Source organism: Emydura macquarii, unplaced genomic scaffold (assembly GCF_026122565.2).
Source record: "Emydura macquarii macquarii isolate MOO-44397 ecotype Brisbane River unplaced genomic scaffold, CSIRO-AGI_Emac_v2 contig_499, whole genome shotgun sequence".
Lineage (NCBI taxonomy): Eukaryota > Metazoa > Chordata > Testudines > Chelidae > Emydura > Emydura macquarii.
The window spans coordinates 15,570,336-15,631,283 of NW_027130636.1; the positions used below are offsets into that span (position 1 = coordinate 15,570,336).

Sequence of the window (60,948 nt, forward strand, 5' to 3'; positions counted from 1 at the left end):
ACACTTTGTTGATCCAGTATTAACATTTTTCTATTTGCATCAAATTTTGAGAATTAAGTTGTCAACACATACATATTATTCTATTTTTATTACTTGAGAGGGGATCACCCAGAATTCTTATGGGGCCCAGTTCTGCCAACTTTTTAATCAAACTGCACCTACTCACATGAGCTTCCTTCTAGTTTCCTTCAAGAAAGTTGTGATGCTGTATGACATATGAATGATCATTTATAACAATTATTGATACCAATATTACAAAATTGAAATGAATATTACAAGATATGCCATGTAAGGTATCTTTGGAAGAGTTATAATTTGCTAAGTATGATAATATTGTTTGTATGTATATATCATCTCCATATTGTGAGTTATAAATATGTGTGATTGTAAGGCAGGTGGCCGGCCCTCCCTATCAGTTTCTGAGGGAGGGTACATCCACTCCCTACCCTGCTCCAGCAGGTATTGGTCCAGTCCAGGGCAGGGAAATAGTCATGTGCCCCTAGCAGGGCAGCGAAAAGTCCAGATCCCCCGGTGGGGCAACGAACAGTACAGGCACTTCTCGGGTGGTCAGGGAAGGGGGACACAGGCCCATCTGACTCCACTGCATCCCAGCCCAGGTCCCTAGCTGTGGCAGAGGGATATGCCAAACCGCAACACGCTGACTCACTGTCCAGTCCCCGGACCAGGTTTCCCCTCCCCTGGGCTACTTCCTGCCCCCTTTCCCTCAGGTACCTGGTGGGCCATAGCCCAATCAACCTCATCAGGGGTATTCAGGGGCAGGTTGCAGAACCCCTCAATATCATCAGGGGAGTGGGGTGGTAGGTTGGGCAGCTCATCAGGGAAGTTGGCATAAGCAGTTCCTCCAAGTCTGGCCTCATCAGGGCCCTCGCCTTGTTGTCGGCTTCTGATAATTCCTTCAAGTCTGGCCCTGCTAGGGCCCCCTCCTCATCACCCACATCTGGCAACTCCTCCAGGTCCTGGCCCAACTGGATCCCCTGGGTACCTCTGGGCCCCAGGCTGCTCACTTGCCAGTGCCTGGTTCCAAGCCCTGGTTCTGTCACCCAGGCCCCAGTATGCTCACTGGAGTACCAGGTCACAGGCAGCTAAGGAGAGACATCCCTCTCCTCCAGGAGCTTGCCAGCAACTGAGCTCCTGGGCCTTCCTTTTATATTTCCTGTACCACCCCCTTGCTTCCTGGCGGGCGGACAGGCAGCCTCTGACTCCACCCAACAGGCTCAGCCTGTTCCTCCCTGTCAATTTCAGGAGGCCACACCCACTCACTACAGTGATATATTTGTATCTCAAACTGGTGCTGTGTTTTTGGGTGACACCCCTAGCAGATTAGCAGCAGCACTATGCAGCCTGCTTGGTGGCCCATCAAGGGCAATCAGATATGCAATGCATCCAGGGAGAGAAGCCAGGGACTATGCCAATGAGTCAGCAGGACCTATAGGGACATGCCTGTGGATAGGGGACTCCAAGTGCTTTTTGATGCCTATGTGCTGTGAGCTTGGGAAAAGTCACATGGCAAAGAATGTAAAAGGCAGCTTCACCATCTCCATTTTGTCTGCATTCCTGCTTCTTAGGTCTGGTCTACACTGGTGGTGTAATTCAAATTAAAGTCCCTTAATTCAAATTAATTACTCCCGCATCTACACTTGCACAGCAGCCCCGGGAAGATTTAAATCTTCATTTCCTGCTGTGAATGGGCTTAAAATCCAAGCTGTGATCACCCTCCCCCCCACACACACAACAAGCCTTTTGTAGTTTGTCTCTTTAAGGGTTTGAAAGATTTCACCACCCCCCTCCCCGCGTGGTGAATGCGTTTTAACTGCCCAGCAAGTCCTTTGCAGTTTGTCCCTTTAAGATTTGTCCTTTTGAAAGTTTAGCCCTTTAAAGTTTGTCCCTTTGAAAGATTTCACCACCCACCGCCCGCCCCACGTGGTGAATGCGTTTTAAATGCCAGCAGAGAGAGGAAATTCTTTGCTACATTGTTTCAGTGGCCAATCATGGAAATTGATATTTTCTTAAGAGTTTGTTCACAGTGCTACATGTGGATACATTATATCATGCTTTCTTTCCGGTGAAATGGAAACATTTGTATCACTGTATTAATATACTAACTGACTCCATTGTTATTTATCTTACATTCTACAGGCATCTGTAGAATCAAAATCAAAGGCAAGCAATATACAGGAGGTGGTAGGGGGAGCATAAAAGGCAAACAGCATACAGGTGGGGGGGGGGTTCGTTTGGTGAAGGGAAAAATCAAAGGCAAGCAACATACAGAGGGTGGTGGGGGGAGCATAAAAGGCAAACAGCATACAGTTCTAAAGTAATCCAGGATAAGCTGCAATGTAGTTGTCACGGTCAAAATGAGAGCATAGTTCAGCTGGCTCCATGTGCCTGCAGCAATGGCAATCGGGGGAGTAAAAAAACAGCATGAAAATCCTTTTCCTGTTTGTTTGGGGGTGGGGGAAGAGGGTGGGGGAAGCAGTGCTGCATCCTGGGATGATGACACTCATCACAACAGCCTCTGTGGTTAGTTGCACTGTGGGATAGCTTCCCACATTGCACTGCTTTCTAATTCGAATTAAGGCTGGCCAGTGTGGACACAATAAACCAGCACAAACACTGTAGTGTGGACAGTTTGCAGCGGTTTCTATAAATCGCTTTCTGTAATTCGAATTAAGCTAATTCGAATTAGTGCTGCAGTGTAGACATAGCCTTAGTTCCACTAAGTTCAACTTCTCTATAACTGAAACTTTGAAACAAAGGACTGACAGATCCCTCTCCATTCTGGATGTATTCCAGAGGAACGGTACAAGCCTGCAAACTCACCAAGACTGCTAAGAATCTGACATATATGGATTTTGAAGTCATATGTATGTATCTGATTGTTTTGATCATTTAACATCTCTCATCTTGTTTGTTTCTTTTCTTTTATAATAAACCTTTAGTTTTAGGTACTAAAGGATTGGTTGGCAGTGTGGTATTTTGAGTAAGAACCAAACCAATATTAATCTGGTAATGTGGCTGACCCTTTGGGGATCAGAAGAACATTTTGTAAAGGGAATAGAGTTTTAAATAACTTATCTCTTTACTGAAACTAGTTGCTGATTGGAAGCCAGAGACTGAAATGCAATATAGGGGGCTGTGTATTTCTTTTTTTGGGACTTCTTGATAACCAATGTGGGGAATCAGGAGCACTGTTTGTGACTGGTTGGTGAACAGTGTTAGCCACCAGTTTGGAGAGAATCCGCTCTCCTTTTTGCAGCCTGCCCTGCCTTTGGCATTTTCAGGTGGGTTACCCTAGGCACACCGGGTCACACAAGTGGTATTAAGCCTTTGTTCAGAAGTCGTTCTATTAAAACTGCCTGCCTACTGTTACCAGATTTGCCCTTCTCCTTGGGGTATGCTCATTTATTAGGGTTACCTTCCTGGAAGGGGGGTGTGATTCTAGGGGTGTGATTCTACTAATGTACTGCTTGTGTTACTTGTGTGTTCATAGGGCTACAAGCCCCCTCCCAATGGAGGTATCCTGCAGGACCTAAGGTTTTCAGGGCTGGGTTCCTCCAGCACAACCCCCCACAGATACGCACACACACACATACACAGTTCAGCTCAACTTAGTGCGTCTGAGCAGACCGGGCTGTCAGCACTCTCAGCTGACCCCTTATATGTCCCTGAACTCAGCAGGCTGGGTGACACCACACTCTCAGTGGCTACCCTTATATGCCCCTTTGCAACACACCAGAATAGAGCAGGCTGGATCCAAACAGCACCTTTTTGGCTACTCCCCTTAATTGCCCCTTGGAATCAATCAGGCTGGGTCAAACAGCACTTGAGCTGCACCCTCATTTGCCCCTGGACTCCGTAGGCTAGGCAGAGTAGCACTTCCTGGCTGTCCCCTTCATATGCCCCTTTACACACAATTGTTCTAGCAGTAACCCCCTTGATGAGCAAACCCCATATAATTTTTGGGCACTCCCAAGATCTTTGGCTTAGGTAAGAGAAGCGTTACTACAGAGCAAGATAGGGACCAAGGACACAAAGGAAGAAAATAAAGGTTGGAGAGATAGAGAGAGAAAGTGGCAACCAGCTTGATGATAACAGTTATTTTATTGCTAGGTATATAAAACTTACAATACTAATAGTAATACCATACCAGGAGAGAAAAACAATCAAAACACTTACAGTACTACACAATTACAGTTGGGGGTATTGGAGAAAGCTATCCCAGGTTTGATTACAAAAGTAGAAAGTTATACCTGGACTAAGAGAGGGAGAGATAGAGAGGGAGAGATAAGTTGTGTTGGGGGAAAAGGAGGAGGGTGGGGGGTTTGGTCTCACCACTCCATGCAGTTCAGAGGTTCCCAGGAAGAGGCTTGTCAGTTCAGGGTCTGGAGGGCTTTGAGTCTGGCAGAGCCCCCAACACGATCAGTCAGGAAGAGAAGACAGGTTACAGTGGAACTGATGCAGAGTTTGGATCCAAGCATCAGAAGAGAGGTTTGAGCTTTGATAGGGAATTTGTAGATGCCAGGTTTGTTTATGGATAAACAATGTCTGGACAAAAGGAGCTGATCATTCCTGGAAGGGCGTCCTTTCTTGAGAGAGGGCTCACAATGCAACCAGGTTTCAGTGTTTTGCATACCAATAACTAGAATGGTCTGATAACTGCGGAGCTGGGTGTGTACAGGTGTGAGTTCAGTTACATCGAGAGCAGAGATTTCCCAAAATGCAGTGCTTCCCTGCTTCAGCAATCCCAGAGTTCAGTGCGTGTTCCATCTTTGATGTAGATGAGGCTTCTGTTCTTCATTCATGTGCTAACTGAGATGCTTATGAGGCATGGGGAGTTGTCTCACCCTTGATGGGAGGGTTCCAATTGTGTCCTGGGGAGTTGTCTCACCTTTGATGGGAGGGTTCCAATTGTGTCTCTTGTATGAGGCATGGGGAGTTGCCTCACCCTTGATGGGAGGGTTTCAGTTGTGTCCCTGCCTTTTCATATTGAAATGCCTTTGGTTTCTGGTTCAAGCAGCCTTTGGTTTCTGGTTCAAGCATGGGCTGGTGGGGGGGTAATTCAGGTGAGCCAGAGAGAGAGAGTTGGGGTTTTGCGCCCTGGTTCCCCAAGAACACAGAGCTGCTAGGTAACACTACCATCTTCTAGTCTTCTTTTTAGGAAAAGGATCTTATTACAGCTGACTGAAAAATTTTCTTGTTAGTAGAAAGGATGGTCCAGTGAATGGGGCACTAGGTTGGTATTCAAAATCCCTCTGGATATGCTGCCATACAGATTTATGCAATAATAGCTCTACCCAGCTACCTAGAAGTTTACATGCAGATTTCATTCTTCATCTGAGATAATTGTGTTGACTGAGGGTTTCTTCTATACACAATCGGGAAGAAATGTGGCTAAAAGCATATATACAGCAACCTCTTCTATGCACCAGATCAATCTCCCTCACTCAAGTTTTTCCACATCGATAAGAGACAGTGCTGCGAAAATTCCTGCTCTACAGAAGAAGAGTGTTGCACTTTTTAGGGACTAGTTGTGCCTGTCAGACCAAGCCCAGGCAAAGGGTTGGTGTGGGTCACACTGCCTCAAGGGCAGTAATCAGAGACATTTTGCCTCAGAGACAGAGAATACCTCTGTACTCCTTGGTATGCTCTTACACCTCTTTAAGGGATTCAGGGACGACAGCTTTCTCTGTTCCTTACACTGGCTGCTCAAGGTTGGGGAGACGGCCCTTTGTACCTTTCTCGTATCACTGTACACCTTGTCAGGCCTGGCAGAGTCTCATTCTGCACTCATTGAAATCAATGAGAATTTTGCCATTTACTTCAGTGGGAGCAGGTGCTTTACTGGACAGTTTCTGCATTGTTCTCCTCAAGTGCTGTATCTAATGGAGGATTTCTGTATATTGACCTAACACCTCTAGTGAGCTAACATATAATTCGAACACTCATGGCAGATATTTAAGTTGACAGGATGTTTATTTAATTTGAGAGAGAGATTAATCTATTTCCCTCTCAAAGTGATTTGCCTGGGATAATCAGATTGTAATTTAACCTTGCAGGAGTAACAATATTTTGCAAAGCACTTTGCACACTTTGATTAAGTCCCACAACATGCCCAAGAGGGAGAAAAACTTTGTAAACATCTTATGTAAGGATAAATTGAGACACAAGACCACACAATGAGTCTGTGGCAAAGCCTGAAAGAGGACTAGGGGCTCCATTCCCAGTCCTCTGCTGCCTTAGCCCAACACACTTGCTAAATGTAATACAAAAGAGTCAGTCTCCCAATAAATAAAAATCTTGCTGTATATTGTTTATACTGTGAATAGAAATTGAATGTTGTCACATTCTTAAAGATGTTTTCTGATTACCAGAGCTCTTGGACAGCGATTTCCCAGTTGAGTTAAATCACCTAGTGCATCAGTAAGATGAGTCTAAGAATGTAATTGAAGTCTATGTTGGCACTCTATCATTGACATTTCAGTATGGAACAGCAACATGACAGCAAAATGGATAGGAGAGAAGACATTGGATGCTTTTGACAGAAGGTGTCAACGGGATACTGACACAATAAGCAGCATTTGGAGTGGAATCTGAAGGAATTGTAGGGACAGACCACGTGTAAACGTTTAGCTGCCTTTTGTATAACCAGGCATGAGAGAATATAAGGTTGCTTGTCTGCTTTTTATGCTTGAGAGAAAGCTTGCATTAAAATCATCCATAATGAAATTACCCAACCGTGAGAAGTGTTTCATGATTTTTGTTTATCTTTAGTGCTCTTCACCTAAAAGGGCAGCTGTAGAAATGCAGTTCCTAGGAATAAAAGATCTACCAGGATTAATTTGTATTTGAATAAGACTAGTTTAAGTGCAATTACATACCTTAAAATGTGCAATGGCAAGTGAGTTTGCTTCCAAAATTTATGTTTTGTAAAAACAAGGGTTTTATAAATACTAAGATCAATTGAACTGTTTATAATAATGAAGTGGTTATTATTAGCACACTTTTGCTGGGATTTCAACATTTTTTTCTATTTGTCTTAATCCTCCTCTCTGATGCCTCTTGTAACATCCGAGCACCTTTGATGCCTAAATATTACAATTCTGTCTTAGTAAAAGAGAGGGAGAAAATGAAAGTGATGAGAAAACCGACTCATGTATTTTCATTTTCCTGGGTGAATGAAACGCAAAAAGTAAAGAAAAAGCCCAAAAGAGAAAAAGTAAATTATATTTTTAGTGTTGTCAGTTTTAATAATTGAAGCTAAGAGTAGGAGTGAGAAGATTGTTTTGTTTTTAAATAGGTGTTATTTAACCTGACAGTATCTATTTAACAACACTTTTTATTAAAAAGATTTACTAAACTGGATTTTTCTTGGTTTTCTTTTATGTATAGTTAACTTCCATATATGTACACTAAAATCAGCCATCAAGTCCTGGGATAGGGGAGCTCCACTTTTTAGTGCAGTATGAACAACCGAGCCTATTAACTTCTGGGGAGTGGGGCACCTGTGGCCTAACACCATCCCAATGAAAGAGAGCAAAGGGCTGACTGGTATTTGGTAGTGAATTTCTCCTGGGCTGACCAGATCAGTATACCCCATATCACTAATATTACAACCTGCATCTAAAAGGTGTTGTATAAGATATCAATAGGAAGCAAACAACACACTGATCATTAATATTATTGGGTGGAGTATGTGCAGAGGATAAGTTCAAAATTACAAACATATTGGGAACTATGTTCTTAAAGAGCATCTGCCAGGCAGCCTTGGAGTTACCCCATCCTAGACAAAGAAATGTGGTTGTGCCACCTTGATGGTACTTCTGAGACACATTAAGAGATAATGGGAATTAATGTACATAAAACCCATCAAGCTAACAAGGGGAGGGGATAACCACTCAGCATCATGGCAGAGGAAGGAGGTTGCAGGAACAGATGGTTCACTTTCATTTTAACAAAACCCAGCAAGGGAAGAAACTAGCATGGAACATTCCTCACCACCAGACTCCATGTCTACTTCCTCATAGCTTGAATGATATACTTTGGGGATAACCTTCAGAAGAATCTATTTCAAAAATTCACTGGACTATAAGAGAGAAGGACAAAGAACCCCATGTCACCTTTCACCTGAGAAGACAAAGGAATAGAGCTCTCTGGACTTTGTGGGAGATACTGACCAGAGGGGTGGGCAGCCATCTTCCTAGGTTGATTGGTAAGGAAACTAACTCGAACAAAGGCTGTATTAAGTCCTAGCCACTAGAAAGTGTTTATCACTTTTATTTGCTTGTAACCATTTCTAACACTCTCCTTTGCACCTGAAGTCACTTACGCCTTGTCTACATTGGCACTTATGCTGGCAAAACTTGGTCAAAATTTGGCCAATTCTCATGGAGATGGCAAAAAGCACATACCTGGCACAAAGGCCACCTCCCTTGCCAAATTTAAAAAAAGTCTGAGGCAGACACCCCGTGTGGAAAATTCCAGGCCAAATGGATTAAATTTGGGAAAATCATAAACAACTGAAAACAGGGTCTGTCTCTGAATGAAAAGTGTCAAGCAACCTATGTAATAGGTAGTGCCAACAGCCCTGCCACCTACAACAATTTGGGACAGTTGGTGTGTATGCACAAGTCAGTCTAAACTAGAAAAAGCAAAAATACAGCCCAAAACTCCCCAAAAAACAAAACACAATCCTACAAGGGATTGCACTATTGATGCTTAAAACCTTGTATTTCCCTTTACTAGCACCCTCATTGAAACTATAAAGGTGAAATCTGATTTATACATATAGTTAAGAAAATTATAGTTTGTTTGCATCGTGGTGTCCCCTGTACGAAGAAATCAATGTGCTGAAGTCTTCTTGACCCCCTACGAGAACTCTTCTCTTCAGCTATGAGAAAACCACTGGGCTTTCAGAGATGTGAGCTGTAGTACATTTATCAACATTTTGATTTATTGTGCATTTGTTCTGTTTAGCTATTTATAGTATAAGCCCCATGGAGTAGGTATCCAGTCTCTGTGGTTTTCTTTTGACACTGTCAGGACTTAAATTCTACTACTTTTTTTCACGTGCATTTTTCTTCTATTAGGCTTTAATTTTACAAACACTAAATACAGAGAGGTTCCCCTTCCCATATCCCATTGCTGCTTCCCTTTCAACCTCCAAATAAATGCTCCCTACATCTGTTACCATCACTCAATTTCCCCACAAATACACTAGTTTATATCTAATCAAGACTCAACCAAAAACATACCAAGATTCTGCCTGATTTCAGGGTTTAGAATTTGATCTGATCTCCTGTTCAAAAAGCAGCATCTGCCTGCTGAAACACACACTCATTAAGGCATAGTGGATAGCAAAGAGTCTATGATGGGTCTAATTCTCCTCTGCTTTGCCACTGTTAGTTGTTGACACATAGAAAATGCTACTGTTCTGACTTGGTACCATATTATACCCCCTTGCACTTTGAAAACTGATTTGGGATAGTTTATAATTAATGTTCCTACAAAGTACTGTGACCTCGGCAAAGGGGAAAGGTCAGAAAGAAGTAGCAAACTACTTGGGTACAAGGCCTCACTTACAAAAGATGCAGGCCCTGTCCTTAAACAGGTGCCATAAAATAGCTGGTTAGAGATGTTGTGACCATGGGGAGAGCCAGACATTGTTGCACAAGGCATGTATTTTAAGTTTGAAAATTGGCAAAATCATTTTGGGTTGCCACCTCTGAGGTACAACCCCTCCCCAAGACAGCCGGGGTGATCCTGAGCCCATAAAAGTCAACAGCTGGCAGTGTATATGGAGAACCCTTACAGATTCCCCATTCTACCTCAAAAAAGGGTCAATCCTGGGAGAACCTGCACTTGTGGCTCAAGGGGCAAGTGCTGCAACCGCAGAGATATTGCTTAATTGGTACATTGACTACAACGGTTGGAGCTAGTGAGTAGCAGTATGATCCTCACTTCAGAATCACCATGCAGACAATGGATAAGATTTAGAGAAAAGATGGTTACTAACCTTTCTGTAATGGTTGTTTTCTGAGATATGTTGCTCAATGTAGGTGTAATGCGTGTTGCGTGCACCATTGCAGGAAGCTTTTCCCCCCTGTGATATTGTCTAGGTTGGCTCTGATGCCCTTGGAGTGGTGCCCTCATAGCACAGGATATAGGGAACCTCCACCCCGCCATCCTCTCAATTCCTTCTTGCCAGCAACTCCGACAGAGGGGTAGGTGTGTGGGTTTTTTGAATGGATATGAGCAACGCATCTCGAAGAGCAACAATTACGGAAAGATTAGTAACCATTTTCTTTCTTCTTCGAGTGCTTGCTCATGTCCATTCCAATGTAGGTGATTCTCAAGCCAGCAGATCTAGGAGATGGGATTGGAGTTATGCTGCAAACCAGACTGGAGCACTGCTTGATCAAAGGCCGCGCATCTCTTGCTTCCTGTGTAATCACATAGTGAAAAGAGAATGTATGGATGGATGATCAGGTCGCCGCTTTGCAGATATCCAAGATCAGGACTTGAGCCACAAAGGCTGCAGATGAAGCTTGCGACCTTGTGGAGTGTGCCATTAGGTGCGGGAGTGGTACCTTTGCCAGGTTGTAACAAGCCCAGGTGCAGGATATGATCCAGCAGGCTATTCTCTGAGTAGAAACGTTCTCCTCTCATCCTATCCACGATGGCCACAAAGAGTTGGGTGGTCTTCTGAAAGGGCCTGGTTCTCTCTATGTAAAAGACCAGTATTTGTCTGACATCTAAGGAATGGGGTCTCTGTTCCCCTCTGGATAAGTGAGGTTTCGGGTGAAATATTGAGAGGAAAATGTCCCGAGTATTGTGAAAATGAGAGACCACCTTTGGTAGGTAGGAAGGACAGATGGGAATGGAGCCATATTTTGTCTTTAAAAAAAGACTGTATATAGAGACTCAGACCCTTCTAGCTGAAGTGATAGCCACCAAAAGGACCACCTTCCATGACAGGTGGAGCAGGAAGCACATTGCTAGCGGCTCAAATGGAGGCCTCATGAGTTTAGACAGTACTAAGTTAAGATTCCACGGTGGTACCTGTTTGCATACCTGGGGGTACAAGCGCTCTAGGCCCTTTAAGAACCGTGAGCAAATTGAGTTTGAAAATACTGAGTGGCCGTTCCCCGGTGGATAGAAGGCAGAGATTGCGGCCAGGTGAACCCTTATGGATGAGAGTGCAAGGCCTTCCATCTTCAGTTGAAGTAGGTAGTCCAGAATTGGAAGTAGGGGCGCTTCACCTGGCCAGACACCTTTCCAAGCTGACCATAGAGTAAACCTCTTCCACTTTGCCAGGTACATCCTTCTGGTGGATAGTTTCCCGCTACCCATAAGGATCGTCTGGACATCCATTCATAGAATCATAGAGTTGGAAGGGACCTCAGGAGGTCATCTAGTCCAACCCCCTACTCAAAGCAGGACTAACCTCAGCTAAATAATCCCAGCGAGGGTTTTGTCAAGCTGCAGCTTAAAAATCTCTAAAGAAGAGATTCCACCACCTCCCTAGGTAACCCATTCGAGTGCTTCACCACCCTCCTAGTGAAGAACTTTTTCCTAATGTCCAACCTAGACCTCCCCCACTGCAACTGGAGACCGTTGCTCCTTGTTCTATCATCTGCCACCACTGAGAACAGCCTAGCTCCATCCTCCCTGGAACCCCCTTTCAGATAGTTAAAGACTGCTATCAAATCCCCCCCCCCCATTCTTCTCTTCTGCAAACTAAACAAGCCTAGTTCCCTCAGCCTCTCCTCATAAGTCTTGTGCTCCAGCCCCCTAATTATTTTTGTTGCCCTCCAACTTTGCAACATCCTTTTTATAGTGGGGGCCCCAAAACTCCAGTGAGTATTGGTCTGGTGCATACACTGATGCCAGCCCATGTTTGGAGGGGGTCTCATCCTGAGACAAGAGTGTTGCACCATGTAGTTGCAGGAGGCTATGTGGCCCAGGAACTTTAGATAGACCCTCACTGTGGTGGTAGGGTACTTCCTTAGACTGAGCACTAGATCCACTATGGTCTTGAAACGGCGCTCCAGAAGGAAGGCTCTGGTTTGGGATGAATCAAGCACTGTTCCTAGGAACTCTATCCTCTGAGTCAGTACAAGGGTTGATTTTTGTTCATTCACCATGAGGCCCAGGTGACTGAAAGAGAACCGAACAAATCTCATGTGGTCTTCCACTAGCTTCTTGGATTGACCCTTGATGAGCCAGTTGTCCAAGTATGGGTACACCTGGACTCCCGCCCTCCTGAGGAAGGCTGCCTCTACCGATATGCACTTTGTGAAGACCTTTGGGGCTGCGGGTAGGCTGAAGGGAAGTACTGCAAACTGATAATGGCAGTGATTTATTACAAAACATAGGTACTTTCTGTGACCCTGAAATATTCCTATGTGGAACTATGCATCCTTTAAGTTGAGGGCAGCATACCAGTTTCCTGGATCCAAGGATGGGATAATAGAGGATAGGGAGACCATGCGGAACCTTAGTTTCTTCATGAACTTGTTTAGGTTTCGCAGTTCTAGAATAGGCTTGAGGTCTCTGTTGGACTTCGGGATCAGGAAGTAAAGGGAATAGAAGCCCATGTTTCTTGAAGTCACCGGGACCTTCTCCACCACTCCTATCTTCAGGAGTAATTATAACTCTTGAAACACCAGTCTCTCGTAAGAAGGGTCCTTCAAGAAGGATGGAGAAGGGATAGCACTGGGGAGGCCAGGAATTGAGTTGAGAGTATATCCCACCTCCACCGTGCAGAGCACCCACTGGTCCGATGTGATGCTGGCCCAGGCATAATAAAAATGGGACAACTAGTCCCCAAACATAGAAATAGGAATAAGATCCAGGCTGTAGACTGATGCACCGTCCTCGGGCGTACCTTCAAAAGCTCTGTCTGGGCCCTTGTGGCTGTCTCTCGGATGCAGACGTAGAGGCTCAGGAGGAACTGGTGATTCGCAATTTGTAGCTGAAGATCCCCTGCTGAGTAGATTTTCCTGCCCAGGAAGTCCACTTTTTGCATTCCTTGTCTTTGGCAATGGTCTCTGCTGTCCCTGCCATTCTCTCTCATTGGCCGCAGCGACAAAAAGAGAACCGGGTGGTGGGTGCATGTATAGATACTCATAACCTTCAGAGGGCACAAAGTATTTTCTTTCAACCCACTTAGCTATGGGTTGCAGCGAGGCAGGCATTTGCCACAGCATCTTGATGGGCCTCATTCAACGGTAAGGCAATCCTTGCCTCTCCGGGAGGTGCCAATATGTCTATCAGGGCCGGAGCAGACTCCTCTATCTCCTCAATCTTTAATTTGAGATTCTGAGCCATACTTCTCAGGACCTCTTGGTGCAACTTAAAGTCATCCTGAACTGGCTCCAATGCTGTGCCCACTACCACTACTCGTCTGGGCAGAAGGATGATGTGGCTTTGGTCGATTGGGTCTCGCCCCTCCTGCTGGTCTAGTGCCTCATGTACCAAGAAGTCCTCAGGGCCCAGATTCTCTGCTCCAATCGCTGAGCCCCTTTCAGAGGGGACAGAGGAAGTGCTCTGCCTGCAGATAACGACAATTGGGACAGTCCCATGAGCGAGCTCCGAGGGGCATGGGTGGCCCACAGGGCCCATACTGCCGGTATGGTGGCTTGGGTGCCTAGACCGTGCTCCTGTCCCACTAGTCTGCTATGACTGTGAGACATGTAGGATGATGCCTTTGACCCAGAGTCTGATGACTTTCTTTTAGGTGACCATGGGGGTGCCGTGCCCTTGGGTGCAGAGCTCTGATGTTGTTGGGCTGAATGGTGCCAAGATGTATATTGGCATGAAGTGGAAGAGTGCTGAAAAGATGAGGAACAGTGTCATAATGTGTCCTGATGCCATGATGGAGATCGGCGTTGGGAGGAAGACCAGCACCACGACGCACATCTGCAGCTCAGGTTGGAACGGTGCCATGAGCGGGAACAATGCCGGAGATAAGTCAGTTGAGTGTCTCTGGGTTAAGCTTAGAAGCAAGAACAATAAGAGTGATGTCCTGGTGGGTGTCTGTTACAGACCACCAGACCAAGAGGATGAGGTAGATGAGGCTTTCTTTACTCAACTAGGGAAAGTTTCCAGTTCACAGGGCCTGATTCTCATGGGAGACTTCAATCACCCTGACATCTGCTGGAAGAGCAATACAGCAGAGCACAAACAATCCAGGAAGTTTTTGGAGAGTGTTGCAGACAATTTCCTGGTGCAAGTGCTGGAGCAACCAACTAGGGGCCGTGCTTTTCTTGACCTGCTGCTCACAAACAGGGAAGATTTGGTAGGGGAAGTACAAGTGGGTGGCAACCTAGGCAGCAGTAACCATGAGATGGTTGAGTTCAGGATCCTGACGAAAGGAAGAAAGGAGAGCAGCAGGATACGGACCATGGACTTCAGAAAAGCGGACTTTGACTCCCTCAGGGAACTGATGGGCAGGATTCCCTGGGAGGCTAATATGAGGGGGAAAGGAACCCAAGAGAACTGGCTGTATTTTAAAGAGACCTTATTGAGGGCACAAGAGCAAACCATCCCGATGTGCAGAAAGAATAGCAAATATGGTAGGCATCCAGCTTGGCTTAACAAAGATGTCCTTGGCGAACTTAAACACAAAAAAGAAGCTTACAAGAAGTGGAAGCTTGGTCAGATGGCTAGGGAGGATTATATAAACACTGCTCGAACGTGCAGGAATGAAATAAGGAAGGCCAAAGCGCAATTGGAGTTGCAGCTAGCAAGGGACGTGAAGGGGAACAAGAAGGGTTTCTACAGGCATGTTGCCAACAAGAGGAAGATTAGAGAAAGTGTGGGCCCCTTAGAGAATGAGGGAGGCGACCTAGTGACGGAGGATGTGGAGAAAGCTGAGGTACTCAATGCCTTTTTTGCCTCTGTCTTCACAGATAAGATCAGCTCTCAGACTGCTGCACTGGGTGGCACAGAATGGGAAGGAGGCGAACATCCCGCAGTGCTGAAGGAACGGGTCCAAGACTATTTAGAAGGATTGGACATTCACAAGTCCATGGGGCCTGATGCAATGCACCCGAGGGTGCTGAGGGAGTTGGCTGAGGTGATTTCAGAGCCATTGGCTATTATCTTTGAAAGCTCGTGGCAACAGGGGGAGGTCCCTGTGGACTGGAAAAAAGCAAATATAGTGCCCATCTTCAAAAAAGGGAGGAAAGAGGATCCAGGGAACTACAGACCGGTCAGCCTCACCTCAATCCCTGGAAAAATCATGGAGCAGGTCCTTAAGGAATCCATTTTAAGGCACTTGGAGGAGAGGAAGGTGATCAGGAACAGTCAACACAGATTCACTATGGGAAAGTCATGCCTGACCAACCTGATTGCTTTCTATGATGAGGTGACTGGCTCTGTGGATGTAGGGAAGGCGGTGGATGTGATATACCTTGACTTTAGCAAAGCTTTTGATACTGTCTCTCACAGTATTATTGTCAGCAAGTTAAAGAAGTATGGGCTGGATGAATGGACTATAAAATGGACAGAGAACTGGCTAGAGCATAGGGCTCAACGAGTAGTGATCAATGGCTCCATGTCTAGCTGGCAACCGGTCACAAGCGGAGTTCCCCAGGGGTCGGTCCTGGGGCCGGTTTTGTTCAACATCTTTATTAATGATCTGGAGGATGGGGTAGATTGCACCCTCAGCAAGTTTGCGGACGACACTAAGCTGGGGGGAGTGGTAGATACCCTGGAGGGTAGGGATAGGATACAGAGTGACCTAAACAAACTGGAGGATTGGGCCAAAAGAAATCTAATGAGGTTCAACAAGGACAAGTGCAGAGTCCTCCACTTAGGAAGGAAGAATCCCATGCACAGCTATAGACTGGGGACCGACGAGCTGGGCAGCAGCTCTGCAGAAAAGGACCTGGGGGTAACAGTGGATAAGAAGCTGGATATGAGTCAGCAGTGTGCCCTGGTTGTCAAGAAGGCTAATGGCATATTGGGCTGCATTAGGAGGGGCATTGCCAGCAGGTCACGGGAAGTGATTATTCCCCTCTATTCGGCATTGGTGAGGACACATTTAGAATATTGTGTCCAGTTTTGGGCCCCCCACTACAAAAAGGATGTGGACAAGTTAGAGAGAGTGCAGCGGAGGGCAACCAAAATGATTAGGGGCTGGAGCACAGGACTTATGAGGAGAGGCTGAGGGAACTGGGCTTGTTTAGTCTGCAAAAGAGAAGAGTGAGGGGGGATTTGATAGCGGCCTTTAACTACCTGAAAGGGGGTTCCAGGGAGGATGGGGCTAGGCTGTTCTCGGTGGTGGCAGATGACAGAACAAGGAGCAACGGTCTCAAGTTGCAGGGCAGGAGGTCTAGGTTGGACATTAGGAAAAAGTTTTTTACTAGGAGGGTGGTGAAGCACTGGAATGGGTTACCTAGGGAGGTGGTGGAATCTCCATCCTTAGAGGTTTTTAAGCTGAGGCTTGACAAAGCCCTGGTTGGGATGATATAGCTGAGGTTAGTCCTGCTTTGAGCAGGGGGTTGGACTAGATGACCTCCTGAGGTCCCTTCCAACTCTAATATTCTATGATTCTATGTGGTCAACTCCGTAATTCTGATCTGTGCCAAGAATACAAACGGTACTGAGAGCTCAAACACCAAGACCAAGATCTTGATCGGTGCTGTGGCATGCTACGCGAGGTGTCCTGGGAGAAGGATTATCGCCTCAACATCACTGCCAGTTTCCCTGTGCTCAGTCCCTGTCTTGACTCAGCCAGGTGACATGGCATCTGGGATGATCTTCCTGGCATGTTTCTGGGGAAGGAAAGCTGTTGGGAGGGTCAGCAGACTCCTTGCTGCTTGAATGCCAACAGAGTAGTCAGAGGAGCTGCGTCAATGGTCAATGGAGAGAGGGCTGGAGTCAATGGTGCCAGCTGTAAAACCCTGGGGCATGGGCGGTCTGACACAGATCTCACCCACTGCTTCTTTTCTGGGAAGTGACCCTATCCAACTTCTTAGTCTTCTTGCAGGGCACCGGTGATGGTGAATGATGACAGTCTGTTGGCGCCGTTTTCCTCGATGCCAGTGTGGAGTGTCAGTCCCTAGCAGGCCCCAGTGCTTTGCTGTGGCTCCCTCACTGTGCACAGTTTTAGCCTGGAACCCTGAAACGATGTGATTTCAGACTTTTATTCCCAAAAATACTTTATTTATAACAATATATCCATTATCTATAACATAATCCAAAAATACAGCTATACATTTTTACATTTTTTTTAATAAAAAGATTTATAATATTCTCTTCCATTTACAAAGGGAACAGATCTAATTCCTTTGAAAATAATATATAACATTCAGGTTAAAGTTACATAATCTCCAATTTGGATGAATTATGATAAAGCTGAACACCATGAAATATACAGGTGCCTGAAAAAGCTTTTCTTGAAAATTTTAGTGGAACATTCCTTTTAAATCTCTCATAGGTCTGTCCATTCCTCTCCACAAAGGCAATGTATATTTAACGCTGCACATTCAAAATAAAGAAGGACTTTAGTTCTTTAGTGACCAAGATCATGTCTACTGATCTTCCTGTCTAAAGAGGAGCAAAAAACCCTAAACTCAGAAATGAATGGGCAAACAGATATTATTAAGTCTGTGTTAACTAACTACTAAAGCCTCTGTTTGTTAGGGTGTGTTCCATGTGGGACAGCTTTATTGCTCAAACTCTTTTCCAACTCAGATGATCTGATATATTTGAGAGGTTGTACCGCAAAGTATATCTGTCATCTTACCTAGTGTTTGTAGTCTCCATAGATATCTTTCATTCTTAGGACTGATAACATAGTGCTAGCTCTAGGTCTTTTGCTTCCCTGGTTAAAATAGAAAGCATCAATTCTTCCAGGCCACAGCCACCCAGACAAAAATCACTAAATAATTTGCTGCCCTATGCAACTCTCTCTTCTAAGTTTATGTTAATCAGCTTTGCATTGATAAATCTGTAACTGCTTGGTTCTACAATAGTGCATATGCAGCAACACCTCCCAAAGAGGTATGTTGGGTTTTGAGAATCAGTTTAACCAAAAACTTAGGATCTATGGTAATTATTTCACAAAACATTTTTAAAAATAACTGTTGCCTACGATATTGTATCTTTGAACGGATGGGGAAATGGAGCCTGAGTCTTCATCAGTATTACAATCTTCAAGACAGTGACGTTCTGACTTGTAATCCAGTGTAACAGGATAATGAGGTATGGGTATATTTATTGGCTACTGAACTACATACTGATTCATGAGGCATCATGAAAAGGTTTATTCTCCAGACATAGGCAGAGCAACTTCCTACACTCTATGATGAGACACAAAAAAGGGCTGACCACATTCCCAAATCCAGCTTTGTGCAATTGTACTTTCTCCCCACCTAATCTGTTGCTAAGTTCTGTGCACATATTTTTGGTGTATTTGTTTTAAAATGGCAAAAAATATAGTGTGAACATGAGTATGAAAACTTCATATATACCACATGGAGTGATGGGACATAACGGGGATAAGTACATCATCACACTTTAAACTACAGAGCCCATGAGACACTTTTTTTCACAGTTGATGCGACAATCGTAATATATTCACAGATAACTACACGATACCAAAAGGAGTTTTCTATGATATTTTTGTTTAACTGGTAGCTCCTACAAAGCCAGATGCAAATAGTGTGATGCATGAAAGGAGACACAGTGTTTTACATCCTTTCATCATAAAATGCACACAAAGGTCATCATTCAATGGTCCACCTGTAACAGAAAGACCATCTTTTTTGTTTTTTCAGTTAGAATTGTGACTATACAAGTCTGTCTTTTGTGCTTACTTTTCTGTTTTGTTGTAAGGCTAATGTGGGACTGGTTCTGTTACACTGCAGATCCCTTTCTGACACTCCAGTGGTCTACAGTGGGCCACACCGTTACAGCCCCTTGTGGCCATAGGCAGGTGAGTCCCAGAATATGGGAAGTACAGAAGCAACAAACCCATCTTTACCTCTCCTCCCAGTTCCTGCACCAAGCACAGCTAAGTCATAGGGGGGAGAGGGGAGAACAAGGGACTTGTGTGGAATATTTTATTTTTCTCCTCCTGGATTTCTCTCTTCTTTCCACTGTAGGGTATGAGACTCTAATGATAGCAAGATTCACATTTTATCTGTCGACTGACAAGCAGCTCAAAGAAATCAAAAGCAGGCAGATTTCCCACCAAACAAGCTAGAAGTCCCTTTAAAAACACTTCTACTGTGTGGACTTCTATTTTATTAGCAGTGGCTCAGGATGGATGCTGATTAAAATCAGAAAAATTGCAATAGGGTTAAAGTCAGTGATTCCATCTCAGGTTTGCAGCACCATCACAAGAATCTATATCTTACTACCTCTCCTCTCTACTTATTATTCTCCTCCTAAAGCCTGTTTTCCTGATTATTCACCGAAGTGCAACATAAGGCCTTCATTTTATTTCATGATCCCACTAGTTTCCTAACACCACACTAGGTTTTTGTCTTCACAATAAAGAATGTAAGGCATTTCCAGCAAAATGGGTTGTTGGCAGGAAGGGTTGCACTCTCTCGCTACCACTGCCACTCTGACACAATCCAGGGCAGATCTTTTGCTACTTAAAAACGATTTTCCTCCAGAATGGACAAACGTTTATGGGAGGAGGAAGGAATTCAAAAGAGGGGCCTGGATGTCGGCCTCAGATCAAGTCCAAAGGTGGCAATGCAAAATTAAACAGAAATCCCAATAAGAAGAGATGTACAATTTTAGATACACACATACACAAAGCATGCTTCACCAAAATTACAGACAATACTTGGCTTTGGGGAAATAAGATACGGGAAATAATTCACTGGCCTGCATGTTGCCTTCAGTGCTATAGGACTGTACACACACTAAAAATGGACTTCACTCCTAAATGGATGAATGTTCATGCAGGTTGCAGTTATATAGAGATCCTTCATATATATTAGGCATAGCTTCATGCCTACACTATTCCGGTAGTGGCAATTCACCATGCTGAAAATGTAGCTCTCTGAGTCCCTTGCAATGCTTTAGGCAGTTTCACAGATTCCAATGCATTAGCAAAAATTTCAGCTGTAGGCTTCTCCAAGTATTTCATAGTAACAACTGTCAGTGCTGTATAAGAATAACTTAAATAAAATACCTGTGGCAACTTTCTCAGAAATCCTACCCTCCCTCATCAAGTCGTCATCTTCTTTTGAAATAAGAATTACAACTGGCTGTTGGACAATTAAATATCAAATCAAAACAAGAAGGAAGGTAAGACAAAAATTAAAATATAATATTGAAACATGTAGGAAAGAATATATTAAACTCTTCTTCTTGACTCAGTGTACATTCCCCTTCCTTACTTCTTTTTCTTCCTTTCCTGAACACAACGGGGACAGAACCTAGGGACAGAAAAGCATTGTATTCAGCTCCAACAGATAAATATTTTGTCTGGGAGCTCCTCACTATTTTGGAGAAGAAAATAAAAGTAGCTATGTGGACATCAATTTCTTTTGTTGATTCAGTAATATTACAGAGCACAAAGATGGAGGAAGGATGTTTCATTGGAATGGGGACAGGAAATTTGAGCAACTAGGAAAGGAAGCTGTGGTGTTTTGAGGGTGACAGTGGCAGAAGGGAGGGCCTCAGCCCCATTTTAAAATAAACATGGTTTTCGTTATCAGAACAAAACAAATATGATTTTTTTTAAGTGTGAAAGATACCTTCTCACCATAACATGTATGTTCTTAAAAAATACTGAACCAAATAAATTACTTCCTCTCTTTGAGATGAGAACACACACACAAAAAAGTTATACATTCCCAATGATATAATAAATATACCATGCAGGAATGCAATATACATACAACTGTGCAAATACATGGGGCTTTTTTAATTTTTGTGAACTGCTCTGATGAGGCAGATATCTTATAAATGCTTGCAACCTGAAATATCCCGTTAGGGCCTTATTCTAAGCCTATTAAAATCTATGGGAGTTTTACCATTGACTTCAATGGAAGCAGCCTTTAGAAATGTGAATAGATGTTTCCTAATGTATCATGTACATCCACACATATATGATTCCCTAACAACATAGGTTACAAGCCTGCATGTTAGTGAGAGCAAAACTCATGCACCAAGACAGGTCAAGATGACAGAATTTAATTTTCTTCACAATTGGAGAGAGGTAGTCAGAAGAGAATAAACAAACAGAATCTGTGGCTCCTACTTACCATTTCCCTTTTGGTTTTGTGGTGAGGTCCACACAAGCAAAGTGAAACCACTCAATTGGACACTGCAGTTCAGAAAGAAAGAAAAACAAAAGGGACACTTAGCATTTAGCATATTTAAAACTAGGAACGGATGGCTTACTAATGCAGATTTCCCCATCAGATGTATTTGTGCTGTGAAGTTGTGCAGGGTACAGATTCTTGCTACTGTAAGAACAGATATCAAGAGTGTACCTTCAAAAAATATAAGGCATCTTCATAGAATCAGAGAAATGTAGGGCTGGAAGGGACCTGGAGAAGTCAAGTCCAGCCTCCTGGGCTGTGGCAGTACCCAATAAACCAAGAACATCCCTGACCAATTTATTTTTAAAAGCTTCCAAAGATGGGGACTCCATAACCTCCTTTGGAAGCCTATTCCAGAGCTTAGCTACCCTTATAGTTAGAAAGTTTTTCCTAATATCTAACCTAAATCTTCCTTGATGCAGATTAAGCCCATTACTTCTTGTTCTACATTCAGTGGACATGGAAAACAATGTATCACTGTCCTCGTTATAACAGCATTTCACATACTGGAAGACTGTTATCAGTCCCCCCTTCAGTTGTCCTTACTGAAAACTAAACATGGCCAGATTTTTTAACCTTTCCTCATAGTTCAGTTTTTCTAAACCTTTTATTATTTTTGTTGTTCTCCTCTGGACCTTCTTCACTTTGTCCTCATCTTTCCTAAAGTGCGGGGCCCACAACTGGACACAATACTACAACAGAGGTCTCACCAGTGCCAAGGATAACAAGACAATTACCTCCTGTGTCTTACATACAACACTCCTGTTAATACAGCCCACAACGATATTAGCGTTTTTTCAGAACTGCATCACACTGTTGACTCACATTCAATTTGTGATCCACTTAAACCCGATTCTTTTCAGTCCTATCACCACCTACCCAGTTATTCCCCATTTTGTAGCTGTGCATTTGATTTTTCCTTTGTAAGTGAAGTATTATGCACTTGTCTTTATTGAATTTCTTCTTGTTGAATTCACACTAATTCTCCAATTTGTCAAGGTTATTTTGAATTTTAAACTTGTCCTCCAAAATGCTTACAACCTCTCCCAACTTGGTGTTATCTGCAAATTTTATAAGCATACTGTCTACTACATTATCCAAGTCATAAATGAAAATATTGAATACCAGACAAGGACTGACACCTGCTGGACCCCACTAGATACACCCTCCCAATGTAACAGCAAACTTTTGGTAACTACTCTTTGAGTATGGTCTTTCAACTAGTTGTGCACTCATCTTACAGTAATTTAATCTAGACCACATTTCCCTAGTTTACTTATGAGAATGTCATGTGGAACTGTGTCAAAAGCCTTACTAATATCAAGGTGTATCACGTCTACTGCTTCTCCCCATCCACTAGGTCAGCAGTCCTATCAAAGAAGGAAATTAAATTGGTTTGGCATGATTTGTTCTTGACAAATCCATGCTGACTATTCCTTATTACCCTATTATCCATCAGTGCTTACAAACTGATTGTTTAATAATTTGCTGCAGTATATTTCCAAGTATTGAAGTTACTCTGACTGGTCTATAATTCCCTGGGTCCTCGTTCCCCTTTCTAAAGATAGGTACTATGTTTGCCCTTCTCCAGTGTTTCTGTACTTCTATCCTCCAGGAATTCTCAAAGATAATTGCTAATGGCTCTGAGAATGCTTCAGCTAGTTCCTTAAGTACCTTAGGATGAATTTCATCAGGCCCTGGTGACCTGAATATATCTAATTTATCTAAATATTCTTTAACTTGTTTCTTCCCTATTTTGGCCTGTATTTCTTCCCCTTCATTTGTCAATATTAATTTGTGTTGAGTATCTGGTCATCATTAATCTTTTTAGTACAGAATGAAGCAATATAGGGAGTAAACACCTCAGCTTTCTTGATGTCATCGGTTATTAACTCTCCTTCCCTACTAAGTGGAGGACCTACACTTTCCTTCATCTTTCTCTTGCTCCTAATGTATTTAAAGAACTCTTTTTATTGCCATTTATGTCCCCTGCCAGATGTAACTCATCTTGGGCACTTACATCAGGGTTGTCACAGCCAATCATTTCTCCATAGGACACCTGGTGGCACAAGCAATACGTGGGCTCATTGGGATCCACTGGCATGTCTAGGACATCCGAGGGGTGCACAGACAGGATGGTATCAGCAAAGTCAGATCTGTGGAGGGAGGAATACTACTGAATAGTAAGTGAGAGCAAATTACTTTTGCTCATTTAAAACTGTGTATTTCATAGAGAACTAGTTCCACTTGAAAGTTTAACTTTAAATACATCTTGAGTGTAAAAAGCAATTATGAAGGCTTAGAAAATACATTAATTACAAATACAAATGAATTTGGATAATTTAGAGCATTGGTCAAAACAAATTTATATGAATTTTAATGTAAAGAAGTGGAAAAATTTGCAGCATACAATACATACAAATAAAGGGACTATTATTTAGAAAGCAATGATAAACATAGCAAAATTTAGTTGATGACCAACTAGAAACAACAGGAATGTAAAGAGAGTCTACCCTTTTCAGTTATATGGCAAAATCATATTTCTATCTGAAAATTTTGAACTCTGGTTTCAAATAACAGCCAAGATTCCTACAACTGAAAGAATGTAATATTCTTCTATTTTTCCAGTTTGTTTATTCATACATTTGACAGCACTATTGCTGAAAAGACCATTATAGACATCAACAGGAGCAATAAAAACCTTATAATGTTTTTAAGATATCAGGCCATGCTATTTAAGGTGCTTTATGAGAAACTGGAATTTTTTTTGTAATCACTTTCAAAATATTTAAATTGACAGTGCTCTTTTAATTACAGCATATAAAAAATAGAATTAAGATTCCTTCCTGCTTGTTTCAAGTCACTGGATTACTCACGATTATTTAGGATACCTACCCTATGATCTAGAATACCAGAAAATTATTCTAAGAATGCCTCAGAATTTCTGGGAGAGTGATGCAACATCAGAATGGGCATGCCACGCTAATCTTCAAGCCAAGTCAGTGTCAACTAATACAAATGGCCACATACAAACAAAGCTAAGCTACTTTCTTTACATTTGTAGAAAGCAACAGAAACTGCATTCTTGCCACCTTAGAGACAGACACTGTTCCAGCCATATTAACTCCTTGTCCAGTGTATGAGAATTTAATGCAAAGATCTCTTGATATTGGTGTCAGGGGAAAGTGTGAAGAGAGGGCATATTTAAAACAGAGTCCGAGTAGAAGAATGCTCTGGGAATACAAATTGTCCAGCTGGAAGTGTCATCAAAAGGGCCAGGAATGCTTGGCTTAGTATTTCATGAATTTACAAAGCTTTCCCAGAAAACCATTACATGTGACTGTTTGTCTCTTACCCTCCTTTTAATTTTTTCTTCTTTGGAGTCTCTTCTTCAGATGTTCGCCTGCCTCGACCCCGGGAGCCTCTCTTGTCCTTCTGACTTCGTCCCTCTGAAAATCAGAATTGTTTCAAATTAAGTCCACCCCAGAAAAAGCATTGTATACTTTTATTTGTGCTTCTATTATTTTAAACTTCTATTTTGCAGGCTCTTTATAATATGTACGAGGCTCATTTGATGTTAAAAATATGTTTGCCTTACACAATGCCAAATTCTGTTCTGGTTTGCAACTTATTCAGCCCCATAACATAAGTCGAGAGAGTTGCACAGGATTCACCTGGAATTAGACCTGATACTGTATATTCAAGAGCCATCTAGTAAAAGAGTGCTTTAAAAATACACTCAACATTTTCCCATTTAAGGACTATGCATTATTAGTCAGGGTGCAACATATACATGCCATCACCAGCCTCCCAAACAAACCTCAAAGCCATGTCCTCAGCAATTTAAAGGAAAGAACAATTGTATACTGTTCATTGTTTACTGTATTTAATTTGGCTTTTTGCCATGTAAAATTTCTTATCTATATTAAAAAAACAGGTATTTTTCTGTAACTTTTAAAATTTTCAACTGTTATCAGGTTATACTGGATCTTTAAGTTAAAATAAAGTTAGGATTTTATTTCTAATTAATATACTTTCTTAATGAGAAAATCATCCTTTCCCACCAAGAGGTCTTTTACTTCTCAAGGCAAGGCACAGTTGAGGCCAAGTTTGCTCAACTCAAATAGATTCTTTAGCTTCAAAGTTTTAAGAGCTATGGACTACGGATGCCAACTCTTGTCACCACAACTCAGCTTCATTTGTAGCAGTGCTTACAACCAGTGACTTAGAGAAAGGGCTATTTCAGGATGTGTTGACTCAGTGAGGCAAGGGACCAGCTTCCAGCAAAAATGATTAAGAGGGTTCTAGACTGGATTCTTTCTTCATCTGCCCACCCAAATAGTGGCACCAATGACCCAAACCCTTGAAAAGCATTAAATAAAATAAAAATAAATAAATACATAAAAAAAAACCACACGCACCAAAGCTTCAAAAGAAAATAATATATTCTCCTTCACAGCCCTTCTGCACTACACTGGATTTGCATATCTTACAGCAAGGTTTTCCAGCACTGAGCAAGATGGTGCTGGTCACATTACATACAAATAACTCACGCACTTTTCAGGCCTCGACCTCCAGGGCTTTCAAAGTCACTGCCTTCCAGCTTATCCTTCAGATCTGCTTCAAATCGTGCCAAATCTGCATCCAGCCGCCGGATGTGTTTATCCACCTGCATGGGAGAGAAACCACGCAGCTGAAAAAAACCTCAACCAACCAAGAAATTCCTGGGACCTCTATTAGTTATTCTAGCAGGTGGGACGCTAACAGTTCAGGGCAAACTGAGACAACTCACCCTTACTAAGCATGTCCTTCCTTGTATCAATATTCGGTCACACTTTACAATAAAGGGTACATTATAAATTATTTATAATAGGTTAATAAATAAATAAATAAATATAATAGATGTTATAAACATGTTGCAGACATGAGTAGTATGTGTTATGGTTCTAAGCACATCAGTAGAAAGTGTTATCATAGATGGCTATAAGCCTTAGTTAAAAGCAATCTATTGACCTGATGCACTTTATAACAATTAAATATTTAATAATCATGTATTAACTCTATGAACTATTTATAAATGGAGTATTAATACAGAGTGTGACAAAGGTCTTTAAATAAAAAATCACCTAAAAATATTACTAATAGAGGAGGATTGAATGGCATGATGGACTGCCAAGCTGATAGTGTTTGAAAGTTAGTACTGACACCTGTTCCGTGGTCTATGTGAAATGAGCTGGTCTCACTCCAGTCCCTATGGGCAGATGTCCTCATCACAAGAGACATTGGTAGTAATTTCTGAAAAGAGGTCAAAGTCAAATGGGCTTGTGAACAACTTGCTTGCTTTTAGGGATGACTGTTCTAAAGTCAGGGCCAAGGCATACTATTGGAGTGATAAGAGAAAACTCTGCCTGTGCTGTGGATAGAGAGAGGACTCCAGTGTCATCAATCTGGAATCTTTCACCAGCATTTATTTAAAACCCCCAAGAATACTAGACCTGTAATACTGGGGGATTGCACAGTTCAAGGGATTTGTAATGGGACACAGAGTCTTTCATTTCTGGTTTATTAATTCAAATCTGACTGAAGTCAGCAAGGACCAGAAGTTGTTACTATATATCAGCCTGAAATGAGCTGGTGGCTTAATTCTAGAACAAGTGAACATACTGCAAGAGCCACCATCTCAACTGACAACTTGTTTGGCAGTCCAAGCCAAGTACCAGGGACAAATATTAAGAATTAACTACTTTCTTATCTCACCCGCCAGGTCAAGGTTGAGGCATATGGCTCAGATAATGCAGGAAAGCTTACATTCATGTTCCCCATACATATCTGTCCCCTGGACAGAGGACTTTAGACTTCAAGGTTATCAATTTGAAGGTGTTTATGGACCCTTTTTAAAAGAAAAAAGATGGGAGAAAGATAACAGGAGACGTACCAGACAAAACTGTTGAACAGGAAAGAATACAAAGTACTGGAACTACCAGCAATTAAATTAACAGCTCACTCATGCAATTCTGGAATCACCATAAGACTCTCCTCCCATAAGATCTCAACACACACACACATGATATTACTGACTTAGTCTATCAGAATAGATTTAATTTTCTGGAATTGATCATCGTTTTTAGGCGCTTCACAGACTACAAAATAAGCTGGGAACAAAAATAAATAAATTTTTGCTTCTGTCAGAGTTCCCAGATATCTCTACATGACAAAAATTCTTTTGAAATTAAGCAAACAAATTGCATATCTAAAAATGGAACTTTTTTTCTCACTTGAAAAAAAGCTTCTTTCCTTTACAATCAATACTCTTTGAAAAATAAAAATAGAGAACACAATGAAGTCTGGAGAACTCAAAAGCTAAGAACAGCTTTTGAGGTCATATAGATATTCCAAAAGTGATCTCTGCCCTACATCTATAATATCCTTTGAGTAAGATACTATTGTCGATTTCAGTTCAAACTTTCCACAACATAAACAAAATCTTCATTAACTTTATCTGATTTAAACAGTCCAGATGCTCATATAAAATACTTAAAAGGCCATTGTCTATTTAAATTATTTTTTCTTTAGTTATGCAGTGAAACTTATAAAAAATCAGGTCAGCAGCATTCTGCACTGGTAAGCCATGATCAGTAGCAGAAGCAGACAATGAAATGTTTCACTGGGGAGAAGAACTCAAGAACAGAGACTGAAAGGGAGACAGAGTAAGGCCTGGTCTAGCCTACACACAGAGTCACACCATTTTAACATCACACCTTCAGTCAAAAAGAGCTTGCATAAACACAAAAGTTGCATCAAACAGACATCCCGACCAACACATATAGCAGCCAGGAGTCTCTGGAATGGAAAAAGGGGAACGTGGTCTAAGGACAGTGGAGCCTTCCATCTTTTGCATCTTTGTCTACTAGGTCTCTGGTAAAAATTCCAAGCCCTTCTTGTAAGTTCATGCATACGTGTGAGGGTGGGCATGAAAGAAGGAAAGATAAATTAGAAAAGAGAAGTATGGTATATTTAGTGAGAGATCTGGGTTGGGGGAGAAAGGTGAGGAAAAAAAGAAAAGAAGGTTGAGGGCCTAATGCCTGGAGAAGTGAAGAAGGAAGAGAGAAGTAAGGGAGATAGACTGAGAGATGAGAAAGAGGAAGCGACAACCCAGACCAAGTAGCAGTGGAGCAAAGCAAGAAAAGGAAAGAAGATCTAACATCTTTTGTTTTATGAATAAGACTGGTTGAACAAGTCAGTAAGTATATTTTCAACAAATTTCATTTGTTATTAGTTGAATAATTTATTTAACAATACTTTTTTCCCCACTATCTGACCAGCTCTAGAGCTGTCAAATATTATTTGGCAGATTCGCTATTTGATTAATATTAGCAAAATTCTTGAATAATAGTCAAATATATTTTTGTGCTAAATGACCAGCCATAGTACTGTTACATTAAAAAAAGCACTAAATATAAAATCGCTTGGCAATGTTCCAATTGCAGGAGTATAGTTTGAATAACAAGGCTTTGGGAGGTAGGGGAGTGGTATGGCGCATGGGCACTGCAGCCACAGACAGACATATCCAACTGTCACTACTCACTGCCCGATTATTCTGCATTCTCTCTTGTAGCAAGACAAAGTGTGCCCAGTGCAATTCACAAAGGCAGTCCTCGTTCTGTGTGAATCATGTCTATGAGGCAAAATAAGCAGAGAAATGAGCACCATTCAAAAGTCGGTGAGTGCCACCAGGGTCCTCTACAAGAAAATGGTGCTAGTAAGAAGTTGCTCTCAAGGACCAGAAGATCTCCTTCCCCCCTCCAAGTCCATGGAGAAAAGGAAAATAGTTTGGTGTTCAGGCTGTAATCTGGAGGAAGGAATTTTGGCATGAAATTAACATCTTTGGCATGAAATTAACATCTTTCAGTCATTTAGAAACTAAACTAAAGGCAGACACTTTCCCTTAATCCTTCATGTTTCCTGGAATTTACCTACCGCACTTTTGATGTCAACTCAACAAATGCAATGAGAAAAAGCAATACAAAGAATGGGAGCAATTTCAAGTTGCTGGTACTATCACACTGCAGATGAGCAGTACAAATCACAGCAGCAACTAACAAACCATACAGCTGTGGTGCACTCACTTAATGTGCAATTACAATGGAAGTTTGTTTGACACAAACCTAAAAGAACAAAAGGAAAACTGGAGTTTTCTTGGTAAGACAATGGTAAAACAGAAAAAAATGTGCCTTAAGGGAACTATGCTCTGTCAGTAACAGAGTTAACCCAAATACAGATACTTCAACAAAAAACCGAAAAGCTCCTTCTTAGTTTATAATTACATTTGCAAGAATCTTACTGACCCCATGATCATAGCACTCATGCATGCACTTAATTCTCACCATCTCATAGGTCTGCATGGCTAGCTGCACTTTGTCATCACTGTATTCTTTACATTTACTGTAAGCATTCTGAATCTTCTGGAGGTACTCCACACGCTGCTCTGGCAACAAGTGTTTCACAGTTGAAATGTATTCTGCTGCAAGGCTGTCAATTTCTGCTTTCTTATCTGAAAAGCAAACAAAGTACAATTACATGAGAATTAATTTCACAAATGAAATACTTTCTAGCTAGGAATGGTAATTACCTTAAGATACCCATTACCATAGTGTCTGAACCCCTTCAAAATCTAATGTATTTATCATTTTTAGGAAATCACAAAACAGGATTCACCCTACCCAGACCTAATACAGTGCTCAGCAGTTTTTACCAGTGTAATTCCACTGCCCTCAGTGGAGCTACTCTTGATTTAAATTGGTGTGAGATCAGAACTGGACCCACTGACTTCAGTTCACAGGTTTCAACATTTCTTCAGCTTCATTCTGAGTGCGAGAATTTTCTAACTTCTGTGCTGCCATCTCCCTTTCCTTCCAGTGCCATTTCAACAGAAATGAAACCCATTTGCCTATAACAGTCACATATTGTTTGAAAGCTCAGATCAAAAAATTAAACATGAATCTCTTACAAGATATGAAACATTCTACAACTTTGCCATCAGGTTACACATACTTTCCCTCCTCTGTTATGAGCCACATGAACATCCATGTGGTGTTCATGTAAGTTTTATAGTCATATATTTATATATGGACAGACATTAGAAGAAGCTACTTATATGTGACTTCCAAAAGTAAAAATGTGGCCACCTGAGTCTATCATAAAATAAAACGTAGAATAAAAATTAAGACTCTCACCTATGTGTGGCAAGGTATTGCTACTGGAACAATTTAATATTAAACATGGCTGTAACTGGTTAAAAAAAAATCTATCTGTAATAAAAGTCCATTGGTTTGATTTGTTGACTAGGGCTTGGAAAGAAGGAGAGTATATTACAAGTTCTCACATTTACTATGTGAGTATATTTGCACTTGAACCTTTACAGCATAGGTATATCTTGTCTCCAAAGTCAAAGCTTTGCTCTTCCGTACTTCCTTGTCATACCAGACCCCAATGGGATTGTTATGACCCTTCCAATGAAGGATGTCTATTCTGACTGCCTTACTGGAATACTTGAACATACCTTCTGTTCTCTGATCCAGTTCACGCATCAGCTGGAAGTTCCTTCGCAGCTCACAAGGCAGGTTTTCAATACCTAAAACAAAAAGGCACAGAGACTGCAGTCCATCCTCCCCTCCACCAAAGTATGAATCGTTATCTCTGATACAGAACATTCATCAGATGCCCACCATGTATAACAAAAAAGGGCTACAAACACCACCTAGTGATACACAGTTAAGAAGATAACTAGTCACAATTATGACAATAAGCATACATATTCACTGAGACACAGAAGTTTCTATGGAGCTTGCTGTGCTCTCAAGAATCTAAGATTTTGGTTAAAATAAACATAAATAAAATGAAGATTCTAACCCTTCCTATTGCAAAGAAAGCCTTGACAATGTGAAGACCCCGATCCTCCAATTACTTACACGTGTGTAACATTACACACCATGAATAGTTCCATTGAAATCAATAAAGCTACTTATAGTACGTAAAATTAAGCATGCGAATAAATCTCTGCAGGATTGGGAACACTGGAACTTGTAATCAGTAACATGTCTATTTAATTTCAGCCTTTTTGACATAAGATTAGATACACACAAGAAAAGTGGGAACTCCCCTATGTATCAAGGATAGTGATGCGAGGATTCAGGGTGCCTCAATTTTTGGTTACCCAATTTTTGGAAATTTAGGCCCAATTTTCAGAAGTGCTGAGCATCCAAAACCCCACTGACTTCAACTGGAGAAACTGTGGGTGTTCAGCACTTCTGAAAGTCAAGCCCAAGGTGGGTACCTAAAGATGGACGTAACCAAAATTATAGGCCACTTTTGAAAAATGTTCAAATAGATTACATTTCTACTACTAAAATCCTAAAATTCAACTGGATAAATGGAACTGGAATGTGAAATTGCCAACTGGGTTGGGAAACATAATCCTTCTTGTTCAATACTGAGACCCGAAGCCTTTGACACTGCCAAAAATTTTATTACACTTTTGTCTGTCCAGGGATGGTTGGTCAGAAGGTGAACTCCACACACTTGCAAACTCTTCCAAATGGGAAGGTGTGACACTGTCTGGATTAGGGGTGACCATTTATAATATTATTTAATACCAATATGACAAAATTGCAATTATTCTTACAAGGTATGCCATGTCAGGTACCATTGAAATGGTTATAATTTGCTAAGATGATAATATTGTTTATGTATATGTATCATCTTTGTACCGTAAGTTATGGATATGTGTGATACATCTGTATCCAAAAACTTGTGCTGTGTTTCTGGGTGACATCCCCAGACAGGATGGCAGCAGCACTAAGCCTGCTTAATAGCCTGCCAATCAAGGGAACTCAAATGTACAATGAATCCAGTGAAGGAACCCAGGGGCTACACTTTATGAGTAACCAGGACATGTAAGAACATGCCGATGACATGGGGACTCTGAGGCTTTCCCATGCCATGTGCTGTGTTTGGGACAAAGGAAGTACAAGCCTCATGGCAGAAACTGTAAAATGCAGTTGCACCATATCCCTCTTGTCTTCATTCCTGCTTCCTACCTCTAGATCAACTACTCTACATTTGAAGCTGTGAAACAAAGGACTGAGACCCATCCGGGTATTGAATGTACACCAGAGGAACTCTATAAGCCTGCAAACTCCACAATTCTCTTGAGAATCTGATATATATGGACTTTGAAGTCATTTGTATGTATCTGATTTTTTTGACTGTTTAACATCTCTCTTCATGCTTGTTTCCTTCCTTTTATAATAAACCTTTAGTTTTAATTACTAAAGGATAGGCTGGCAGCATGATATTTTTGGTAAGATCCAAACTTATATTGATCTGGTAATGTGGCTGACCCTTTGGGGATCAGGAGAACATTTTGGTACAGTGAATAGAGCAGGGTCGACAACCTATGGCACACATGCCCAATGTGGCACGAGATGATTTTGAGCGGCACTCACACTGCCATTGATGCCAGAGCTGTTTATAATTTTTTATGGTGCCAGGAGCAGTCCCTGACCAGGGCACTGGGGCAGGGCCCACATCACATGGGAGAGGGTCGGGGGGCAGGGGCGGGGCTGGGAGGGGGGAGTGGTCGCTGCTTGGGGCCGGGAGTGGCTTCTGGCTAGGGCACTGGGCCCACGTCACATGGGAGAGGGGCAGAGGCAGGGTCAGGGGGAAGGGTCAGGGTCAGGAAGGGAGAATGAAGACTTGGCACGCCACTTGTGAAAGGTTGTCAACCCCTGGAATAGAGTTTTAAATAACTTCTCTCTTTACTGGACCTAGTTTCTGATTGGGAGTCAGAGACTGAAATACAATAAAAGGGGCTGTGTATTTCTTGTTGTAGCTTCTTGATAACCAGTGTAGGAAATCAGAAGTACAGTTTGTGATTGGTCGGGGAATCTAACTTCAGTCTTACCCAGCAGTTCTGGGAGAATCTGCCCTTCTTTTGCAGCCTGCCCTGACCATGGCATTTTCAGGTGGGCTACCCTAGGCACAAATAGGTCACAGAGGGATTCTGCTAGATGATATGCAGCTAACCTCATGAACTGCATGTGGGGCATGACACACTTACATTATTATTTGATATACCAGGTACATACCATGTTAATTTCAGGCCACAAGAATGCATTGTGCATCTGCAATTAGGTCACGCTGATACATATTCTCAAATAAGGGACATAAGTCCCCTCCTGTATAGTCTATAAGGGCCTGATCCAAAGATCACTGAGTAGATTTGACCCCACTTACACAATTTATTAATAACACTGATAGGCACCAGTTGACCAGTGACTCATGTTAATATGAGAAAGGGAAACCTTTTGCTTTTCTATTAAAATATTTAAAGTGACAAAGAAAATTAAATGCAAAACCTAACTTATTGACCTGCTAAGGTTGCACAGAGAATTGTCAGAAGTCAAGAATAGTAAGCACAAAGATGGCGCTCCTATACTATATGTCATATGATGCCATTTGTGATTATTGTAAGCCTACAGGTGGCATTGTAATTCACTTGTTTGTGGAGGCAGACTCATGGCTGCATGCACAGCACCAGCTTCCTATTCCTGACTTTCCTGATGCTCTGTACAGTCCCTGTGACAAGGAAATTTCCATTTTCAGTCTGAAATTCTGAATTCTGGAGAAAATGACGAAACCCACAAAAACATCCAGAAAAAGCAAACACAGAGAGTCAAAATTTATAATATGCAAACAGAATAAAGTCTAGACCAAAGAGCCGATTGCTTTAAAAGAGCCAATTTTACAAAGCTGAAAACAACAGGGAGCCAAATCAGCTAAGAGGAAGAAGTTAATCAGGAAAATGTGAATGATAATAGGGAATTGTTTAAGGACACTTTCCTAGAAGCCAAAAATGCCACAACTGAAGAAAAAGGCTGATTTAAAAAAATCAACCTGATATAGAAGGGAAGTGAAGGCACCTATACAAATTTATTTTAAAAATGGATCAAATGGAAGTAAGGGGAAGCTGACAGTAATGAATGTAAATCAGAAGCTAAGAATTATAGAAGTTTTATAAAGGAAACAAAGGGACACAAGGAGAAATCCATGGCCACCAGATTTGAGGAAAAGGAGTTTTTAAAATATATCTGGAACAAAAGAAATCCTTACAATGGTCCATTACTAGATGGAAATGTTAAAATTATCAATAATAATGCAAAAAAGACAGAAATGTTCATTAAATATTCTGTACTGGGAAAAAGTAGGTGATAATCATATCATATGATAATCTCCCATTCCACTAGCATCTCAGGAGGATGATAAACAGCAGCTACAAAAGTTAGACATTTTTAAATCAGCAGGTTTGGATAACTTGTATCCAAGAGTTTTAAAAGAGCACTTTTGAGGAACTTGCTGGACCATTTATTTTAATATTCAATAAATGTTGGAACACTGGGGAAGTTGGAGAAGACTGGAAAAAAAGAAAATTTTGTATCAAATATTTAAAAGGGGTACCCGGGACAATATAGGCCTTCAGTCTGACATCGGACCTAAGCAAGATAATGCAGTGGCCGATATGGAACTTGATTAATTAATAATTTTAAAAGGGTAATATAATTAATGCCAATCAACATAGGTTAATGAAAAACAGATCCTATCAAACTAACTTGATATCTTTCTAATGAGATTACAAGTTTGGTTGCTAAAGGAAACAGTGCTGATGTAATATACTTCTGGAAAGTATTTGACTTGGTATCGCACAACATTTTGATTAAAAAACTAGAACGGTATAAATTAAAACGGCACACTTTAAATGGATTAAAGACTGCCTAACTGTTGTGTTTCAAAATGTAATTGTAAATGGAATCATCATCAAGTAGGTGTGTTTCTAGCAGGGTCCCACAGGGACCCTGTTCATCCTATGCTATTTAACATTTTTATCAATGACCTGGAAGAAAACATAAAATCTTCATTGATAAAATTTGCAGATGACCCACAATAATGAGGGAGTGGTAAACAATAAAGAAGACAGGTCACTGATATAGAGCAATTTGGATCACTTGGTATGCTGAGTGCCAGCACACAATATGAGTTTGGGTGATCGGGGACTATCCTGGAAAGCAGGGATTCTGAAAAAGATTTGGGGTTGGAGGTGGATAATCAGCTAAATATGAGCTCTGAGTGCAATGCTATGGCCAAAAGAACTAATGCGATCCTTGGATGCAAAATCAGGGGAATCCTGAGTAGCAGTAAAGAGGTTATTTTACCTCTATAGTTGACACTGGTGCAACCACTGTTAGAACAGTGTCCAGTTCAGGTGCTCACATTAAAAAAGGAAGTGATAAATTAGAGAGGGTTCAGAGAAGAGCCACAAGAATGATTAAATGATTAGAAAACACTTATAGTGATTTAACTTAACAAAGAGAAGGTTAAGTGGTGTCTTGATTACAGTCTAACTACCTACTTGAGGAACAAATATTTAACAATGGGCTCCTCAAGCAAGGAGACAAAGGTATAACACAGGGGTCAGGACCTGTGGCACGCGCGCCAACTTTGAGCGGCATGTGATATCCTGGCCGGAGCTGTGCCACCCTTGGCAGCACTGCGCATCGCACCCCACTCTTCCCACCGACGCAGCCCTGCCCCTTCTCCACGTGGGCTGAGCAGCGCCCCCAGGCCAGGAGCGGCATGACCCCTACAGGAACTGGCCCGCAGACCCCCTCCCCCTACCACTGCCATCAGGAATGGGCCTGCAGACCACGCCCTGCCGCTGCAACACTGGGGGGAGGGATTTGGCACAGCCCTTGCTGAAGGTTGCCGACCCATGGTATAACAGGATTCAAGTCTAGAAGTTGAATCTAGACAAATTCAGACTGGAAATAAGGCATACATTTTTAACAGCGAGAGTAAATAACCACTGGAATAACTTACAAAGGGTTATGGTAGATTCTCCATCATTGACAATTTGTAAATCAGGATGAGGTGTTTCTGCTCTAGGAATTATTTTGGGGAATTCCTATGGCCTGTGTAATACAAGAGGTCACAATACATGACCACAGGGGTTCCTTCTGGTCCTGCAATCTATAAGAAACAGTTACACCAGGAGAGGAACACTTTTATAAAGAGGGGTGGAGAGGAAGCCTGTAAGGAACTGCGGGTGCAGAGACAGCTCCTTATTGGGCTGAGATTCATTTACTTAGCAGATGGGTCTAACAAATTTTTATTAAGGCAAAACAGTCAGCAAGTTGTGATCAATTACTCACAAGTGGGAAGTTCATTGGAAGGATCTCATCACAGTCACCTCCAGCACTGGACAATACAGCTTCAACCACCCTTTGTTACACAAACTTATATTTATAACTTCCTGTTATCTTTTCTAAAAACGTACTTATTTGTCTCATTTCCATGAAAACTCTCCCCCATCACTACAGGTTTAGTGTTAGTTCAAACCAAGCTTTTCTAGCTTTTTAGTTACTTTATCCTTTCTTGTTCTCACAACCTTGATTACTTTTCAATTTCTTACACATACACAGTTCTACTTATGCTATTAAATGTTATCAAAACAAACTCAAAATCCACTGCAGGCTTCTGTCAGGTCTAAATACACCTTCACTTCCAACACTCCTACACATATGGCCCCTACATAAGATGGAGGAGCAGGCACAGATCCTATTAGACGAGATGCAGCTTCTATATGTGCTGTGGGAACTAGGACTGCTACTGAAGGCGGAGTGTAGCCCTGTGACATTAAGAACAACCGAAGGGCAAGGGACACCCATTGCTGGTAATGAACTGCATCTGGCTTAACTTGTTCTACTATACCAAATCTTCAATGTCATGAAATATATCTGGTAAGTGTCACGCAAGATGCCAATGAAACGCTCATGACTCACTCATTAATATCGTATAATGTAGGTGCAAGCAAGTGATGCAAAGTAATGGACATAAACTGAAATTATAATTCTTAAAATGTGTTTGCCAGCCAAGCAGGAGTTACTCCACCCAAGACAAAGGACTGTAGTTTTTCCACCTTATAAGGAGTTATGGCCTAAATACTTTGAAAGACAATGAGAATGTATTTGCATTATCACATAAACAGACCCAATAGGCTAACAAAGGGTAGAGGCAAACCTCAAACTATCAGTGGGGAAGGCGATTGACAATCACACATTTCATGCTCATGCAATTACACTGGAGGGGGCAGGAAATAAATAATTGGCATTTCAGCAGACAACCCCAACAAGAAACTTACTTCCTTCACCAAGAGACTGCATTTTTTGGGAGGAGTTGGGGGATGGATGGATTTTTTGTAAATAGCCCCTAAATTCTATGGTTTCAAGGAAACAGAGAAATTTAAATGCCAGTCCTTAAGGAATCCATTTTAAGGCACTTGGAAGAGAGGATGGTGATCAGGAACAGTCAACACGGATTCACCAAGGGAAAGTCATGCCTGACCAACCTGATTGCTTTCTATGATGAGGTGACTGGCTCTGTGGATGTAGGGAAGGCGGTGGATGTGATATACCTTGACTTTAGCAAAGCTTTTGATACTGTCTCACACAGTATTCTTATCAGCAAGTTAAAGAAGTATGGGTTGGATGAATGGACTATAAAATGGATAGAGAACTGGCTAGAGCATAGGGCTCAACGAGTAGTGATCAATGGCTCCATGTCTAGCTGGCAACCGGTCACAAGCGGAGTTCCCCAGGGGTCGGTCCTGGGGCCGGTTTTGTTCAACATCTTTATTAATGATCTGGAGGATGGGGTAGATTGCACCCTCAGCAAGTTTGCGGACGACACTAAGCTGGGGGGAGTGGTAGATACCCTGGAGGGTAGGGATAGGATACAGAGTGACCTAAACAAACTGGAGGATTGGGCCAAAAGAAATCTAATGAGGTTCAACAAGGACAAGTGCAGAGTCCTCCACTTAGGAAGGAAGAATCCCATGCACAGCTATAGACTGGGGACCGACGAGCTGGGCAGCAGCTCTGCAGAAAAGGACCTGGGGGTAACAGTGGATAAGAAGCTGGATATGAGTCAGCAGTGTGCCCTGGTTGTCAAGAAGGCTAATGGCATATTGGGCTGCATTAGGAGGGGCATTGCCAGCAGGTCACGGGAAGTGATTATTCCCCTCTATTCGGCATTGGTGAGGACACATTTAGAATATTGTGTCCAGTTTTGGGCCACTACAAAAAGGATGTGGACAAGTTAGAGAGAGTCCAGCGGAGGGCAACCAAAATGATTAGGGGGCTGGAGCACAGGACTTATGAGGAGAGGCTGAGGGAACTGGGCTTGTTTAGTCTGCAAAAGAGAAGAGTGAGGGGGGATTTGATAGCGGCCTTTAACTACCTGAAAGGGGGTTCCAGGGAGGATGGGGCTAGGCTGTTCTCGGTGGTGGCAGATGACAGAACAAGGAGCAACGGTCTCAAGTTGCAGGGCGGGAGGTCTAGGTTGGACATTAGGAAAAAGTTTTTTACTAGGAGGGTGGTGAAGCACTGGAATGGGTTACCTAGGGAGGTGGTGGAATCTCCATCCTTAGAGGTTTTTAAGCTGAGGCTTGACAAAGCCCTGGTTGGGATGATATAGCTGAGGTTAGTCCTGCTTTGAGCAGGGGGTTGGATGACCTCCTGAGGTCCCTTCCAACTCTAATATTCTATGATTCTATACTTTTTTTAAAGCCATAACAACTGCCCTTCTGTTTTGGAGCTACACAAGTACAATATCTTTGTATTTGGATTCATTTCTGTAATATGAGTAAGTCTCCTCGTGTCATGTTGCCACTCTCCAGCTCAGCCAGACCCAGGGACTGAAAGTTACATATGACATGAAGAGAGATTCAGAAAACAGAGGTGGACAAATTCCTTTGGATCTTTCCCTTTTGTTTTATTTCCTCTTAAGCTTTCAATAGGTTTGTCTGAAAAAACACATGCAAAAGGTAGTCCAAATACTCACAGGCACCCACTCACAGGAGACTGCATGTTGCCCTCCTCTCAGTTTGAATGAACTTTATCTAGGGATTACCCTCAGAAGAATCTATTTCAAAGGCTCACTAGATTATAAAAGAAAGAAATAAACAACCCACAAGTTATCTATCTTTCACCTAAGACGACTCAGGCAGCGTACATCAACATAACTCTGTAAGCATCAACCCTAAAATATAGTTCCCACCAAAGTAACTCATCCACTACACTGACATAATAACTTCACCTCTGCAAGAGGCAGTTAGGTCAACTCAGTGTCTGTATTGATACTGCACTGCTAACATCGACTGTTTTACTGCCTTTCAGAAACTGTCCCACAGTGCCCCATACTGACAGTTAAATCTGTGCAAGCACTCTTAGTGAAGATGTGCACCGCTGACAAAAGGAGTTTAGCGCGGACACGTAAAACTGATTCAATTAGTGTGGTGACTGTATGTCAATGTAATTTTGTAGTGCACAAAGATACCAGCCCTTTGACTTTGGGGGATAAATTCTGACCCAGAGCTTTTGTCAGCCATCTTGATAGAAATGTGGTGAGGCTTTTCCTTGAAGCAAGTCTAGCTTGTTGGATTTTAGTTACTAGAAAGTGTTTTATCTTTATTTCTCTTGTAACCATTTCTTACTTTAACTCTTATACTTGTGCTCACTTAAAATCTTTGAAATTAAATAAACTTGTTCTTTTTGTAATCTAAACCAACCCAGTGCTGTGTTTGAAATGAACTTTTCGGTAATTCTACTTAAAGTAACAAAGTGTTGGATATTGTAAAGGAAATTATGCATGTAGAAATCATTAGCTGGAAACATGAGAGTGGTGAACGATAAGAAAGGATATTATACATGAAAGTGTCATGAAGCTATAGGATAGGAATGTCCTTTGTAAGCAGAATTTAACAGAGACAAAAAGGAAAAGAAGGAACGTATATATGAAACTGCAGTGTAAGCAGAAATACTAGGGAGAAACAGGAGATGTGCACCATCTGGTTTTAATATCTAGGGGGGGCCCATTCCTTTAGGTAAAAGGTATATAAGCATGACTAAAAGAAACAGGAGGGGCTTGCAATCCTCTTATTGCAAGTCTTCAGCTGAATAAAGGATTCTTTTCCTATGAAACTGTTTGTGTCTGTCCAGCTGTTTCGTCTCAGCTGAAAGGGACCCTGATTTAATTATATGCATGTGAGTAAACAGGCTTTAATTGCTTAAACCTGTGGCGGTAATTCATGCATATATCCCTCACAATTTGGCGACTCTGGTGGGACATCAGCTCGATTGATAAGTGCATTCCTTGCCGTCTTAAGGCCAGACCTGAACAGCTCCCTTAAAGCCGGCAGGAGAGTGGTTTTGCTCTCCGGGAGCCTTCGGTCTGCACCACAGAGGCATGTGTGGGATATTTGCGTACGTCGATAAGGAGACAGGCGGACAGACCCGGATCGTTCGGTAAGAAAAAAATCTCTGTTCTTGTTTGTTGTCTGTCTCTTTGTGTCTGATAGGCTTTTTCTCTAAGGAGATTCCAAAACGGGCACCCTAGCACCGTCCCTGACGGTGGCCATGTGTTGATCCAGATGGATCATTAACGCAGAAGTCCTGGGTGGCACAAGGTCATTTTGTGCACGGAATCTCCTCACCCCTTTCTATCTTGTTTGTTTGTTTAAGGACCGTCTCAGGTCCTTCCGTTTTATGGTCTCCCTGGATACTGGACACACAGACTGACCTATCTGCAGGCAGTCCAGCCGGTCTAAGGCCGGAAATGCTGTGTGGCGGAATTTATGTTTTCCATTCCCGCAAAGAGACCGTAACTCTATCCTGCTCTGTAACTTTTGTTCTGAAATGGTAAATTCCTCAGAGGTGTCTGGATAATTCCTCAGAGGTGTAGCCTCCTTTCTATTATAAAAGGAGGACTGGTAAAGGGGCGCCCACCCTTGGGGTATTAATAATGGGTCAGGGAAGATCCATTCCGAGTAGTAGCCCCTTGGGAAGACTTTTGGGTAACTGGGATAAACTGGAGAGTACTCATCACATTGGTATAACTAAAAAGAAATTAGTCAAATTCTGTCAAGTAGACTGGCCAGCCTACACTTCCAAAGATGGCAAATTGGCATGGCCCGTCTTGGGAAGTATAGAACCTTTAGTTTTAAAAAATGTACAGGACCGTCTGGAGGATAAGCACCCCAGGCAGATGGATTTTTGGTTTGTGTGGGCAGATGAACGAGATAGGGAACTCAAGCCTAGCAGGATAATGTCTATGAAATCGAAACCTGAAAAACCTCCTGCTTATTGTCCCCCTTCAGCCCCTAACCGAGAGGATGAGGAATGGCATCCCATATATCCCTCACTAGCAGGGCTGGGACAGCAGGGTGTAGCAGCAGCAGCAGAACCTGCCTCTCCAGAGCAAAAAGATTCAGGGGGAGAGGATTATAGAGGCATAGGGGATTCGGGGGACGAATCAGGCAGGGGACGCCCTACCTCTTTGTCACCCGTGGTCACCCGTGCTCGAGCACAGCATGCAAAGGTGACCTCTACCTCTGAAGCTGCAAAGCAGTGCCCTCTTTGGCAGTATCCGGTTCCCTCCCAGAATGGTATTTTCTATCCTTATTCACATGTGCCTTTTAATCCTCAAGACCTTCAAGTGTGGCAGGCACAGACCCCTAAATTTCGGGATGACCCAGAGGCAGTCCTTAGAAAAATCCAGACTATAATAGCCACTCATGACCCCACTTGGGTGGACATGACTCAATTATTGGACTGCCTCCTAAGTACAGCAGAAAAAATGCAAGTAATACACCAAGGAAATTTGTGGCAACAGGAGGACCAGCAAAACCGAACTGCCTGGCCGCTCCAGGATCCCCAATGGGCTATAAATGACAAAACAGATGACCGAAAAGCTTTAAAGCAGGCTAGAGAAACAGTGTTAGAGGGTTTAAGGAGGGCTGGGTGAAAAACTCAGGACTGGACAAAGGTCACAGCTATAGTCCAGGGAAAAACTGAAGATTATTATAGCTGCCTGTTAAAAACTATAGCGGCCCACGGGGGAGAATTTGATATAAAATTACCACAAAATCAAGGGATTCTTGTGTCTACCTTTGTGGGAGGGTGTGCGGCTGATATAAAAAAATCCATTACAAAATATCATTCTGATTGGAATACTAAAACAATGCAGCAACTTCTGGACTTGGCTGTCCATGCTTTTGATCGCCGTCCAGAAGCACAGAAAGCTGAAAAACTGAAATTAAAACAACAAGAGGCAAAATTTTTGGCAGCTGCCTTAACTTCCCATTTGGGACCGGGAGGTCGAGGGCGGAGAAAACCTCGCTCAGGATGGACCCCTCGACAACCAGGTGCTGGCCTGCAGGCAGGGGACACCTGTAATTACTGTAAGCAGACAGGACATTGGAAAAGAGAGTGTCCCGTCCGCCAAAGGGGACCCCCTCCAGCAAGGGGATCAGGTGGTCCCAATCATAAAGGGTGGCGGACCCCAGGACCATGGTACCCACCCCGGGATCAAGGACCAATTATGGGAAATCTGATGTGGGAATCAGAATAGGAATTTGGGGGGCTCTTCCACATGTTATACTTAGGGGAAGTAGAAACTTTTTCTTTTCAGTGTCCTACCCTATCTCCATATGTTCCAATAACGGTAGCTAGAAAAGTGTACCCGTGTTTAATAGATACTGGAGCAGATCTTTCTTCATTGAGTATGTCCCCTGAACAGGTAGGGTTACCTGTACAGGGCTCACAAAATATTATTGGGGTTACTGGGAGAGTTACTAAGGTTCCCCAAAGCCACCCGACCCATGTGTCCATTGGCCCTCTCTCAGAAGAGCATGCTTTCCTTTTGGTAGAAGGGGCTCCAGCCAGCTTACTGGGAAGAGACCTCCTCTGTAAATTACATGCCACCCTGGAATGTTCACCCAGAGGAATCGTCCTGAGGTTACCAGGGCCCCAAGCGGGTGCACTCCAATCAGTATTGGTATCAGCTTCACCAGTACAGTCTCTTCCTGAGGAATTGAAAGATCTTCCCACACCTTTGTGGGGATGGTCCTCCACTGAGGTGGGCTTGCTAAAATCTGCTGATCCTGTCCGGATTCGTGTGAAGCCGGGACCTGCGCCCTCCATCCCACAATATCCTCTGTCCCAGGAAGCTGAGGCTGGATTGCAACCTCTCATTGAGAGTTACGTCGCACAAGGTATTCTTGTTGAATGTACTTCACCCTGTAATACCCCTGTATTGCCAATAAGGAAACCTAAGTTAGACCCCAAAGGAAATCCTGTTTATCGCTTTGTTCAGGATTTAAGGGCAATAAACAGTTATGATACCTCGACACCCGGTTGTCCCAAATCCAGTTACTATCGTTACTTCCATCCCCATCACTGCTCGCTATTTCAGCGTCATAGACTTGTGTGCAGCCTTTTTTAGTATACCTGTGCACCCTGATTCCCAATATCTTTTTGCCTTTACTTGGAAAGGGCGTCAACTCCAATGGACATGCCTTCCCCAGGGCTATGTGGAAAGCCCCACCCTCTTTTCTCAAATACTTAGGAGAGATCTATCTACCATCATCCTGACCCCCGAGTCTGCTCTAATTCAATATGTGGATGATTTACTGGTAGCCTCTCCAACTTTAGAACAATGTCAACGAAGTACTAAAATCCTGTTGCAGGGACTGGCAGATAGGGGGCACAAGGTGTCTCCATCTAAGTTACAATACTGCCAAACCGAAGTTGAGTATTTGGGACATTTACTCAGCTATCAGAAGAGGAAGCTGTCCCCCAAGCGAATACAAAGTATCCAGGACTTGCCCAGGCCTCGAACTAAGTGACAGGTGCGCGCCTTACTGGGAATGGTAGGCTATTGTTGCCCTTGGATTCCGGGTCTGGGAGAACTAACCAAGCCTTTAGTCCATGCTACCTCCCAGAGCGAACCAGATGTTATCGTGTGGACTCCTGAAATGGAGACATCATTCCACAGAATTAAACATGCTCTGATGCAAGCACCAGCCCTGGGACTGCCAGACTACAGTAAGTCATTTACCTTATTTGTGCATGAAAATAAGGGCGTTGCATCAGGGGCAACCTCATACAGACCCTCAGGCATGGGCAACCTCATACAGACCGATAGCCTATTACTCGGTCCTCTTGGACCCAGTCGCCCATGCAGCTGTAACTTGTTTGCGATCAGTAGCGGCAGCTGCGATACTGGTGAGAAAAGCTCAAGAGCTAGTGCTGGGACACCCTTTAGTTGTTAAAGTACCACACGCAGTAGAAGCTTTACTGTTGCAACATAACACTCAGCATTTTTCCAACCAAAGACTCAACAGGTATGAGGCACTGCTCCTAACTGCAGATAACATCAGTATCCAGCGGTGCTCTACCCTAAACCCAGCCACCCTGTTGCCTCACCCGGAAGACAGAGAGCCTCACCATGATTGCTGCGCTCTGGTAGAATATCAGGAGAAACCCAGATCAGACCTCAGTGACTTGCCCCTACCGAATTCGGACTATGTGTTGTACACGGATGGGTCCGCCTACGTTTGAGACGGTATCAGGTACGCGGGTTATGCAGTGGTGTCTAGCGATTGGGTGTGGGAGGCAAAGCCCCCGCCCCCGGGAACCAGCGCTCAATCAGCGGAACTGGTTGCTCTCAAACAAGCTTGCAAATTAACCCAGAACGGCCGAGTCACTATCTATACAGACTCAAAGTATGCTTTTGGGGTGTGCCACGCAACCGGTCAGCTGTGGAAACAACGGGGTTTTCTGACCTCCACTGGCCAGCCTATTGCTAATGCCAAACAAGTCGCTGATCTCCTATCTGCGATTCACCTCCAAGCCGCCATTGCAGTGGTACATTGCCCCGGGCACTCTAAAGAAAACACGGAGGTAGCCCAAGGAAATGACCTAGCAGACAAGGCAGCAAAAGCGGCAGAACTACAACCCCAACCATCAGGATTTCAGGAGGTACAGGCTACATTCCCGCCTTTGCATGAAGTATACTCCTCAGTTCCCAAAGATGAATATAAAGAGTGGGAAAAAAGGTGGGAAGCACAGTGCACGGATGGGGTATGGAGGGTCCCAGATGGGTGACCCATTGCCCCACGCTACTTACTCCGCTCTCTAGCTCAGCAGGCACATCAGCACGGTCACTCCGGAAGGGAAGGAGTAGCCCAACAAGTCCTTGCTACCTGGTTTGCACCTGGGATTCATGTGGAAGCGGCACGAGTGGTCCAGACATGCCTGACGTGCCAAGCATTTAATAAATCTTCCACGTCGACCAAAGAAAAGGGCGGAAGACCGTGGACTTATCTCCCTTTCCAAAAATTACAAATAGACTACATAGACTTGCCGAAAGCCAATGGGTTCAAACATTGCCTGGTCATTGTAGACCAATTAACTGGATGGCCAGAGGCTTTCCCTGCCAGAAAAACTGATGCTGCCTCAGTAATCAAAGCATTGCTCCGAGAAATCATTCCCCGCTTTGGAATCCCTGAGGAAATTAACTCGGACTGCGGTTCACACTTCACTGAAAAAATTTTGGGGGAGGTGTATAAGGTTTTGGGTATCTCTGCTAAGTTCCATACTCCTTACCATCCCCAATCCTCAGGGCAGGTAGAAAGGACTAACCAAAGTTTAAAATCTCTTTTAGGAAAGACCTGCTCCGAGACTAAGGTAAAGTGGCCTGAGGCCCTTCCCTCGGTCTTTTTTGAACTGCGAGTTCGGCCCAGACAGCCTCTAGGATTCTCACCATACAAATTGTTGTTTTTACACCCACCATTGGTAACTCATCGTTGGGATAATCCGCATGTCAGTTTGCTGGGAGGGGATGATAAGTTAACGGAATATGTTATTTCTTTGCAGAAAACTCTCAACTATCTCCATAGACGTGCTGCCACAACTCAGGCAGTACCCTTAGATTGCAGTTTGCACCCCTATCGACCGGCGGACTGGGTATGGGTCAAACAGCATAAAAGAAAAAATTCTTTAACCCCGGCTTGGACTGGACCGTTTCAAGTACTGTTAACCACTCATTCCGCAGTGCACGTAGCAGGGAAGGACCGGTGGATACATCACACGCACGTGAAGCAGGCCTTTCAACCTAGTGGTGACCAAGGTTCCACCGCTAAAGAAACGGTTCCCCCTTTGTGCCTTAGAAGAAAGGACTTGTATAATTGGGCTGTAGTAGACAAATGATCGATGGGAGTGATATAGTAGTGATTGTCATTGGACTTATAATAATCCTTTCTGTGTTATGCTGCTGCTGGTGGAAGAATCATAAAAATAACAAAGTTCCAGGAGCAGCTATTATGTGTCCTTTTTAAAGCTCTGTTATTGCTGTTCTTATGTTACTCCTCTGTGGCTAGTCCAGCTTGGAATGGCAATATGCTCCTCAAGCTCACCCAGGAACTGGCGAAGGCTACTAGAAGTTCTAATTGTTGGATCTGTAGCCACTTCCCAATAGATGGAGAAAGGGGAATTCCTGTAGAAGGGATCCCTATCTATATTCAAAAGCAAACACCTACCCCTTGGATAGAAATTCATTTACATATAGAAGAAAAGGGAAAAGTTTGGGATAATAGAACAGGTTTAACCTGGAAAATATGGATCCCCAGGGATGTAAAGAAAACCCTCTGTGTTGCCAGGCACTATGACAATAACCACACTTACTTTGTTGGTAACACCACCGGGTGTAACTTCACCCAGTGGTTCAGTGGAATACAAGGAGGGTTGACGGACAGATCTTGGCCCATTCCCTATGGACGGGGATGGTACTGGCTTTGTGGGGGCACGGCCTATAAAGTGCTCCCGGCCAACTGGTGGGGGCTCTGCACCGTTGGCACAGTGATCCCCGAGGTGGTTGGCATCTATAACGCTACCCAGGTACAGAGATGGATGCGTGGCCCTCCACACCGTATAAAACGTGTCTATAATCCCCTCATAACCAGAGGTTCTGGATTTCACTCCTTTGCACGATCATTTCTCCCTTGGCTGGGGGTTAGTGAATTGCACTGCACTGGAAAGCTTTACCAGTAGTACTCGGGATGCCTTAACAGCATTACAAGAAGAAGTAACTCAGTTGTCAGGAGTAGTGGCTCAGAACCGTATTGCCCTTGACTATTTACTAGCAGCACAGGGGTGTGTGTGCGCTGTAGTAAACTCATCCTGCTGTACTTTTGTCAATCAACAAGCCAGGGTAGAAACTGACATTAACATTGTCCAACAGCAAGCTCTGTTGTTTCATAAGGTTACTTTAGATAACACATCTTCCAGCTTTGAAAAAGTCTGGCATTGGTTCACCTCTTGGTTGCCAGACCTATCCTGGCTGAAGTACCTGTTCTTTATTTTTTGTATGATAGTCATTATAGTTGTATTAGGTTGCTGCGGCCTACAGTGTTGTATGGGTGTGTACCAAACAGGGTCAGAACGTAGTTATCGTCCACGGCTATATTAATATGAACCGTGGCCGAAAGGGGGGACTGTAAAGGAAATTATGCATGTAGAAATCATTAGCTGGAAACATGAGAGTGGTGAACGATAAGAAAGGATATTATACATGAAAGTGTCATGAAGCTATAGGATAGGAATGTCCTTTGTAAGCAGAATTTAACAGAAAAAAAAAGAAAAGAAGGAACGTATATATGAAACTGCAGTGTAAGCAGAAATACTAGGGAGAAACAGGAGATGTGCACCATCTGGTTTTAATATCTAGGGGGGGCCCATTCCTTTAGGTAAAAGGTATATAAGCATGACTAAAAGAAACAGGAGGGGTTTGCAATCCTCTTATTGCAAGTCTTCAGCTGAATAAAGGATTCTTTTCCTATGAAACTGTTTGTGTCTGTCCAGCCGTTTCGTCTCAGCTGAAAGGGACCCTGACTTAATTATATGCATGTGAGTAAACAGGCTTTATTTGCTTAAACCTGTGGCTGTAATTCATGCATATATCCCTCACAATATTGACTTTTCAAAGGAGTAACAAACCTTAACATTCCTCTGATTATTCCATGTCAGGATTGGATATATCAGAACACACATTTCTGGGGAAATTTGGGACTGGGAAGAGCGTGGCATCACCTTACCAGTTGTTAACCAATGGTGGTGGAAGTCTGTTGCAAGCAGGCTCCCGGAGCCAAAGCATTGGACTAGGGGCTGTCCAACATGCAGACACAGAGCACATGCTTGTTGCTGACTGTGAGCACCTCAGGCAGAAAACTACAGTAGCAAACCTTAAAGGTACTTAAGGTTTTAGGGTAAGAGATGACAACACATCACTGGTCTGGACTGCACCCCACAACTTAACAAGTCCCCGCAGAGGCAGCCCCATTGGGAAGGAAAGGGGGGAGCTGGGGCAGCTCAGGGCATCACACAGGAGAGGATGTGAAGCTGAAGCAGGCAGGGGGAGTCCCCTGGGTGAGGGGAGGCTGAGGCAGGCTGGGGGGGTCAGCACCCTGGGGAGAGGAAACTGAGGCAGACAAAGTAGAACAAGTCAAGGGCAGCCCCCAGGAGCAAGGTGCACTAAGAGTCCCAGTTAGTTATAGTTACCCGCCCTCGCAGTCAGCGCACGTTAAACGTACAGATAGCACAGCCAGTCACGCGCCTCTCGTCGCGCAAGAGACGCTATTGATGACGCAGGCGAGACCCCGCCCTGTCGGGTAAGTGACGCAGTTGTAATTCCCGCAGCCCGAGCCAGCTAGCTGCAGACAGCGACAGCGCTCGCGCCAGGCGCCCCCGGGGCTGAGCAGCGTCACCACCTCTGCTCCGTTCCCCTCCCCCAGCCCAAGCGGCCCCTCCCGCCCCGCCGCGGGGGTCCTCCCGCTAGCGGCCCCCTCGGGCGCCAGCCCTGATACCCTCCTCCCACGCAGGCGATGGGGTGCCCCAATCCCCGCGGCGAGCCCGCACTCACTGTCCAGATAGTGTTCCAGGTACATGGCCGTCGCCATGTTGTGCCTCGCTCCCTGCCGCGCTGTTCCCCCCGTCGCTCGGGCCCGCATGACAAGGGCCGCAGCCCCGGCCTCATTCCATATTCAGGAGCTGCCGCCGCTGATTGGTCGCTCGGGACACCGCCAGCTGTATATCAATAAAAAGGCGGGGCAATGACACAGCCGCCACCACAAAAGGGGGAAGGGACAGGTGTCACCCAGAGCCGGGGACGTGGTCCCGGCATGCGCGTGCCACTCGCCTCCCCTCACGCAGACACACCTCCCCATCATTCCGCCCCTGGGGCACTGACAGCCTCTCCCTTCCCTACCCCACACCCAGCCTGGAGCAGTGACAGCCTCTCCCACACACCACCCCCAACCCGGACAGTGACAGCCTCTCTCTCCCCCCTCACTCACCCAGCCTGTAGTGACAGCCTCTCCCTCCCCCCCCCCCACACACCCAGCCTGTAGTGACAGCCTCTCCTCCCACACACACACCCCAACGTGTAGTGACAGCCTCTCTCTCGCCTCCTCACTCACCCTCGCAGCCCGTACAGAGACAGCCTCTCCCCCCCCCACACACCCAGCCTGTACAGTGACAGCCTCTCCCTTCCCATCCACCCACATCCAGACTGGGGCAATGACAGATTCTTACCCCCCACCCCCCCACACACACCCTCCAGTCTGGGGCAGTGACACCCCCGAGCGCAAGCCAGCGCCCCGCCTCCCAGGCGCGGGCGGGCCCACACAGCCCCGCTCCCATAGCTGGGCTAGGGCCTAAGGGCAGCGAGCGGAGCTTCGCTCCTGTTCCGCCCCACCCGACCCGCCTGGCGGACTCGGGAATTCGCGGTGGCCTCTGCCGCCCAGACTGTCCCCGCGCGTCTCTATGGTTCGCAGGAAGCGGACGCGCTGCTGCTTCCTTCCTTCCTTCCTTCGCGCGCCTGTCTCGCGGGCCGGGCCGCGAGCGGTAGTAGGTTGGGTGTGGTGGCGCGCGCCGCCATGGCATGCCGGCGCGGGGCGCTAGTGGTGCTGGAGGGGGTGGACCGGACCGGGAAGAGCACTCAGGGCCGGAAGCTGGTGGAGGCTCTGTGGGCAGCTGGGCACCCGGCCGAGCTCCTTCGATTCCCGGGTGCGGGGGAACTTGGGCTGCCCGGCCTCGCTCTCGGGGTGTGCGAGGCGGCGTACCTAGCCGTCCCCTGCCCCTGCGCGGCCCCCAAGCCCCGTGACATGGAGGCACCGTTACCCCCCGGCCGTCACATGGGCGGGGGAGGGCCAAGCAGGGCGCGCGGCTAACCACAGGAACGGCGTAGGAGCTAGCAACGTTAACCCCACTGACATAGGGTGGGGGGCAGCCCCATTTACTCACTGACAAGGCATGAGGGGACCAAAGGGGTGCACACCAAGGGCTGGTGATTGCACTGGCTTTCCAGTTAGCGTTTCCCAAAATTTGACAGCCAGGCTTCCCTCCAGAAAAATAAAACCAATGAGGACGTGCCCTTAAATGTAAGAGTCTTCTGTGCCCAGTCTCACCCTTGGCTAGTCTTTTGCTTTGCCCCAGGGCATGCCCCCCACACTTGGAGAGAGACTAGTGACAACTTGGGGGGGAATGTAACACTAATACCTGTAGCTGCATTCTGAGCTTGTGTTGCATGGTTTCTTAACTGTCACAGTGCACCCTCTGTGGTGGGAATGTCTTGCCACACTAGAAAGGGCAAGATGCATGGCTTTTCTGTCATTTTTTCCTCCATTTAGTGCATTTACTCCTCTCTGCCACTTTTGTTTTCACTCTGCCCTGGAGATTGCGGTTGTGCTTCCCTATGTGTAGCAATTTTCAAAAATTGAACAGTTGGATTTTCAGAGTAGCAGCATCTATGCCCGAGCCTGACTGGTTTTAGTCTTGGGTTTAAAATATTTGTATGTGTTCCATGCAGTTTGTACATGGAGTAAATCTTAAATCATATTGCACAGTTACTGAAGCAAGAGATGGCATAACTCACACAGATGTTTTCGTACCTTTTTTTTCCAGACAGAACAACAGAAATTGGGCGACTAATTAGCTCCTACTTGGAGAACAAGAGCAATTTGGAGGACCACACAGTGCATCTGCTTTTCTCTGCTAACCGCTGGGAACGAGTGTAAGTATTATTCTTTTGAGTTTTAAAGTAAAGTGAACAGATTTGAATCCAGAGGTTTTAGGAGACTCCATCACACAGTGGGTTAACATGTTACCTTGTAATCTCCTGAAAAAGCTCAGCTCAGGTATAGGTGAAAGTGAACTAGTAGTCTCCTCCTCCTACCACTTCTCTGTTGCCTGGAACAGAATTAAGAAAGCCTCAGGTTAGGATTGAAGTTTACTGAAGCATCTGCTAACATCATTTTGAATTAGGCTAGAATGAAAAGTTCATCACTTTGAGTGCTAAATTTATTCATGCTAAGAGTAAAGACACAGATTTTATGCTTTTCCTGATGTTGTAGCTGAAGGCACAGTGACTGATGCAGAGCTTTTCTCCAGCTCTCAATTTGCCATACCAACAAGCCTGGTTTAGATTTCTCACACAAGTATTCTTAATCTTGGGTTCACATGGTTTCTTGATTTGTAGTTTATCTACTGCAGGGATAACCTACTTGTGTTTTGACCAGAACATCTGTTCTGAATCCTTGGTCTAGTCTATTAACCTTTTGGGGAGGCAGGGGCCAGCCTCTGGTTTGGGGAAATATTTCTTCTATGTTACCAGGTCTGTTGTTGAATTTCCTCTGCCTTTTCTTAATTAGAGGGAGCAGCAACAATCACAGGGTGGATTGAACTGAGAGAGGAGCATTGAGTGAGTAAATCTGACTTTGTGGCAGCCACAGAGAACCCCAGCTTCTCCCAGTGGAGTTCGGCATAAGTGGCTTGGTTAGATGGAGCTAGGGCATGGACTGTTTTTTCATAGAATTAAAAAATGACATATCCCTTCTAAATTATGCATTATACTACTGTCCTGAATGATGATAACATTCAAAGTACTTGGTTAACAACATTCAACATGATTCTGACCAGTTCCTAAGACTTCTGATTGAGTCGTATTCCCTGAACTTTAATCAAGGGAAATTGTGATAAAACTTCTAAGTGACTTACAAGGGATGGAAGTGGCCCATGGACAGCTTTTTACTTCAACATTGGATATAAGAAGAAAATGTAAGAACTGCTCATTTGTGAGAGGTTCAGCTCTCTACCACCTAACAAATGCTGTTGCAAGCTTATGACCTGATGCTGAGCCTCTCTCATTAGAACTTCAGTGAGAGTAACAGATGCTTAACACCTCTCTGGAACAAACTCCCCCAGGCTAAAACTTCCAAACTTGGGTGCCTACCTTTGCACTGAATTAAGGCTCTAAGGCTGCAATGAGCTCTATGCAGGCAGATACTGCTTCTGTGCATGCATGGGGTCCACCAGTGGAGAGCTTATTGCAGGATCTGGGTCTAAGGGGCCTGATTTTCTCATGTGCTGGACGCTCCTTAACTCATCTTAAAGTTAATGTGGTATGAGAAGTCTCAGCATCAGCCCTATATCTGCTTCCTGGCATCATAAAGTGAAACATTCTTAGTCCGTGCTCTCACATGGATCCAATTGCAGAATTGGGGCTTTAGAATGCAGTCTCATTAAATCTCTCGCTGCCAAGATGCTCTTAAAGAACTGGTGTTCTTCATTTCTCAAGTTAAGTTTCAGCAGTTATGCTTTATAAGGAAGTATGCACTACACCATTTATTACAGAAACTTAGGACGGCATCCTTGAGAGTGGGTACTGCCTTTAATACGATCTATTGACAGTCCAACCTGGATACTGCTCCTTTCATGCAACAAATGGTAGAATAATGTAGGGTTTTAGCCAAACTAGACTTTTACAAGTTTAATTGTTTACATTTGTAAAAAATAGTGGTGTTAGTTGAAAATCTATGAAATAGAAAAAGTGGTTTTCACTTTTTAAAAACTACATTTTCCAAAGATTTCTCTGATCCTGCTGAGGTTGGTGGTAGCTCATTCTTATCTAGTGCCAAGGAGATTGGAAACATGCCTGAATTCCCATCGTGGAAGATGAGTGAGTCTTAACACATTGTCCACTTTGGGAGAAGTCCAAGTGGTTTCTTGCCCAATAGACACATAGTCCTGAATTGTATATGCCACACCAAATAGAAAAATTGAAGTAAACCACTCGTTTGGCCCCAATTCTGTGGATTCTTTCAGCTTGGCTGATACTTTGTCCATAGATCATTTAACTGTATTGCCATGCAGGAGACTTGGGGTTTGTGGCTCTGGAACTTGCTTTTTTATGCTGGGAGGTTATTTGCTCAGCCCCTAAGAAAGAGCAATATGAAAGTAGTACTGTTTCAAGCAGCAGCAACCACAGCAAGCACCCTTCTCGCTAAGGAGCAGCATTGTCTGTCTCTGAAAAGAGTCCCATCCACTCTTTCTTGGTTAGAAGGATAGTGATGCAACAAGGTTGGGAAGATTCTTGCTCATTGAGAGAGACTGTGGGTGACAGCTTAAAAACAAAAATCACAGCCTCAGCTGACAAAGTACTTTAGCACCTACAGTTGCTAAAGATCACTATAGCAAAATGCATCAACAAATTAGAGAGAGCCCACCTGCTGCATCCTCTGTGGGGAATTTTTTAAATTTATGCCAGGGTACAATGGAGTGTAACATGTCTTTTCTTTTTTGTTGTTGTTCAGGCCGTTGATTAAAGAGAAGTTAAATCAAGGTATCACTCTAGTAGTGGACAGATACGCCTTTTCCGGGGTGGCTTTCACAAGTGCCAAAGAGGTGAGTGAGTGAACAGCAAAGCAGTGCCTGCGTCTCATTGGGAGGGCATTCTGCATGGTGCTGAAATTGACTTGTGATGCCCAGGGTCCCTGTGGAGGTGAGCAATATGAAGCCTGGAAGTTCATTGCTTAGTGTGCTGACCACTGTATAAGAGAAAGGTGAAAAGACCAATCGGGTTGAAATCAAGGAAGAAGAGGTTCAGCCTAGATATCAGGACAGATCCTTCCCTGCAATGAGTGACATGCAGAATAACTTGTCAGATAAAGCATATTTGACCCAGATTTACGAAACAGGTTCTTGACCTTGGCATCAAGGGTCAAGCCTAAATAAATGGTTTGATTTTCTAAGCATCTAACAGCTCAGAAATCAGTACGGATACAGTGTTATACAAACCTGGGATACGGTGATTATGTAGGGACATAGTTGAGAATCTCCATCAAAGGTCAGCAGTTTAAAACACTCGGTGGCTGTTGAGAGTAGTGGCCTTATCTGACTTTTGGTACTTACTACTCACATCACCTGGTTCATTCAAGACCCCCATCTGCTCTGCTAGCCCAGAGAAGCTGGAGGCTATTTAAGAATTTGCCCCTAGCCCTGGAATTTTCAAAGAGATTAATGGAAGGATTTATAATTGTAAATAAAGATTGGCAAAAGCTTTGTAGGTTTGGCAAGTTGGCTTTCTACCATCTTTAGCGACTCATAGACTTTAAGGCCAGAAGGGACCATTGTAATAATCTAGTCTGACCCTTCTGCACATCACAGACCACAGAACTTCACCTACCTATTCCTGTAATGGAACCATAACATCTGGCTGAGGTACTGAAGTTCTCAAATCATGATTTAAAGATTTCAAGTTACAGAGAATCCACCATTTACTCTAGTTTATACCTGCAAATGACCTGAGCCCCGTGCTGGTGAAGAAAGTGAAAAATCCCTACAGTCTCTGTCAATCTGACCTGGGGGAAAATTCTTTCCTGACCTTAAATATGGCAATCAGTCAGGAGTGCTCAAACTTTTTTTCCCGGGACTCCCTTTGAAAATATTTCAGGCTGTGATGACCCGACCCCTCCCCCCCATGCTATGCCACCCTTACTTCTATGCTGCTGCTGGGGTTGGTGCTGCCTTCAGAGCACCCAATCAGCAGCTGCTGCTTTCCAGCCACCCAGCTCTGAAGGGCTCTGGCTGTCAGCCGTGCACGGGGCTGATAGTTGCAGCCGCAGCATGTGTAGGGGCTGACAGCTCATGACACCCCCACCCCACCTTGTAAGGGCTCCCGACCCCCAGTTTGAGAACCCCTTAGTTAGACCCTGAGCATATGGATATAGACCCATCATTCAGACTTTGGGAAAGAATTCACTGTAGTAACTCAGAGCCCTCCCCATCTCCAGTGACCCATCTCCAGCCGTGGGAGATATTTGCTACCAGCAGTTGCAGATCAGCTACATACCATTGTAGGCATCCTCCTCATAACACTCCCTACATAAACGTATCAAGTTCAGTCTTGACACCAGTTAGGTTTTTTGCCCCCACTGCTCCCCTTGGAAGGCTGTTCCAGAACTTTACTCCTCTGATGGTTAGAAACCTTCCTCTAATTTCAAGCCTAAGCTTGTTGATGGCCAATTTATATCTACGTGTTCTTGTGCCAACATTGGCCTTTAATTTAAATAAATACCAGGGAGGGAGGAGTTAGCCTCCTGAGGGATTTATAGAGAGCAATCAGCTTTTGTTTGGTTAGGCTAAACAAGCCAAGTTCCTTGAGTCTCTCTTGTAAGGTAAGTTTTCCATTCCTTTGATCACTCTAGTATCCCTTCTCGGCACCTGTTCCAGTTTGAATTATCTTTCTTAAACATGGGAGACCAGAATCGCACATAGTATTCTAGATGATGTCTCACCAGTGTCTCGTATAATGATAATAACACTTCCCTATCTCTACTGGAAATACCTTGCCTGATGCGTTTTAGGATTGCATTAGGTTTTTTCACAGCCACATTACATTGGCAGATCATAGTCATCCTTTGATCAACCAATAGACCCAGATCTTTCTCATCTTCCTGTCACTTCCAACTGATACATCCCCAGCTAACAGCAAAAATTCTTGTTTGTTCCTCAGTGCATGACTTTGCACTACTAAATTTCATCCCATTTCTATTACTCCTGTTTTCAGGGTCAGCCAAATCTTTTTATAGGATAGGTCCTAATCTATATTGGCACTACATTTCAACTTTGTGTCATTTGGAAATTTTGTTAGTACATTCCCACTTTTGTGCCAAGGTCATGAATTAAAATGTTAAATGAGATTGGTCCCAGAACCAATCCCTGAGGAACTCCATTAGGAACTCCCTCTGACCATTCATCTCTCAGTATGACACGTTGTAGTCTCACCTTTAATCTAGTTCCTTACCCACCTTTTGATTCTTGTATTAATCCCCATCTTCTCATTACTATATTAGCAAAGATGGTCTAAAAGATATTCTCTGGCTAGATCAGTGAACATGGCAAGCTATGAATTTTCTGATGTTGTCTGCCCAGGCATAAAAATACTGTTTTGGTAAAGAATGTGCTTTCATGCAAAAGTAGCTTTTTGTTGGATAGAACTGCCTGGGTCTTTTTAATGTCAAATGTCATTTGAAAAAGTGACTCAACATTTAAATGTCAATGATCTCATTTGCCGAGATGCTGAGTCCCTGCCGTTCATGTTGACTTCAGTGGGAACTACAAGTGCACAGCACTTCGGAGGCCATAAGTTTTTGTGTATGGCCATGTCTATACTTACGGTGGCAAATTCGCTGCCACCAGATTGATCTTTCTGGATCGATTGAGCGGTCAGTGTAGACCTGCTCAATCGATCAGGAAGTCAACGCTGGTAAACCACCCCCTCAAGTAGCGTAGTGCTGCGTCAACGGGTGCAGCGCAGTGTAGACAGCGCACAGAAGGGAAGCAGCGCAGTCGATTTAGTTTGCGTAACTCCCGTTGACTGCCGCCGAATCTCCAGGTAAGTATAGACCAGGGCTATGTCTTTTCTAGTACCTATACTTGGGTTATCCTCAGATGGTGTAAATTGGCATGGAGTTATATTGATTCACAGCAGCTGAGAATCTGGTGCACTGGTTAGTGTATGAGAGTAAAGAGTTAAAAGATGGACAAGTGGTCAGGCCTAAGCTACAGGGAATGGGGTCAAGGCATGGGCAAACCTTGTTTCTGCTAATTGGTGTGAGTTCTAGTTAGTCTGTTATCTCTCTTCTTTTCCTCCCTTCCTGGCCATCTGCACAGCGGATGAGACTATTGCCACTCCTACACAAGGCCTTTGGTGGGAAGAAAGCATTATCTTCCTTCCCCCCCTGGCATGCCTTTACTTCAAAGAATGTTAGGGTAAAATTAATAGGTTTTAAGGTGATGTGCCTGCCCTCTGTATGGTAATCTTGTAAACAACAAACGGGTGGGTATAATTGTGTTCATTATGTAGTTAATATTCATTTTATAGGTGTCAATGTAACCAAACAAGGGTCTGTGGGGAGTTGCTGAAAATGGATACATTTACATAGTTATGGATAAAAGAATTATGAAGTAATCCCCTCATTGCTCACTCGCGGCGGCAAAGTTGAACAAGCGAGCAATAAAGGATTCCGTCTCCCCAATCCGCCCCAGAAATAACCTGTTGGGTTATTTCTATCAGTTAGTAGTATTTCTCTTCAGTGGCTGTTAGTTTTCCTGCTGGTCTCTTCTTGATTTGCTTTTCTCGTTTTCATTGATTTGTTTCTTCCACCTCCAATTTATTTCTCCTTCTCACTTTGGATAGAACTTCTCCTTGGATTGGTGCAAACAGCCTGATGTAGGGCTTCCAAAGCCAGATTTGATCCTATTTCTTCAGTTGAGCACATCGGAGGCAGCAAAACGAGAGAACTTTGGAAACGAACGTTATGAGAACAGCTCCTTCCAGGAGAAAGTTCTACAGCACTACCACCATCTGATGAAGGACAAGACTTTAAACTGGAAGGTAAGGAGGTAACTTCCCAGAAAGGCTGTAGATGAGCCAATGAACTAAAACTAAGCTTCTCAAGATTTAATCCTTTGGAGCCTCTTCAAGGAAAAATTGCTCTATTATGTAAAGGGTTTTCTAATCCTTAACGGTGAAGACAAAACTGTTAAAATGTAGCGCAGTCAACAACAGAGCAATCTTCTGATACAGTCAGGAGACAGGAAATGCAATTCACCATTTGAATGACTGCAACAATGGGCTATCAAGCTTGATATAAAACTAGGTCAACAGTTATCACTTTTGCATACATTAAATGACTGTTAATTAACCAAATTTTTAAAAATACAGAATTTATGTACATCTGCCTTGAAAACCTAAGTTCTCATTCATGTGGATGGTGACCTGCATTTTCTTGGACTGGATCTACTTGTCAGCTGGAGTTCATCTCAGTTATCAACAAAATGTTGATAAGCGCTGAACAAAGACTGAAATAGTGACAAGTGTTTCTAAAATGGTTTTGAAAATCCCTGTCTGTATAGTCATATAAACTCAATATTTAAGCTGTTAAAGGAGTTACTGTGATCACTGAATAGAATAATATCAAACACTCAGCTCTTCACAGTCAATCTGTAGATTTAAAACCAGGTTGAATACTTTCAAATAATAAACACACTGGGGAAATAGCAATCTATTTGTGAATGAGGCTGGATAAACTATTGCGAATTGTTCATTCAGCTAGAGTGAAAACCCATCTTGTTAACCATGGATTTAGTGATCTGAGAATCCTTTACCTGCCAGTTTCCAGCCATACCATTGTGTGTTCCAGTATTAGGTCATTTAAAAGAAACAAAATCTGCATCTTTTATAACAGTTCATCAAGTGCTAACTTCATTCTGCTCATTGTCTAAGTAATTTAAAGCCATGGAAATGAGTGTTGGCCTTACCAATTACCATGGATTTTAGCAATGAATGAGCAGCAACTTGAGTGAAAAGGCATTAGATTGTCTTTTAAAACTCCACTGTTTTGCTCCAAACCGTAGAAAACCCCCTATAATTTCCTGGCTTAATGCTGGTTTGGAATGTCTCAATTTAACAAACTAACACATTGGAGCTTAACTTTGACAGTAGGTTTCTTTTATTTGACCACCCTCCTGTTTAACTGTGATTTCTGTAAAAATAAAGGCCTAACAGAGTCTCTTGCAACAGGGGTGGTGCATTGGAAGATGGGCTAAGATAGACTAGTCCTTCCCAGTTTCTCTAGCTGTAGAATGTTTTGATAGCCTCACTTAGACGGCACTATACAAGAGCAGCATATTATCTCAGTTGAACTCAGCTGTTCACGTTTCAGAAAACAGCTGGACAGTACATATCCCCAGGAAGGGCAAAACTTTTGCACATGCAGTGAAGGATTAACATCTTGTCCAAATAAATCAAATTCGTCTCTTCTCAGAGATTCTGTTAGTGCCAGGGCTGTATAACACCTTAGGTCCAATGCCCAATAGCCTCTGTCACTAACAAATCCTCTTCATTAATAACTGTTTGTATTTTCCCTTATCCCACCCCACGCTGGTTAGGTCTTCTTCCCTGCATTCAATTTCTGTCTCTTCCAGTTCCAGGACAGGAATGGTGCACAAGAGGTAAAATCAACATTCTTCACTATTCTCTTGATTTGGAATAGAGATAGCTGATGTAAAAGGTTTAATGTAGTGGGGGAAGAATGGAAATAAGTCCAAGATAGTCATTGGCTCCCCTTTCTAAACATTTCACTGTCTTATTTTTTCCTTCAATGAAGGAGCATTACATACTGAGAGAAATGTTTTAAATGCAGTGCTTTTATTTTGGATACAGACGATTGATGCTTCGAAGAGCATTGAAGAGTTGCATAATGAAATAAAGTCTTTCACTGAGGAGGCCATGAAAGAGGTACAGGATAAACCCATAGGAGAACTCTGGAAATAGAACTGGGCTGACTCCACTCTCCCCTGCAGCATATTCTGCTCTAGATCTGATTGAAGGGGAACTGGCATCTCTCAGATCTTCCTCAGACAGACTACTTCACCTTCTAATAGCTGCAGTTTAGCTCACCGAGCATGGTTTTTATGACCAAATATGTTTTGGAGACCTTTGATTTTATCTGACTCTTCTGTCAATTGGATTTTGCAAGCCATCTTCCTGATGTATTTATAAATGCAGACTTGTTTGTAAATCTTCCCGAAATTCAGATAGGAGATATTGGAGCAATGACAAAATGCATAAAGCAAGTAATTGTAAATGGAGCTGTTGGTTCATTACCAATACGAGTTATGGTAGTGCGTCTTGAGGGGGGGGCGATAGCATTGTGAACCAAGAGGGGCTTTTCCTACAATTCTGTTTATAGAGAATTGTCATCTTCCAGAAACTCATTCCTATGGGACTCCCCTTCCCATAATGTATTATTTAGCATATTTATGCAAACTCTGATTCATGGAAGTCTTGCTAATAAATTAGTGTTTTTTCCTTAGCACAAAATATTTATGTATTTATTTAAACAGCATGGTTTAAAATAACTTTTTGGAAAAGCATCAGCCCAAGCCTGTCCACTTCCTTATAGGAAGGGTGAGATACTGCTTCAAGCACTGGGAGTTGGGAGACCCAGGTTCAGTTTCCTGCTCTGCTAGAGACTTTCATTGTGAGCAGGTCAATTAGTGTCATTGAGCCACTGTTCCCCATCTATAAAAGGGGAATGACCGGGCAGTACTATCTCATAGGAGTGTTGTGAGGATAAATACAGTAGAGATTGTGAGGTACTCAGATGATGGGTGCCACCAAGAACCTTAGATATATTCTATTAGTTGCTGAGCCTGGTTTGAAAGGTGATCTGCATGCTGAAACCGTATCTTTAAACTGAGCTGAGTCTTTCCCTGTCAGCCAGGATAAGGTGGCAGCAATTTAGTCTTTGTTTTACAAATCCTGATGCTGGACCTTG

The 60,948-nt window shown here is 43.4% G+C and overlaps 2 protein-coding genes across 5 annotated transcripts; one reads left to right on the plus strand and one right to left on the minus strand.

The window, feature by feature from the left end:
* Positions 1 to 17,244: 17,244 nt before the first annotated feature.
* On the minus strand, positions 17,245 to 51,498 carry ING5 (inhibitor of growth family member 5). Of its 2 annotated transcripts, XM_067538991.1 has the most exons (9): positions 51,433 to 51,498; positions 49,188 to 49,351; positions 30,880 to 30,951; positions 29,705 to 29,871; positions 25,878 to 25,989; positions 24,676 to 24,769; positions 23,341 to 23,476; positions 21,261 to 21,322; positions 17,245 to 20,429 (listed from the first exon to the last, which is right to left on the minus strand). In XM_067538991.1, exons 2-9 carry the CDS (start codon positions 49,273 to 49,275, stop codon positions 20,387 to 20,389), a joined length of 774 nt encoding a protein of 257 aa, XP_067395092.1. In that variant the 5' UTR covers positions 49,276 to 49,351; positions 51,433 to 51,498; the 3' UTR covers positions 17,245 to 20,386. The 2 variants fall into 2 exon arrangements, with proteins under 2 accessions (XP_067395092.1, XP_067395091.1); XM_067538990.1 differs by lacking the exon at positions 51,433 to 51,498 and having other exon boundaries at positions 49,188 to 49,489.
* On the plus strand, positions 50,180 to 60,483 carry DTYMK (deoxythymidylate kinase). 3 transcript variants are annotated; one of them, XM_067538993.1, is made up of 6 exons: positions 50,180 to 50,332; positions 51,230 to 51,338; positions 53,917 to 54,007; positions 57,804 to 58,001; positions 59,558 to 59,620; positions 59,832 to 60,483. In XM_067538993.1, exons 1-6 carry the CDS (start codon positions 50,203 to 50,205, stop codon positions 59,940 to 59,942), a joined length of 702 nt encoding a protein of 233 aa, XP_067395094.1. In that variant the 5' UTR covers positions 50,180 to 50,202; the 3' UTR covers positions 59,943 to 60,483. The 3 variants fall into 3 exon arrangements, with proteins under 3 accessions (XP_067395094.1, XP_067395095.1, XP_067395096.1); XM_067538994.1 differs by lacking the exon at positions 59,558 to 59,620 and having other exon boundaries at positions 50,180 to 50,370; XM_067538995.1 differs by lacking the exon at positions 59,558 to 59,620.
* Positions 60,484 to 60,948: the final 465 nt, after the last annotated feature.

Excerpts from the sequence above, each read along its gene's own strand:
- ING5 (XM_067538991.1), bottom strand. The coding sequence starts at position 49,275 with ATGCGGGCCCGAGCGACGGGGGGAACAGCGCGGCAGGGAGCGAGGCAC. Across the intron at positions 29,872-30,879 it reads ACTGGATCAGAGAACAGAAG|ATAAGAAAGCAGAAATTGAC; the intron begins GTATGTTCAAGT and ends TTTGCTTTTCAG. Across the intron at positions 21,323-23,340 it reads TTGGCTGTGACAACCCTGAT|TGTCCAATTGAGTGGTTTCA; the intron begins GTAAGTGCCCAA and ends TCTGAACTGCAG.
- DTYMK (XM_067538993.1), top strand. The coding sequence starts at position 50,203 with ATGGCATGCCGGCGCGGGGCGCTAGTGGTGCTGGAGGGGGTGGACCGG. Across the intron at positions 54,008-57,803 it reads CTTTCACAAGTGCCAAAGAG|AACTTCTCCTTGGATTGGTG; the intron begins GTGAGTGAGTGA and ends CACTTTGGATAG. Across the intron at positions 59,621-59,831 it reads ACAGGAATGGTGCACAAGAG|ACGATTGATGCTTCGAAGAG; the intron begins GTAAAATCAACA and ends TTTTGGATACAG.